General features: G+C 42.7%; 1 protein-coding gene across 1 annotated transcript; it reads left to right on the plus strand.

Moving 5' to 3' along the window:
* Window positions 1–17,504: 17,504 nt before the first annotated feature.
* On the plus strand, window positions 17,505–57,040 carry kita (KIT proto-oncogene, receptor tyrosine kinase a). Its single transcript, XM_038999578.1, has 21 exons — window positions 17,505–17,559; window positions 30,202–30,456; window positions 32,080–32,379; window positions 32,464–32,603; window positions 33,115–33,283; window positions 33,494–33,680; window positions 34,467–34,582; window positions 36,060–36,174; window positions 40,727–40,911; window positions 44,672–44,778; window positions 44,980–45,106; window positions 45,677–45,781; window positions 47,436–47,546; window positions 47,904–48,051; window positions 48,382–48,479; window positions 48,990–49,120; window positions 49,882–50,004; window positions 52,412–52,523; window positions 52,624–52,723; window positions 53,153–53,258; window positions 54,004–57,040. Exons 1-21 carry the CDS (start codon window positions 17,505–17,507, stop codon window positions 54,205–54,207), a joined length of 2,994 nt encoding a protein of 997 aa, XP_038855506.1. The 3' UTR covers window positions 54,208–57,040.
* The last annotated feature ends 15,049 nt before the right edge of the window (window positions 57,041–72,089 follow it).

A 72,089-nucleotide genomic window follows, 5' to 3' on the forward strand; every position in this document is an offset into this window, starting at 1 on the left:
TGCGGGGGCTGTACTTTGGCAAAGTGGGTGGGGTTATATCCTTCCTGTTTGGCCCTGTCCGGGGGTATCATCGGATGGGGCCACAGTGTCTCCTGACCCCTCCTGTCTCAGCCTCTAGTATTTATGCTGCAGTAGTTTATGTGTCGGGGGGCTAGGGTCAGTTGGTTATATCTGGAGTACTTCTCCTGTCTTATCCAGTGTCCTGTGTGAATTTAAGTATGCTCTCTCTAATTCTCTCCTTCTCTCTTTCTTTCTCTCTCTCGGAGGACCTGAGCCCTAGGGCCATGCGTCAGGACGACCGGGCATGATGACTCCTTGCTGTCCCCAGTCCACCTGGCCTTGCTGCTGTTCCAGTTTCAACTGTTCTGCCTGCGGTTATGGAACCCTGACCTGTCCACCGGACGTGCTACCTGTCCCAGACCTGCTGTTTTCAACTCTTAATGATCGGCTATGAAAAGCCAACTGACATTTATTCCTGATTATTATTTGACCATGCTGGTCATTTATGAACATTTTGAACATCTTGGCCATGTTCTGTTATAATCTCCACCCGGCACAGCCAGAAGAGGACTGGCCACCCCTCATAGCCTGGTTCCTCTCTAGGTTTCTTCCTAGGTTTTGGCCTTTCTAGGGAGTTTTTCCCAGCCACCGTGCTTCTACACCTGCATTGCTTGCTGTTTGGGGTTTTAGGCTGGGTTTCTGTACAGCACTTCGAGATATTAGCTGATGTACGAAGGGCTATATAAAATAAACTTGATTGATTGATTGATCAGGATTCAAGGTTGCTGTGAGATTAGGATATCAGGATTCAAGGTTGCTGTGAGATTAGGATATCAGGATTCAAGGTTGCTGTGAGATTAGGATATCAGGACCTGCTTAGACAAAGCAATTGTAACAGTAGAGCAAAGGATCACAATATATGGGGAAATTATTTGCTGCAGCATTGCCGTTATAATGAGCACATGATGCATGGAATGCCAAGGCATAAATGTATGAAAGCGTGTATTCTTTTTAAAAAATGTATGTAGTTCTGTCCTTGTGCTGTACTTGTCTATTAATGTTATTTATTATGTCATGTTTTATGTTTTGTGTGGACCCCAGGAAGAGTAGCTGCTGCTTTAGCAGTAGCTAATGGGGATCCTAATAAAATACTAAAATACTAGAAGCAGCAACGCATTTTAGCACTTTGCTCTTTCACCTTTTGTATTCTTTCGAGCATGGATTAAATTAAGTATATTTTTGCATCTCTGCCTCTTTGGTTTTTCCTTTAAATGGCTTGATGGTGAGTACCTTTTGAACACTTCATTCTAGCCTCAGCGCAAACCCTCATACTTGCTTTCAACTTGCCCGGCTGCCATGGATTCCGTAACTCCATCCATCTTTCACTTAACAATGGGGCCTACTGGAATTCTTTGCAGCTTTGCTGTTTTCAACTGTTAAGATCCCTTGCCCTAGGCAATAGCGCAACCCTTAAGGTCAATCCCTGATTACTACTGCCGTCACTACTACTACCTCCTCTACAACTATTTCACAACTATAAATACTTCAAGACTAGCAGGCACACATATTTTCTTTAGGAAATGTTATTTTCTAGTTATAATTATTTTCATGAATTACTTGTTTAAAACATTTATGAAAAAGCAATAAATGTATGTCATATCTTAAAACTGTTCAAAACTGGTCCTATTCTGTAATATCTGATAGGCCTACATTTTGTATACTTCTGGCCCTTCTTTGGACACTGTATTAACTAACCTCCAGACGAGCTTCAATGCCATACAACTCTCCTTCCGTGGCCTCCAACTGCTCTTAAATGCAAGTAAAACTAAATGCATGCTCTTCAACCGATCCCTGCCCACAACTGCCCGCCTGTCCAGTATCACTACTCTGGACGGTTCTGACTTAGAATATGTGGACAACTACAAATACCTAGGTGTCTGGTTAGACTGTAAACTCTCCTTCCAGACTCACATTAAGCATCTCCAATCCAAAATTAAATCTAGAATCGGCTTCCTATTTCGCAACAAAGCATCCTTCACTCATGCTGCCAAACACACCCTCGTAAAACTGACTATCCTACCGATCCTTGACTTCGGCGATGTCATTTACAAAATAGCCTCCAACACTCTACTCAGCAAATTCAATGCAGTCTATCACAGTGCCATACGTTTTGTCACCAAAGCCCCATATACTACCCACCACTGCGACCTGTATGCTCTCGTTGGCTGGAACTCGCTTCATATTCGTCGCAAAACTCACTGGCTCCAGGTCATCTATAAGTCTTTGCTAGGTAAAGCCCTGCCTTTTCTCAGCTCACTGGTCACCATAGCAGCACCCACCCGTAGCACGCGCTCCAGCAGGTATATCTCACTGGTCACCCCCAAAGCCAATTCATACTTTGGCCCCCTTTCCTTCCAGTTCTCTGCTGCCAATGACTGGAACGAACTGCAAAAATCACTGAAGCTGGAGACTCATATCTCCCTCACTAATTTTAAGCGCTGTCAGAGCAGCTCACAGATCACTGCACCTGTACATAGCCCATCTGTAAATAGCCCATCCAATTACCTCATCCCCCATACTGTTATTTATGTTATTTATTTTGCTCCTCTGCACCCCAGTATCTCTACTTGCACACTCATCTTCTGCACATCTATCACTCCAGTGTTTAACTGCTAAATTGTAATTATACTCTGGCCTATTTATTGCCTTACCTCCCTTATCGTACCTCATTTGCGCACACTGTATATAGACCTTTTCTATTGTATTATTGACTGCATGCTTATTTATTCCATGTGTAACTCTGTGTTGTTGTTTGTGTCGCACTGCTTTGCTTTATCTTGGCCAGGTCGCAGTTGTAAATGAGAACTTGTTCTCAACTGGCCTACCTGGTTAAATAAAGGTGAAATAAAAATAATAATAAAACATCCAACTGATACACCAACAGATAGGCCTAATGGATTCTATTGTTTGTATATAAGCTGTCTTTTTCAATGGGGATGGTGCATATTTGATTGATATGTATCACATCTGTTGAAATCCATTAGGAGAAAGATCTGTTTGAATAGTTACAGCAAATCGATGGTTGGTGACATGAGCGTTCATCTGAGGGGATCTAAAGGGGGGTTAATTGTATGAGATGGTCAGACTGAGTTGTAACAGGGGTCAGGTTTCACAGTATGTTAGCCACCTGACCCAGCAACAGGGGTCTGTGCTCAAGTCATCTAAACTGAGCTGAAGTGTTAGGTCCATAGGGGGAGTAGCAGCGAAGAGGAGGGAGCAGATAGCTGACCAGTGGTGGGTATTCAGCAGTCTGATGGTCTGGGGGTAGAAACTATTGGCCAGTTTTCCAGTTTTTGCCATGATACTCCTGTACTGCCCAGATCTGAGTGATGGAAGCGGGGAGAACATGGCTTGGCTCAGGTGGCTGGGGTCCCTGATGATCTTCTTGGCCTTCCTGCGGCACCTGGTTACTGTATCTAGGTGTCCTGGAGGGCAGGCTGTGTGCACCCAGTGGTGTAAAGTAATTAAGAAAAAATACTTGAAAGTACTACTTAAGTAGTTTTTTTTGAGTATCTGTACTTTACTATTTATCTTTTTGACAACTTTTACTTCTACATTCCTAAAGAAAATTATGTACTTTCTACTCCATACATTTTCCCTGACACCCAAAAGTATTCGTTACATTTTGAATGCTTAGCAGGACAGGAAAATTGTCTAATTCACAGACTGGTCATCCCTACTGCCAATGATCTGCGGACTCACTCACATGCTTAGTTTATAAATTATGTCTGAGTGTTGGAGCGTGCCCCTGGCTATCCGTAAATTTAAAAAATCAAGAAAATGGTGCGGTCTGGTTTGTTTAATATAAGGAATTTGAAATTATTTATACTTTTACTTTTAGTTTTGATACTGAAGTATATTTAAAACCAAATACTTTTAGACTTTAGGATTTTACTAGGTGACTTTCACTTTTACTTGAGTGATTTTCTAATAAGTTAGATTTATTTATACTCAAGTATGACAATTGGATACTTTTTCAACCACTGTGTGCACACAAGGGGGCGTTCGGCTGCTCGTATAACCCTCCGAAGCGCCATGTGGTCCGCGGCGGTGGAGTTGCCATACCAGGCTTTGATGAAGCCCAACAGTATGCTCTCGGAGGTGCTCCTGTAAAACACTGTGAGGGCCAGGACAAATTTCTTCAGCCCCATGAGGTTGAAGAGTCTCTGCCATGTTGTCTTCCCCATGGTGTCCATGTGGTTTGACCATTTCAGCTTCTCTGAGATGTGTACACTGAGGAATTTGAAGTTATTGACCGTCTCCACAACGGCCCCGTTGATGAGGACGGGGGCGTGTCCAGCCTGGTTCCTCCTGAATTCCACAATCAGATCCTTTGTTTTGCTGGCGTTGAGGGAGAGGTTTTTTCCTGGCACCATGCCATCAGAGTGCCTACCTCCTCCCTGTAGGCCGTCTTGCCATTGTCGGTAATCGGGCCTACTACTTGTGTCGTCAGTGAACTTGATGATGGAGTTGAAATTGTATGAGGTGTGGGTATACAGGGAATACAGGAGGGGACTGAGGACGCAACCTTGTGGGCCACAGTGTTGAGAGTCAGTGTCAAGGAGGTAATTTTGCCTTCCTTCACCACCTGGGGGTGGCCCGTCCCCAAAGTCCAGGACCAAGTTGCATGAGGAGGAGTTCAGACCCAAGGCCGTGAGCTGTGTAATGAGCTGATAGGCCACTATGGTATAGAAGGCCGAGCTGTCGTCGATGATCAGCATCCTCACATTTGCATTCCTTTTGTCCATGTGGGTAAAGGCAGTGTGCAGTGCAATGGTGATTGCGTCGTCCGTGGATCTGTCAGGGAGGTAGGAGAATTGGAGAGGGTTGAGTGTGTTGGGGAGGGAGGAGGTGATATGGTCTTTGACTAGCCTCTCGAACCACTTCATGATGACGGAAGTAGGTGCTACTGGTCGGTAGTCATTCAGTTCAGTTACTTTCCCTTTCTTGGGCGTGGGGATGATAGTGGACATCTTGAAGCAGGTGGGTATAGCGACCTAAGCTTGAGAGATTTAAAATATCAGAGAACAGCCAGTTGGTCTGCACATGCTCTGAGGGCACAACTAGGGATGCTGTCTGGGCTGTCAGCCTTGAAAGGGTTAACATGTTTGAATGACTTACATATGTCCTGATTTACAAGACTGTGAGTATGTAGCCCACATTGTCATCAGGGGCTCTCCTCAGCAGCTCTGGGTCATTGTGCTCCAATCGTGAGAAAAAGGTGTTTAACTCGTCCGGTAGGGTGGCGTTGGTAACTGCGATGTGGCTGGCTTTCTTTTTGTAATCTGTGATTGTTAGGAGCCCCTGCCACTGTAACCGATGTGAAATGGCTAGCTAGGTAGCGGTGGTGCGTGCTAGCAGCCTTTCAGTCGGTGACGTCACTTGCTCTGAAACCTTGAAGTAGTGGTTCCCCTCGCTTTGTGGAGCGATGGGTAACGATGCTTCGTGGGTGGCAGTTGTTGATGTGTGCAGAGGGTCCCCGGGTCGCGGCGAGGGGACGGACGTAAAGTTATACTGTTACACCACATACGCCTTGTGTCCGACCCGCTGAATTGCTCCCTATACTTGTGTTTCGCGATCTTGTGTTTCGCCACATACGTCGTATTTGTACTATTTAACCAAAGTGATGTTCCTGGTAAACTTGCCTTGTTTATGAGCAGCATCTCTATGTTTCAGTTTCCCTACAAGGCTGCCATCAATCCACATGTTTTGATTTGGGTAAGTTTTGAAAGACACTATAGGTATCACCTCATCTATGGATTTTTTGATGAATCCAGTACTTATTGATGTTATCTCCAGAGGCGACCTGGAACATATTCCAGTCCACGTGATCAGAACAGTCTTGGAGTAGGAATTCTGATTGGTTGGCCCGACACTGTACCGATCTGACCAACGGAACTTCCCTCTTGAATCTTTGTTTGTAGGCGGGGTGCACTTGTAGTCGATAACAAAACTTTTCTGTGGAAAAGCCAACGATAAAGTCCTGCGCCTTCATTTTATTTGTGTTGAGCTGTTGGCAGTAGGTGCACTTGATTCAGAAGCCCTGCACACCAGGATGGCAAAGTGTTCCCATTTTGAACGATTTCATTTGTCTGAAAAGACAAACTCAGCTCATCCTGTAGACGGAATATCTGTGGTTAAATTCAGTGTGCCTACTGTGCTGTAACTAGGAATCTGGTGCTGGTGTGCGGGTGGTGGAGGGGAGGAGGGGGAATAGTGTGTGCTGACCAATTCGCTAGCTCAAAAGCCTACAGCTTCCACTATCCCGGTCACAGCAAAGTTTGATACTAGCCTATGTGAGATTTCAGAACTTTTAAAACTATGACCAGAGACTGTCAAAGAATACAGCAAAGAGCTGCTGTTTTATGAGTGAGTTCATGTCAATTTTTTTATTTAGCACCGTCAACCCTGTTTTTATTTAACACTATTACAAACATAAAACGCGCTTCTCCCTACTTCCACTTGCATTGCAGCTGCAATGAATGAGTAGCCAAGTGTAAAGATAGCCCTGTGTTTGTATTATTATTAGCAACTTGTCATGTCTATTTTAATATCAAGGAATATTTCACTTTCTCTGGTCATAGGAACAACATGAAATTGTGCATAAGCCAGAGGCGGTGTGACTCGAATTTTGCCATCAGGTGGAAAACAGTGTCCCCTCTCTCTGGTCAGTCTCACCAGAGGAAAGGAAGGAGAGCGCAGGGACCGTGAGAGGACCCTCTGTTGATCTCTACCTACCTCTGCTGAGAGTAAGGGAGTGTACATTATTTAAATAAGGGTTACCTGGAGAAAATCAGACCTCTCGGAAATAAAAATGGATGGCCCTCCCTTCAGCAAAATATATTTCAACTAAACCCTCCCTGAACGCTTGAAAAAAAAAAAAATTACCCTCCTTTGTAACCAAAATAACTCAAATTTAAAGTGGATAGCAGAGAACATGCTTACTGTTTGACCCTCACTTCTAAGACAGACCAGAGACTTGTTATTTGTCCTGTAAGCATTACATGGCAATGCAGGAATGTTGATAGCGCACAGGGCTGCGGGCCAGAAGGTTGTGGGTTCGCAGACCACCTTGGACAAGACCAAGGCTGGAAAGATCTTCTTTATGAAAAAAGCATTGCATGAATATTTCATTCAATTCCACATCACTGGAGACCTTACATCGTACCCAAACCGGACGCGCGCCTGCGCCATCGTGCGCAAATTGATTTTGTCCCCCCACACGAAACACGATCACGACTCGCAGGTTGAAATTTCAAAACAAACTCTGAACCATTTATATTATTTGGGGACAGGTCGAAAAGCATTAAACATTTATGGCAATTTAGCTACCTAGCTTGCAGTTGCTAGCTAATTTGTCCTGGGATAGAAACGTTGAGTTGTTATTTTACCTAAAATGCACAAATGCACAACTCCGACAATTAATCCACACATAAAACAGTCAACCAAATCGTTTCTAGTCATCTCTCCTCCTTCCAGGCTTTTTCTTCTGTGGACTTTATATGACGATTGGCATCTAAACTTTTATAGTATTACCATGACGACCGACGAACTCAGTTCATCTTTAAATCACCCACGTGGGTATCTGCTTCTATAAACCAATGAGGAGATGGGAGAGGCAGGACTTGCACCGCGTTCAGCGTCACAAATAACAGACTTCTATTTTAGCTCTTGGCAACACAGACGCTCGTTGGCTAGCGCGAGCAGTGTGTGTGCAATAATTGAATACTATGTATGTGTACATTTATTTTGCAACGCTTGCGCACATGACGCGAGCGGTGTGGTCAGCATGTTAGCAGAATCTTTTTTTAAATTACAGGCTAAGAATGGACAGAGATAGGGCTATGCGTTCATCTTATCATATTTCTCCAATGCCAAATCAGTGTGTATTGTTTGCAATGAAATTCAATCTGAGACATCACCATGAATCTAAGCATGGTAGGCTACTTTCAAAAGTTAGGCCTACCTTTCCACTCCAGACAGAGTAAGACTACTGACATAATTATTATTATTTTTTAAATGTAAGCTTTAGCTGCTGGCTACTCTTCTTCTGTGGCTTATCCCAACAAGCGAAGCTCACAAGTGCTTCCCTAAAAGCTGTCTGGGTTTAAACATATTTGATTTTATAGAAAGTGAATAGCTCAATCAATTGATAGCGACATAATTCGATTACCTCCAAAGCAAAGTACATTTTATGTCTCGCTATAGAAGGTTGTAGCTCAGCTAATGAATGTCATAGAAACTAAACAAAGATATCCCCATATGCATTCGGAATCTTTCCTGGGTATTTTACAGCTGTTATATATCACTTTATAGAATCGGATCCGTTTTATATTCTTCAAAATCTTAAGCTAATAAAGTGTAGGCCTATGCTTTTTGCCATTTTCTTTAACAAAGAGTAGGCCTATGGCATACCCTCTCATACACCCACCATTAGAGTCCTGGTTTTTACTTCACTGACACGGAGGAAGGCATATACATTCCAAGATGGTGTAGCAGTCGGACGTGTGTTTTGTCTTGTCCCGTCTTGTCCCGTGTAAATAATCGTTTTCCTCGTTTTTTTTCGTTTATATTTTAATCTCACTTTCCATCTACGGACTGAATATACTCTCCTGCAACCCCCAACACCCAATGTGGTACGGATCTGCTATTTTTATACTTTAGAACCGGAACGCCCATCAGAAGCTAGCCAGCTAACTAACTACTAGCTAGTTATCAGTTAGTCACTGCTAGCGGTCTTCACCGTTAACTCGGACACCAGCCAGCCTCAGCTTGGTCAATACATGCCAGTCTGCACAGCGCGATATCAACCCAGAGAATATCGGACTGCTTTTTCTCTACCAAATCTCCAGATTACTACCGCAAGCTCTGGACCTTTACACCGTATCACTGCAGCTAGCTAGCTGTAATCTGAGTGGCTACTCCAGGCTAACGTCGCTGTCCCGAAGCAAGCAAAAGTTAACCTTGAGCTAGCCTCGAGCTAGGCCAATCTCCCGGCTAGCCGAAGAGGTCCACCAGCTAAATCTTGTGCTACAATACATATTTTGCCAGTTGGCCTGGACCTTTTTTTGCCGACAGAGAGCCCTGCCAATCCATCACAACTGGTCTGCCGACATAATCGTCCGAGGTGTTTTCAACAGGCTTTTCCGTTGCGACGTCGCCAAAGATCCATCTGCTGGCCACAGCCCGCTAGCTTTCTGAACGCCGTGTCTCCAGCTCGCCAAGCATAGTAGCGACTACCGAACAGCTCCCTGACTCACCTATTGCTGCTCATTGGACCCTATGATCACTCGGCTACTCATGCCTCTCCCTAATGTCAATATGCCTTGTCTACTGCTGTTTAAGTTAGTTATTATTATTATTATTATTATTGTTTTATTTCACTATAGAGCCCCCAGCCCCGCCCTAAATGCCTTAGATAGCTCTTTTGTCGCACCCTCCACACATGTGGAGACCTCACCTGGCTTAACTGGTGCCTCCAGAGACGCAAATGCTCTCATCATCACTCAATGCCTAGGTTTACCTCCACTGTACTCACATCCTACCATACCCTTGTCTGTACATTATGCCCTGAATCTATTCTACCACACCCAGAAATCTTCTCCTTTTATTCTCTGTCCCCAACGCACTAGACGACCAGTTCTTATAGACTTTAGCCGTACCCTTATCCTACGCCTCCTTTGTTCCTCTGGTGATGTAGAGGTTAACCCAGGCCCTGTTGCCCCAGCACCACACCTATTCCCAAGGTGCTCTCATGTGTTGACTTCTGAAACTGTAAAAGCCTTATTTCATGCATGTTAATATCAGAAGCCTCCTCCCTAAGTTTGTTTTATTCACTGCTTTAGCACACTCCGCCAACCCTGATGTCCTAGCCGTGTCTGAATCCTGGTTTAGGAAGGCCACCAAGAATTCAGAAATTTCCATCCCCAACTACAACATTTTCCGACAAGATAAAACTGCCAAAGGGGGCGGAGTTGCAGTCTACTGCAGAGATAGCCTGCAGAGTTCTGTCATACTATCCAGGTCTGTGCCCAAACAATTCGAGCTTCTACTTTTAAAAATCCACCTTTCCAGAAATAAGTCTCTCACTGTTGCCGCTTGTTATAGACCCCCCTCAACCCCCAACTGTGCCCTAGACACCATATGTGAATTGATTGCTCCCCATTTATCTTCAGAGTTCATACTGTTAGGTGATCTAAACTGGGATATGCTTAACACCCCAGCTGTCCTACAATCTAAGCTAGATGCCCTCAATCTCACACAAATGATCAAGGAACCTACCAGGTACAACCCTAAATCCGTAACCATGGGCACCCTCATAGATATCATCCTGACCAACTTGCCCTCTAAATACACCTCTGTCGTCTTCAACCAGCATCTCAGCGATCACTGCCTCATTGCCTGCGTCCGTAATGGGTCCGCGGTCAAACGACAACCCCTCATCACTGTCAAATGCTCCCTTAAACACTTCAGCGAGCAGGCTTTTCTAATCGACCTGGCCCGGGTATCCTGGAAGGATATTGACCTCATCCCATCAGTAGAGGATGCCTGGTTGCTCTTTAAAAGTGCTTTCCTCACCATCTTAAATAAGCAAGCCCCGTTCAAAAAATGTAGAACTAAGAACAGATATAGCCCTTGGTTCCCTCCAGACTTGACTGCCCTTGACCAGCACAAAAACATTCTGTGGCGTACTGCATTAGTATCGAATAGCCCCTGCGATATGTAACTTTTCAGGGAAGTCAGGAACCAATATACAGAGGCAGTTAGGAAAGCTAAGGCTAGCTTTTTCAAACAGAAATTGAAGTCCATGGAGAATAAGAGCACCTCCTCCCAGTTGCCCACTGCACTGAGGATAGGAAACACTGTCACCACCGATAAATCTACGATAATTGATCATTTCAATAAGCATTTTTCTATGGCTGGCCATGCTTTTCACCTGGCTACCCCTACCCCGGCCAACAGCTCTGCACCCCGCGCAGAGACTTGCTCAAGCCCACCCCCGGTTCTCCTTCACCCAAATCCAGACAGCTGATGTTCTGAAAGAGCTGCAAAAACTGGATCCCTACAAATCAGCTGTGCTAGACAATTTGGACCCTCTCTTTCTAAAATCATCAGCCGAAATTGTTGCATCCCCTATTACTAGACTGTTCAACCTCTCTTTCGTATCTTCTGAGATCCCCAAAGATCCCCTCTTCAAAGGGGGAGACACTCTAGACCCAAACTGTTATAGACCTATATACATCCTGCCCTGCCTTTCTAAAATCTTCGAAAGCCAAGTTAACAACAGATCACCGACCATTTCGAATCCCACCATACCTTCTCCACTATGCAATCTGGTTTCCGAGCTGGTCATGGGTGCACCTCAGCCATGCTCATTGTCCTAAACAATATCATAACCGCCTTCGATAAAAGACAGTACTGTGCAGCAGTCTTCATCGACCTGGCCAAGGCTTTCAACTCTGTCAATCACCACATTCTTATTGGCAAACTCAACAGCCTTGGTTTCTCAAATGACTGCCTCGCCTGGTTCACCAACTACTTCTCAGATAGAGTTCAGTGTGTCAAATCGGAGGGCCTGTTTTCCGGACCTCTTGCAGTCTCTATGGGTGTGCCACAGGGTTCAATTCTCGGGCCGACTTTTCTCTGTATATATCAATGATGTCGCTCTTGCTGCTGGTGATTCTCTGATCCACCTCTATGCAGACGACACCATTCTGTATACATCTGGCCCTTCTTTGGACACTGTGTTAACAAATCTCCAAACGAGCTTCAATGCCATACAATACTCCTTCTGTGGCCTCCAACTGCTTTTAAATGCTAGTAAAACTAAATGCATGCTCTTCAACAGATTGCTGCCTGCACCTGTCCGTCCGACTAGCATCACCACTCTGGACGGTTCTGACTTAGATAATGTGGGCAACTACAAATACCTAGGTGTCTGGTTAGACTGTAAACTCTCCTTCCAGACTCACATTAAGCATCTCCAATCCAAAATTAAATCTAGAATCGGCTTCCTATTTCGCAACAAAGCCTCCTTCACTCATGCTGCCAAACATACCCTCGTAAACTGACTATCCTACCGATCCTTGACTTCGGTGATGTCATTTACAAAATAGCCTCCAACACTCTACTCAGCAAATTTGATGTAGTCTATCACAGTGCCATACGTTTTGTCTCCAATGCGCCATATACTACCCACCACTGCGATCTGTATGCTCTCAATGGCTGCCCCTCGCGACATATTCGTTGCCAAACCCACTGGCTCCAGGTCATCTATAAGTCTTTGCTAGGTATCTCAGCTCACTGGTCACCATAGCAGCACCAGCCCGTAGCACGCGCTCCAGCAGGTATATTTCGCTGGTGATCCCCAAAGCCAACACCAAATCGGGCCGCCTTTCCTTCGAGTTCTATGCTGCCAATGACTGGAACGAATTGCAAAAATCCCTGAAGCTGGAGACTTATAGCTCCCTCTCTAACTTTAAGCATCAGCTGTCAGAGCAGCTTACCAATCACTGTACCTGTACACAGCCCATCTGTAAATAGCACAACCAACTACCTCATCCCCATATTGTTATTACATTTTTTTTTTGCTCTTTTGCACCCCAGTATCTCTACTTGCACATCATCAACTGCACATCTATCACTCCAGTGTTAATGCTAAATTGTAATTACTTCGCCTCTATGGCCTATTTATTGCCTTACCTCCCTAATCTTACTACATTTGCACACAATGTACATAGACTTTTTCTATTGTGTTATTGACATACATTTTTTTATCCCATGTGTAACTCTGTGTTGTTGTTTTTGTCGCACTGCTTTGCTTTATCTTGGCCAGGTCTCAGTTAAAAATGAGAACTTTTTCTCAACTGGCATACCTGGTTAAATATAGGTGAAATAAAAAATAAAACATTTAAAGAGTGCATGGTGGGTGGAGGAGTTGGCCGACAAATCTGTGTATAACAGCCTAGCCTAATTTTGTCTGTCAAGCAGGTAAGCCTACCTCGTATTTCTTAAATAGGAATAAACAGGCTCCAACACAAAGCCCTCTTGTTGTTCGTAAAGTTGAATTCAAATGAGGACGGTTTAAATTAATTAGGCCTACTCGAACTTCGCTATTTTCCGCACCATGACCTGTTCATCTCCAATTGATTCTGCTGCGGCTGCCGCTTGAAGTTTCAACACCACAATGTAAATTACTCGATTCTGGCTTATTGTGAGCTCAATAACTCTGATAAATACCTTCATCATGGGCAAGAAAATTAGGCCTATTATTTTTATTCTAATCAATTATAGTAGTAACACGCTATCAAATTTGACCTCCGTCCTTCTCATCTTCGCACACTCCCCCTCAAACTGAACAGAATATAGGCTAGTCCACGCGCACGATATAGATATTTTTTCTTACTAATCCTAAATTATTTTCATAACAAGCCTTTGACCCTTCGCCTGTACTGCCACCGTAGGCCTACACAGCACAAGATTTTGTTCAGCAAGAGCAGAGTAGGCCGGTGCTCAGGGTTGGAATATCCATTGCAGAGTGTAATGCAGCCTAGTTTTATTTACACCATCCCAGCAGCGCAAAAGACTTGGAAAGAAAGTTAGTTTTCTTAGAAATATAACTTTGCTCTGTACTTCTTCGAGCATGCACTTCGTATTGCCTAGGCTATGGATTATTTGATTGAGACTACACTAAATAGCCTACAGGCGCACTTAATCTTGCGTGTCCAGCGGGGAATCAGAGATGAGGTGCGGCATCGGGTACACATCGATATATAGCCTAGCCTAATAAGCAACTTATTCTTAAACACTGAGAAGTATTGAAATTACATCAATTACAAATTATATGACCCTCCCCTGGATTAAATAACAAAAATCCTAAACCCTCCCCTTGACTGAAATTGAAAAAGCATGACCCACTACCATTTTCCTCCAGGTCCCCATTCTGTACATTTTGAACCATCCATAATGCAGTGTTGAAAACAACTGGAAACTCAGAATTCAGAAATCTCCGACTTCAGTGCGTTCAAGACATCCGGGAACTCGTAAAAAACGAGATCCGACTGTGTGTTACGTTCCTGACCTGTTTTCTGTTAATTTTGTATGTGTTTAGTTGGTCAGGGCGTGAGTTGGGGTGGGCATTCTATGTTTTGTGTTTCTATGTTTAGGTCAGGTGTAATTAGCCTTATATGGTTCTCAATCAGGGACAGGTGTTTGACGTTTCCTCTGATTGAGAACCATATAAAGGTAGGCTGTTCACACTGTTTGTTTGTGGGTGATTGTCTTCTGTGTCTGTGTATGTTGCACCACACGGGACTGTTTCGGTTTGTTCGTTCGTTTGTTGTAGTCTGTACCTGTTCGTGCGTTCTTCGTGTTATATGTAAGTTCACATAGTTCAGGTCTGTCTACGATTCGTTTGTTATTTTGTAGTTTGTTGAAGTGTTTTCGGTTTTCGTCTTTACTTTAATAAACTTAATTATGTCTACATTCCATGCTGCGCTTTGGTCCAATCCCTACTCCTCCTCTTCTTCCGAAGAGGAGGAGGACAGCCGTTACACTGTGAAATAATTTTGAATGGTCATCCAACTCGGAATTCGAAGTTGGAAACTCATTCCCGACCTAAAGATCGCTGATGTTTTTTTTTCAAAGTACCCAGTTGTCTTGAAAGCACCATGACCATCAGATGCAGGTACCATCAGTCAGCTGTGCCTCAAGTGCTACACCAACTGATCTATTTTCTTATCAAAGCTCAAGTTTTGGAAAATGATCTGGTCTCAGAAGAACAATATTGGCAGAACAGACATATAGCCAATGTGCTGTGATAATGTATTAGGCCTAATGCACAAACTTTATTCCTACAGAACTGTTTTTATTAGGTTAATGTTACATTTTTAAAGTCATGTTTTTTTTTTTAAATGCTGATCGGTAGATCTCGGCTTGCTTTTTAACTGCGAAAGTGATCTTGACTCAGAAAAGGTTGGTGACCACTGGTCTATACACACCACATATTTAAATTCTGGATTCTCACATATGCTCACTCTAATACACATGCTCACTCTAATAAACATGCTCACTCTAGTACACATGCTCACTCTAATACACATGCTCACTCTAGTACACACGCTCACTCTAGTACACATGCTCACTCTAATACACATGCTCACTCTAGTACACATGCTCACTCTAATACACATGCTCACTCTAGTACACATGCTCACTCTAATACACATGCTCACTCTAATACACATGCTCACTCTAGTACACATGCTCACTCTAATACACATGCTCTCTCTAATACACATGCTCACTCTAGTACACATGCTCACTCTAGTACACATGCTCACTCTAGTACACATGCTCACTCTAATACACATGCTCACTCTAATACACATGCCCACTCTAATACACATGCCAGCTCTAATACACATGCTCACTCTAATACACATGCTCACTTTAATACAAATGCTCTCTCTAATACACATGCTCACTCTAATACACATGGTCACTCTAATACACATGCTCACTTTAATACAAATGCTCTCTCTAATACACATGCCCACTCTAATACACATGCTCACTCTAATACACATGCTCACTTTAATACAAATGCTCTCTCTAATACACATGCTCACTCTAATACACATGGTCACTCTAATACACATGCTCACTTTAATACAAATGCTCTCTCTAATACACATGCTCACTCTAATACACATGCTCACTCTAATACACATGGTCACTCTAATACACATGCTCACTCTAGTACACATGGTCACTCTAATACACATGCTCACTCTAATACACATGGTCACTCTAATACACATGCTCACTCTAGTACACATGCTCACTCTAGTACACATGCTCACTCTAATACACATGCTCACTCTAGTACACATGCTCACTCTAGTACACATGCTCACTCTAATACACATGGTCACTCTAATACACATGCTCACTCTAATACACATGCTCACTCTAGTACACATGCTCACTCTAATACACATGCTCACTCTAGTACACATGCTCACTCTAGTACACATGCTCACTCTAATACAAATGCTCACTCTAATACACATGCTCACTTAAGCAGAGAAAACTGTGCAAAACACGTGACCTGGAACTAAAACTCTGCGGCAACAACGTCAAAGCCACAAAATTGGTCTACAGTCACTAATCTTTTCTAGATTAGCTTTGTTTTAGATGTTAAATCCCTTACTGAAAAAAACGGGATCTTAGGCACTTACAAATTCATAACATACAGTAAGATTTGGAATTAGTAACATACCATACGAATTGCAAAAAAAAAAATCTCTATATATTTTGTTTCTTTGCAAGACGTAACATACTGTATCAAACGAAATGGATGACGTGTAGTACAAAATTGTGCACTATGTTCGGGGACCCGTTTTGGCTCATGAGCACTACGTCAAAAATACTGGCTAAAATTATACAAAAGCTCTGGAGAATCACTTTAATATGACTGTCTCAAGAGTATACCATGACCTAAGATTAAACAGCATTTTGGACGTCCTCCAGGTTTGCATAAGGTGTTTCTAGATTTCAAAATTAGAACATGCCTAGTAAGCTATACCAAACCCTCATACTGTATGATTTTCGTTGTTTGCTCTATAACCTGTTAGTACATATGCCTTGCCATCATGTTATATCGGCCTAAGGCCAAGACAATAAGAAGACACAGTGTCAGAATAAATTCAACCACACCTTTGTTTCATCACAAAACCGCAGAGCAACTTTCAGGTGAAGTCCACAAGGCATATTGCATATAACAAACAGTTACATGACCTATAGCGTGGTCAAGCAAGTTAATGTTTCCAACATTTTTGGACTACTAAACAACTATGGATTTAGAACCACAGAGAGTAACAGCAAGTCGCAAAGAAAACAGGATCTGCCTCCACTATTCCAGCACCATTTCATCTTCAACATTTCAGCATCATCAAAACACCTATGCTTAGTCTAATACAGTGACAACTAAAAGATACCAAAAACAATTTAATCCAATCAGCTAAATATGATGTGGTTCTGATTTCTCTCTCTCTCTCTGTGTGTGTGTGTGTGTGTGTGTGTGTGTGTGTGTGTGTGTGTGTGTGTGTGTGTGTGTGTGTGTGTGTGTGTGTGTGTGTGTGTGTGTGTGTGTGTGTGTGTGTGTGTGTGTGTGTGTGTGTGTGTGTGTGTGTGTGCGTTCCTGCAAGTAGAAAAAACATGTTGTTATTGTTATAGCTGTCTGCTAACGACCTCCGGATTCAGTCCAACACAACGTCAACACCAGTTGATCCTAGTACTTCAACGCAATACCCCGCTGCTGCACTGTGTCTTTAAGACATTCAACTGCATGTGTAGCAAGCCTTCACTCAGCCATTTACAAGCGCGAGCACTTCAGAGAGTAGACACTGATAAAGCACCGCAATATAGATGGAATTGTAATAATGGAATACCACTGGGTACTGTTTTCTGTCTTGTTGCAGTTAACCTTCCAAACAGGTAAGGCATAATATTGGTCAACATTGTCTCTCTGCCAACTGTTGTGGGCTAGTTGTTGTTTTACAGAAGTTTATTGATCACACTTCACGAACATGATCACCTTGGTCACTACACTAAATTGCATTTTTGCCACTGTTTGGTTCATTGTAATTTTGTTAGTTTTTCATGTGGACTATAAATATGTAATTTCTATTCAGTTAAGGATTGTATTGTAGCCTAAACTACACACATTTTCAGCAGGTTATAACTTTGTATAGTCTATAAGTTTGTCAACACAGGTCGTTCGGGATGTAGAGATAGCCTGCCTACCTGTTGGTTACCCTGTAACGTTACCTTGACAATTTTCAGTTAGTCACTGAAACCTAATGAGGAAATTGGATATTTGTGCGCTGAGCATCAGTTTGTGTTCCTCTCAATTATTAATCTAGCAGGCCGTGCACAGTTCGGAGACATTGGCAAAAAGTAAATAAACAGCGATTTATTTATGGAGAGATTTATAATTGACCCCATTGTGGGGTAAAGTAAAGATTTAGACATTACAATTAGGAATCGTTCTTCTTAAAATAATGAAACTTGTTGTTTTGATAAACTATATGATTTGGGAATAGCTCAGGTATCCCAGTCATAATGCACAACATTAGTTCAACAGCCAAGTATTAGGCGTATATGTATATGCTCGCTAAATTGCTATTTTCCAAGAGCATCGGGTCATTGGCGTAGAAAGCGCTGCGCTGATCAGTTGCTGTTGTCAAGTCGTGTCATCTCAGGGATGACTGTAATTATGGAAATGTATACGAATTCCTTGGAAGTATGAAAATTAACACGGGCAGTGGAATTGTCGACAAATTGGTTTTGCATAGACCTACTGTCGGCCTGTGAATGTTTATAGATTTTTTGATAACCATTATACAGAGGCTTTTGTCATAATTTTTTATATCAACATTCCCACTAAAACTCAGTTTTGTACGCCTTGGAATGGTGTTTTGATGTTGGGACTTCAGGTGCCATGAAAAAAATGTTTGACATGATTTACAACATGCCTCACCTGTGAATGAGCAGTATTGAGCTGTGAGTGGTAGGCCTATCTCCTATGCTTGTAATTGTTTACATCGTTAAAGAATCAATCCAAACACCCACTTGAAAACACAACAGGCAAAGGCAGATACAAAATGTCAGTGATCCCGTGAAGGGATGGGGGAGTTTGTCTACAGGGTGGGTGGGGGTTGGTTTGTGGTCTGTTACAAAGAGTGGCGCGAAGTGCGTTGTCCCTGGTACGTCTTTGTCCTGGATGTACAGCCCGGGCAAGTTCTGCTTCTCGCCTGTGCAGGGGTTATTTTCACCAGTTGTATTCTGCAGGTGGAGTTTATTTTGTTCTCACTGCAGGTGATTTTCCTTTTCCACATACATTCTGCTAAATTCAATTTAGGCTGTATTCCAGTGGTGGTCAGGAAGGATTTATTTTAATTTTTATGAGTGTGCCCTTATTTCCATTACAGCATATTGGATGACCGTCATTCATATTCCACTCACCCAGCTCAATGTAACATCAATAGGTTTAGACTACTACATGATACTATAATTAAATTAGCCCTATACCCATCATGAAGTTGCTACAACCTATCCTACAAATTAAAGTTTATAATGGTTGAGTGACAAATTGGAGTAATCAAGGTAACAGATAGAGACACATTCAATACCACCTTGCACAATCTTGCCTGCATCTATCTAGCCCAGGGATGGGCAACTCCAGTCCTCGGGGGTCTGATTGGTGTCACACTTTTGCCCCAGTTCCAGCTAACACACATGAGTCCAATAATCAACTAATCATGATCTTCAGTTTAGAATACAATTAGTTTAATCATGTGTGTTTGCTAGGGATGGGGAAAATCTGTGACACCACGCCGGCCCCGGAGAACTGGAGTTTCCCATCTAGCTGATCTAGGGTGTAATCATTAGTCCAAACAATGTGCCAAATTCAGTTAGGTCCCTCCCCATTTCGTTCCGTTTAAGAATTTGTTTTTGCAACAGAATCGGGGGAATGAATACACCCCTGATCACCCGCACATAGCAGTCACATACAGCATCATCACTTTGCTCGATGTCTAATTCCTTCTCAAATCTACGTGCTCTCTTCCTCTCACCTTTTCCCTTCGTTTGTGGACTTCAGTGCACAACACAACAGCTGCCTGTGACCAGGCGCAAAAGCCTATCCAAGACAAACCTTCAAACTCTAACTGCTAACCGCTACACAGTTTACACTGTTGTCACCATATTAACGTTATAGTCAACAAACTAGCGCTAACGCGTCAGTAAACCCACAATCCAATCCATGTGTAAAATCACGCAGTACAGTGTACGGTAAGGAGTTTAGCAGTTACACCAGCTGGTCGCGGTGGCAATAAATTAATAAAATCGAAAGCTTATCTTGACTTGGAAGAGTTGCAGTGTTGGATAGCCTTGGCCAGCTAGCTTTCATAAATAACATTCATCTCTGTTTGAGTCAGGTTGAGTAAATCAAATCAAATGTTATTACTTACAAGCCCTTAACCAACAATGCAGTTTTAAGAAAAATAAGAGTTAAGAAAATATTTACTAAATAACCTAAAGTAAAAAAATTCATGAGTAACAATAAAATAGCAATAACGAAGCTATATACAGGTACTGGTACCGAGTCATTGTACAGATTGGTCGAAGTAATTGAGGTTATATGTACATGTAGGTAGGGGAAAAGTGACTATGCATAGATAATAAACAACGAGTAGCAGCAGCATAAAAAAAAGGTGTGATGGGTCAATGCAAATAGTCCGGGTAGCCATTTGATTGGCTGTTCAGCAGTTTTATGGCTTGGGGGTAGAAGCTGTTAAGAAGCCTTTCGGGACCTAGTCTTGGCGCTCTGCTAAATTAGCGCCATTATCTAAGTAAGTGAAAGGTAAACTAAGAAGAAAATAAATCCAACTAAATCTCTCTCTCTCTGCTGCTTCTCCTTCATTTTTGAAGAAATGAATTTGTTCAAAACTGTTCAACTATTGTCTTTCCCTCCCTTTGAGTCAACTACTCACCACACTTGATGCACCACAGTGCTAGCTAGCTGTAGCTCAGTGAAGTCGTCATAATCGCTGTGTAAATCTATGGAAGGGGGTGAGAACTACAGATTAACATGGTTAACCGGGATCCCAGGACTGTCCCAGGAAAACTCTACACATTTCCCCAAAATTAAATGACACGACCTGGGAACTTAAAACACTTTTTCCCAATGTCACACTAATGCCATTCCACAAAATACACAACCTGCGCAGCAGCAGATGAGCAAAAAAATAAAATAGCACATTATCCAAACAGGTTGTCACATGGAAGCCTTTAGCCTAGTGTATCTACTTCACACAGTCACAATCAATTCAAAGAGCACGCATCATTGACACTGCAGGACTGCACATGCAACCCGCATGCAGATAGTAAACCCTACAGGAAACTTATACAGTATAGCCTATAAAATAGTGTGTGCCTCTTTGAGCTGTCATTGTGACTCTTCAGACAGTCACAAATTTGATAAGCCTATGTTAGGGCTGGGCTATATGGCCTAAAAATAATATCTCTATTTTTACTAACTTGTACAGTTGAAGTCGGAAGTTTACATACACCTTAACCAAATACATTTAAATTCAGTTTTTCACAATTCCTGACATTTAATCCTAGTAAAAATTCCCTGTCTTAGGTCAGTTAGGATCACCACTTTATTTTAAGAATGTGAAATGTCATAATAATAGTGGAGAGAATGATTTATTTCAGTTTTTATTTCTATCATCACATTTCCACTGGGTCAGAAGTTTACATACACTCAATTAGTATTTGGTAGCATTGCCTTTAAATTGTTTAACTTGGGTCAAACGTTTCGGGTAGCCTTCCACAAGCTTCCCACAATAAGTTGGGGGGAATTTTGGCCCATTCCTCCTGACAGAGCGGGTGTAACTGAGTCAGGTTTGTAGGCCTCCTTGCTCGCACATGCTTTTTCAGTTCTGCCCACAAATTTTCTATAGGATTGAGGTCAGGGCTTTGTGATGGCCACTCCAATACTTTGACTTTGTTGTCCTTAAGCCATTTTGCCGCAACTTTGGAATTATGCTTGGGGTCATTGTCCATTTGGAAGACCCATTTGCGACCAAGCTTTAACTTCCTGAATGATGTCTTGAGATGTTGCTTCAATATATCCACATAATTTTCCTTTCTCATGAAGCCATATATTTTGTGAAGTGCACCAGTCCCTCCTGCAGCAAAGCACACCCACAACATGATGCTGCCACCCCCGTGCTTCATGGTTGGGATGGTGTTCTTCAGCTTGCCAGCCTCCCCCCTTTACCTCCAAACATAACGATGGTCATTATGCCCAAACAGTTCTATTTTTGTTTCATCAGACCAGAGGACATTTCTCCAAAAAGTACGATCTTTGTCCACACGTGCAGTTGCAAACCGTAGTCTGTCTTTTTTATGGCGGTTTTGGAGCAGTGGCTTCTTCCTTGCTGAGCGGCCTTTCAGGTTATGTCAATATAGGACTCGTTTTACTGTGAATACCTTTACCTGTTTCCTACAGCATCGTCAATAGGTACTTTGCTGTTGTTCTGGGATTGATTTGCCCTTTTCGCACCAAAGTACATTCATCTCTAGGAGACAGAACGCGTCTCCTTACTGAGCGGTGTGATGGCTGCGTGGTCCCATAGTGTTTATACTTGCATACTATTGTTTGTACAGAGGAACGTGGTACCTTCAGGTCTTTGGAAATTGCTCCCAAGGATTAACCAGACTTGTGGAGGTCTACCATTTTTTTCTGAGGTCTTGGTTGGCTGATTTCTTTTGATTTTCCCATGATGTCAAGCAAAGAGGCACTGACTTTGAAGGTAGGCCTTGAAATACATCCACAGGTACACCTCCAATTGACTCACATGATTTCAATTAGCCTATCAGAATCTTCTAAAGCCATGACATCATTTTCTGGAATTTTCCAAGCTGTTTAAAGGCACAGTCAACTTAGAGTATGTAAACGTCTGACCCACTGGAATTGTGATGCAGTGAATTATAAGTGAAATAATCTGTCTGTAAACAATTGTTGGGAAAATTACTTGTGTCATGCACACAGTAGATGTCCTAACCGACTTGCCAAAACTATAGTTTGTAACAAGAAATGTGTGGAGTGGTTGAAAAACGAGTTTTAATGACTCCAACCTAAATGTATGTAAACTTCTGACTTCAACTGAATACAGTATATTTAAAAAAAAATGTTTTCCCTACACAAGCTTTGTTGTACAGTTAAAGGTCAAATACACTGCATTCCAAACAGTGAGCAATAATCTAATGAATTCAGGGCATGTGAAATTATACCTACACTAAGTATGAGCCTTCCACAACCTTAAGACCCACAATTTTTTTTATTTAACTAGGCAAGTCAGTTAGGAACAAATTCTTATTTACAATGATGGCCTAGGAACAGTGGGTTAACTGTCTTGTTCAGGAGCAGAACAACAGATTTTCACCTTGTCAGCTCGGGGATTCAATCTAGCAACCTTTCGGTTAATTGCCCAACGCTCTAACCACGAGGCTACCTGCTGCCCTAATAACTAAATGATTTTATCAAAATAGTTTAACCTGATTTTTTGCAATAATCACTGATATGGCTTTCAAGTCTGTCTACTAAAATGCCTTTTTTGTTAAAAATGTAACCAGAACCATGCATAATGCACATTCACTAATAATGACTAACTTCTTGTAGCAGTCATTATAGAAAATTAACACCGGTCTCATAAACAATCTCTTAAGCACAAGCCCACGAGCTAGTGAGGAAGTAGCCAGGTAATCTTTATTTTTCAAGTTTAGCCCCCTTGGATCTACTTGCTAGCTAACAAGGTAGAACAGTTGAATTGTTATGAACACACCCTTCTGTCCATCTCCAACTGTTTGAACAGCATGCTAAACTGTCCACTTTGTTCAGATGTTGAAATCAAGTGGCCTACATAATTTCTCAGAATAAGAACGAGTTGCCAATTCTTTGTATAACTATGCTTTATGCTTATTGCACATTTATAAAACACAGACTAGACAGCTAGCATAACGGTCTTTGTCTGAAATGCTGCTGTGTTACATGGTACCACAATGCCACGCGCGACAAACTGAGCAATAATTATCCAGAATCTATGTGAATTGATACTCCTGTTTTAGTAGTGTCTGCTCTCTATGCAGTTTGAGATGTTGCGACATAAAAAGGGTATTGTTAGAAAGGTTAACCTGTCTGTGAACGTTCCGCTAGCGGAGCCCCTCGCCAACAGCCAATGAAATTGCAGGGCGCCAAATTCAATCAACAGAAATCTCATCATTCAAATTTCTCAAACATACAAGTATTAGACACCATTTTAAAGATAAACTTCTCGGTAATCCAATCACAGTGTCTGATTTCAAAAGGCTTTTCGCCGAAAGCACCACATATCATTATGTTAGGTCAGCAACTAGTCACAGAAAGCATACAGCCATTTCCAACCAAAGAGAGGACTCACCAAAACGCAGAAATAGAGATAAAATTAATCACTAACCTTTGATATTCTTCATCAGATGACACTCCCGGGACAACATGTTACACAATACATGTATGTTTTGTTCGATCAAGTTCATATTTATATCCAAAAACCTCAGTTTACATTTGGCTTTGCCTCCAAAACATCCCGTGAATTTGCACAGAGCCACATCAATTTACAGAAATACTCATAATAAACTTTGATAAAAGATACAAGTATTATGCACAGAATTATAGATATACTTCTCCTTAATGCAATCGCTTTGTCAGATTTCAAAAAAGCTTTACGGAAAAAGCAAATCATGCAATAATCTGAGTACGGCGCTCAGAGACCAAAACAAGCCAAACATATAGCCGCCATGTTGCGGAGTCAACAGAAGTCAGAAATAGTATTATAAATATTCACTTATCTTTGATGACCTTCATCAGAATGCACTCCCAGGAATCCCAGTTCCACAATACATTTTTGATTTGTTCGATAACATCCATAATTTATGTCCAAATACCTCCTTTTTGTTTGCGCGTTTAGCCCAGTAATCCAAATGCTCAATGCGCGATCGCTTAGTTCAGACGCAAAGTCAAAAAAGTAATATTACAGTTCGTAGAAACATGTCAAACGAAGTATAGAATCAATCTTTAGGATGTTTTTATCATAAATCTTCAATAATGTTCCAACCGGAGAATTCCTTTGTCTTCAGAAATGCAATGGAACTCAAGCTAACTATCATGTGAACGCGCATGGTCAGCTCATGGCACTCTGCCAGACCACTGACTCAATCCCCTCTCATTCCCCCTCCTTTACAGTAGAAGCATCAAACAAGGTTCTACAGACTGTTGACATCTAGTGGAAGCCTTAGGAAGTGCAATTTGACCCCATAGACACTGTATATTTGATAGGCAAAGAGTTGAAAAACTACAAACCTCAGATTTCCCACTTCCTGGTTGGATTTTTCTCAGGTTTTCACCTGCCATATGAGTTCTGTTGTACTCACAGACATCATTCAAACAGTTTTAGAAACTTCAGAGTGTTTCCCATCCAAATCTACTAATAATATGCATATATTAGCAACTGGGACTGAGTAGCAGGCAGTTTACTCTGGGCACGCTTTTCATCCAAACGTGAAAATGCTGCCCCCTATCCCAAACAGGTTAACTTCTCAATGTGTTTGTGTCCATATGACCGATTCTGTTGGACCAAAACTCAAATGCAAATAGTGAGTTGAAACCTCTTGTCAGAGAGGAAGAGGTGACCTCTCATCTTTGTTATTGTGAGTGGCAGGGGGAGGATCTTGGTGTGTGTGTGTGTGTGTGTGTGTGTGTGTGTGTGTGTGTGTGTGTGTGTGTGTGTGTGTGTGTGTGTGTGTGTGTGTGTGTGTGTGTGTGTGTAATCAGAAAGGAAGATGCAAAGCGAGAGGTTTCACTCTCACCAAAACTATCCAAAATAAGCCCACTGTTGCCTGCCTTCCCGCCTTTGGGACAATGACTCCCATTGTTGGGGCGGAGACATGAACATCTCAACATTATACACAGATCTCTGGTGTAGGGAAGGCACAGAAAGGAGCAAAGGAGACGAGACCAAAAATACATGAGAAGAAACGGGCATAAACGCTCATAAAACATTTTACTCCCCAAAAAACTTGATTCTTGCGATACAGGCATTTGGAATTTAATGTGCAAAAACATACATTTGAATTAATCAAATGTATTTTATATATCGCCCTAGCCCATGCACAATTCACTACATAGGATCTCTGTCACAGACATGAAGCCTGTTAACAATTCAGAGAGGCATGAGGGAAAATTCTGTCTCCTGTCCTAAAGCCTATTTCCCTATCCAATCCCAATCCCACTGAAACCCAAAATCCTGACTCCTGTATTGCATGAACATTCCTAACTTATTTCTGTAATCCATAGGTTATATTATCAAAGCATGTCTCTCACCTATGCATGTTAAAATACCGCTATAAGATGTCTCGTACTTGCTGCCCATATGAGAGCTTCGGTAGCGAATGTGTGATCAACAAACAGTATAATAGTAGATATGGATATTTTTTTTAACACCGTTGGTCCCCGTTAAGATACTTTTGGCCATGTTGTGTATCAAGGTATGTGGACATCTACTCGTCGAACATCTCATTCCAAAATCATGGGCATTAATATAGAGTTGGCCTCCCCTTTGCTGCTGTAACAGCCTCCACTCTTCTGGGAAGGCTTTCCACTAGATGTTGGAACATTGCTGCGGGGTCTTGGGCTCTGTGCAGGCCAGTCAAGTTCTTCCACACCAATCTCGACAAATCATTTCTGTATGGACCTCGCTTTATGCACGGGGACATTGTCATGCTGAAACAGGAAAGAGCCTTCCCCAAACTGTTACCACAGAATCGTCTAGAATGTCATTGTAGGCTGTAGCATTAACATTTCCCTTCACTGGAACTAAGGGGTCTAGCCCGAACCATGAAAAACAGCCCCAGACCATTATTCCTCCTCCACCAAACTTTACAGTTGGCACTATGCATTCGGGCAGGTAGTGCTCTCCTGGCATCCGCCAAACCCAGATTATTCCCTCGGACTGCCAGATGGTGAAGTGTGATTCATTACTCCTGAGAACGCGTGAGAATCCAATGGCGGCGAGCTTTACACCACTCCAGCCGACACTTGGCATTGCGCATGGTGATCTTAGGCTTGTGTGCGGCTGCTCGGCCATGAAAACCCATTTCATGAAGCTCCAGACAAACAGTTATTGTGCTGACGTTGCTTCCAGAGGCAGTTTGGAACTTGGCAGTGAGTGTTGCAACTGAGGCACTCTGCGGCCCTGTTCTGTGAGCTTGTGTGGCCTTATACTTCGCAGCTGGGCCGTTGTTGCTCCTAGACGTTTCCACTTCATAATAACAGCACTTACAGTTGACCAGGGCAGCTCCAGCAGGGCAGAAATTTGACGAACTGACTTGTTGGAAATGTGGCATCCTATGACTCTTCAGTACTCTATCATTAGTAAATATCAGTTTCATTTGCTCTGTAATCTTTACATAGTGGTGCAGCCAAGCCGACACAAAGGCACAAGCGCTGGCATAGTAACCATATCTTGGTTTAAACGGTATAAATGGGCACTTATGTTTTTTGCTGTATTTCTCTGGATAAATATGAATTATTCCCGGTATTGAAACTTGGTAGATTTTCGGGGAAATATGAATCCCGAGTGAGAACAATGAGGAGGAGGATGAAAAATAGCTGTCCTCCGGCTACTCCGGGGTGCTACCCTAGAGGGTGTTGTTTAGCTACTGCAGACCATTGCAAAACTGTGTTTTAAATTAATCAGTTATTTTGTGACGTGAATATATTTAGTATAGTTTTATCTAAAAAGTATAACTTTTTGAATGTTTCACTATTTTTATGAAATTCATTGAGTAATATGGTCCTCATCCTTGCTCGTCTGAGTAGCCTCCATTGCTATATTAAGTGATCTGGTTTTTACTATTTTATACAAAAAATAAAAACATTTCAGTCGGTTTGAGAGCCAAAGGGTGCCTAGGGAATGGAACGGGAGAGAACTTGGTTGGCCTTCAAAGCAAAATCAATATGACTCTCTGCCAGTGCTGATATTGCTGCAGGTAGATTTCAAGTTGTGCTAAGAATTGTACATGGTGCATAGTTTTACATCTTTGCCAAAGCAATAACTCACCTGACATTTTTCAGTCATGAAGTGGTGTCAATATATTGATGGGAGGGCTATGATAATGATTTGTATTACTATCAAAATGCATGCAAAACAAGCTGAGATGAGGCTCTCATCTACCCATCCTTTGTACTGACATACATTTCTAACCGACTATTACTGTTGAAGTACCTGCTGTGCACTCTTTGCTGTTAAAGATGCGGGTAACTGCTAAAATAAAGGAAATTCTTGAGAAAAAGGGATACAAAATATATTGAAAGCAGTTGCTTCCACACCGCTGTGGTTCCTGAGTTAATTAAGCAAATAACATTCCATCATGCTTAGGGTCATGTATAAAATGTTGGCTACAATGGCTAGAAGAAGAGGTCTCAAGTCTCAAAGGAGCATAGGGGGTTTAAAGGGTGTTTGTGTGTGCGTGCGTGTGTTAGAGTATGTGAGTGATTTTATCTATGTGTGTCTCAGTCACCAGATCTCAACCTAATTGAACACTTTTGGGAGATTCTGGAGCGGCCCCCCGAGACAGCGTTTTTCTACCACTATCAACAAAACACCAAATTATGGAATATCTCGTGGAAGAATGGTGTCACATCCCTCCAATAAAGTTCCAGGCCCTTGTAGAATCTATGCCAAGGTGCTTTAAAGCTGTGCTAGCGACTCGTGGTGGCCCAACACCCTATTAACACACTTTATGTTGGGGTTTCCTTTATTTTGGCAGTTACTTATTTACTCCGTTCTGTGAAACATACCTGTACTCTTAACGTTTTACCCATCTAAACACAAATGAGAGTGAAAGCCTCCCATGTACAGTAAAACTGAATTACCATTAGCCTATAGATACTGATCAAGGTCCATTGGAAACTGCTGTCAGTCGTGAGGACTGTGTGTGTTATAATAAAATGTTCAGCAGTGGTGTAGTGGTGCCTGGAGAAATGGGTATACTCTAATTTTGCCCAAAATTTTCCAGCGAAGGAAAGGCGCCCTGTGTGAAAAATTCCATGAGAAAGAGTGACACACTGAATGACCTAAAATTATAAATCCCATGTTGGTCTTTCACAGTCAGGCCAATTCAAGCTGTACTGTGCAAGTAGACTTATAGTAGGCCTACTATTGAAACAGATAAATGAGGCTGTCAACTGAGTCAGAAATTCACCGGTTTCAGATTTGACAGGTTTTAATGTTTTTGTTCTCAAAGTAACACTTTTTTGAACAGAAAAACAACCAAATGGAATGTTCTAAGTCCATAACAATGCTTAAACCACATCAGGAGACCACTTTTAAGGTCTGGGAAAACTCAGAGAATTTTAGATTTTTTAGTGTAGTTACCCTTTAATTCAAGTGTGCAGGCACCTAGAACTGTTGTTTGGTTTGCAGTGTTTTGGTAGCACATGAAAAGGTTTGAAAAATAAATACACACTGGATTGATGCAAATAATGATATCATTCTACTTTGTAGCTAGTTTAACTGAGAAGGTTTTTGGGAAAGCCTTTCCATCTACCAGAAGACTGTTAGGCCTATCATTAGCTATCACTATATTTTCCTGTTCCTTAATTGTTTGAAACCTGTACGTTTTACTTCATATTATGAGGCATGTCTTACCTTGCTTCAAAGTAACCTATAGCCAAAATCCCACCATAGAAATGTGGAGGCAATATATTTTTATAAAGACTTACTCATATGCATTCTCCTGCTCTAGGCTATTGGTTTTCATTAAACTTTCTTTCATTGTCTAGCAGCCCAAAGCATTATCCTAATCATATTAGCAACTCATGATAGTTGTTGCTTCTTTAAATCCCCCCCCCCCCTTTCCAATGGATACTTGCATCTCTGTCCATAAAACCGCTCACATGTGTTGGGTACATTTTAGAACGGTGTTTTCCTGCAAATTGCATTTTGGAACAATCACGCGTAGGCCTACTGTCCTGTGTACATTGCTGCGCCTAAAATGTGAAGAAATAATAGTTTATCAACATGTTAAGCTAAACATTCTGATCTGTTCCATCAGCCCTATTCATTGATAAGGTGTATACCTCCACTATCACTACTTTGATATGTATCAGTGGGGATTAAGAAGTGGGTATACGCAATGCCCACTGAAAAATAAGTGGGTATACGGTGTATACCGGGATATACCCTGCACTACACCACTGATTTTCAGTGATTCTGTATATGATATCCAGAGCACAGGAGGTTGGTGGCACCATAATTGGGGAGGACGGGCTCGTGAGAATGGCTGGAGCAGAATAAGTAGAATGGTATCAAATACATCAAACACATGGTTTTCATGAGTTTGATGCCATTCCATTTGCTCCGTTCCAGCCATTATTATGAGCCGTCCTCCCCTCAGCAGCCTCCACTGGTCCAGAGCCTGTTTTATCTATACTGTACTGTAATGAAGATCCCGACCATGTTACTACAGGCAGCTCCAGGCCCACCATCACCCCCAGCAACCCCTACCTGGTCATTCCACTCAATGCCCCCTTCAGTCTGCGTTGCCAGGGTGACCAGGTGATGCGGTGGCAGAGGGAGGACCGTCCAAAGCTGAGGGGCGAGGTGCGGAGTAATGGGGCGTCCGACCTGGAAATCCCCAAAGCTCAGCCTGTCCACATGGGCCGATACATCTGCCTGGAGGAGAGCAGCGGAGAGCAGAGCTCTGTCTACGTCTTTGTCAAAGGTGTGTGTTTCTGACTGAACATACATGCCCACACAGGCACACAGGGCCATGAATGTGAGATGTGTATGTGAGATGTGATATGTTTGGGTTTTTATGTGTATCTGGGTATGAGGGAGTGAGGGAGTGAGTGAGCGATCAAGCAAGCTAGAGAGAGAAAGAGAGGGGTGGGAGAAAGAATGCACATGAGAAAGGTACTTGTTTTTCTCTGATCTTGTAAAACATTTTTTGAGGCAGAACAAGTGATAAAACCTTTTCTTAGAGGGGCATTGTTTGTGGTTGAGTTTGTGCATGAAGGTTTTTACAAGTGTCTCCTGGATTGATAGGTATTTGGATCAGTTTTCAACACTACTTAGACAAGTGCCATGACTGTAGGGTAGTACATCTAGATAGAACTGCTTATTACTTGGAAAGTGCCTACTGTGTGTGTGTGTGTGTGTGTGTGTGTGTGTGTGTGTGTGTGTGTGTGTGTGTGTGTGTGTGTGTGTGTGTGTGTGTGTGTGTGTGTGTGTGTGTGTGTGTGTCAGTGATTGATTGATTATTGCCTAAAGAGCAAACTGGATCTTTATCAATGTTTGGCTAACACAATTAGCACTATCTCCTAATCTGTTCTCTCAGTATTATACACACTATCTCCTAATCTCTTCTCTCAGTATTATACACACTATCTCCTAATCTGTTCTCTCAGTATTATACATACTATCTCCTAATTTCTTCTCTCGGTATTATACATACTATCTCCTCTCCTAATCTCCTCTCTCAGTAGTATGCATATTATCTCCTAATCTCCTCACTCAGTATTATACATACAATACATACACTCTGTACATCTTTCCATATACACTGTAAAAAAAAGTGGAACAACGCTGATTGGAAGGATTGAAATCAAATAACAAATTTGACAGATCAATGTGATTTTTGGAATTTAATTGAATGAAAGCTTCTGAATTGCTTCCAACACTTGTGGTGGGGGCAATGTAGCGGCGGCAGCCTAGCAGAAGATTTGGAGGCGTGGTTTACTGGGGGCATGGCTTTCAGGTTGTTCTTTTTGGCTACCCATGAGAGTGAATGTCATTCCAGTTTATGTGCTCTATTGTAATCGACATTCAAACTTAAACTTCTACACTGCCAGGTTTTGTACTGATACTGGCATAACTGCATGTGATACTGAAGAGTGTTTGGTTACAATATTGTGGCAACTAAATATAAGAATATTTTGTAAAAAATATGTTTGTAAATATTATTGAACAAACATTCTAAATTTACAGGGAGTATAGTTAATTGCTTGTAACCCAATTGAAGAAATAGGTAATTCCAAATTAAAAAATGTAATGAGATTTTGGACAACATTTGATGTATTTACATGAAATATTAGTTTGTATGTGTTATTTTGTAGGTTGAACCAAAGGGGAAGTGTTGAAAGAAAGAAATAAGTTGCAACTTGAAATATAGGTTTGATAATAATAAAAACAGAACAGTTGCCATTAAATAATTTATTTGGTTTCAGAAAATGTAGTATTTATCAATTGAGAAAACCTAAGTGATTTAAAAACAAAAAGTTGATCCAAAGATAATTTTTGTACAGTCTACCTGTGGTTGTTTTCATATCACACTGTTGATTTTAAGTTGTTGTTTTGGCAGATCCTGATAATGCCTTTAGAAAGACTATGGTGTTCAGTATCCTAACTCGTGCGGGAGACAGCGCCTCCATCCCCTGCCTAGCAACTGACCCGGGCGTGGTCAACCTGAGCCTGGAGCCGTGTCATGGCGGTGCCCTCCCTACTGGCCTCCACTATGTTGCCAGCCTGGAGCGGGGCATGGTTATCTTCGACACTAAGAAGGCCTTCGAGGGCTGTTATATCTGCACTGGCAGACTTGGCGGCGCCCACGTTAAATCACATCACTATGATCTGACTGTGCGCCCAGGTAAAAAAACATGATATGTGTGTTATAGGATGTGAAGTACAGTATCCAGATCTTTTATTTGATATTCAACATTTTTTATCTCAGTCCCAGACGCCGCCCCTGTGATTGAGATGCGGGAACCCAAGAGGGTGATCCTGACACGGGGCCAGACTCTTACCTTGACCTGCAGCACCACCAACGTCAACGGAGACATCAAGCTGAAGTGGGCCGCACCGCCCGGCACGGTGAGAACCCTTTGCCCTCTCTCTGGGGGGTTGGCCAGGGAAGCTGGAGGGATACCATGGACAGATCTCCAACAAATTGACTGAAAGAGAGATTGAGATTGGAATTTTATTGGAAAAGCTTAAAAGATACATGTCAAATTCGGGGATATGAAGTTATAACAAAAGCTCTCAGAATAATGTTTATAAGATTTAGAAGGGACTATAAGAGTTATGAAGGGTTTACAAGAGTCCAAAACGCTCCAAGACTGAAACTTCAGTATCTTGAGAAACCAGATGTTGAAGGGAGGTTGCAGGACTAAGTTTGTGTGTATATTTACTGAGTCTCAGGCTCGTCACGGTGAGGTGTGTGTTTACACCTGTGTGTGTGTGCGTGTGTGTGTGAGAAGTTAGCCCTCCTGTCCCCCTGGCCGGAGAGGGAAGGAATGCAGCCCAGGCCAGGATTAACAGGGTTCATCTCTAGACATCTCTGGGTGTTGATTGACAGGATGCCGTGTGGGCTTCGTATCCACAGCAACCGGCGGTGGAGAACGCCTCACGCATCCTGACTGAGCCCATCAAACACGTCCGTAGCGCTAGGCTCTACATCAACTCTGTCAGGGCACGGGATTCTGGGAGATATCGATGTGAGGGTCAGAATGAGAAGGGGATCAACTCTGAGTCAATCTGGCTGGACGTCTATGGTGAGTAAGGCATTACAGTGTATGGTCAATTATGTAAAACTACTGCTGATCAATATTGAAATTCTCAATTTGAATGGGTTGCATTATGTATTTCCATGACGTGAAGCTATCGCGACACTAATTTGAAAACCTAAGTGGAAATGAAGTGGTTTTGTTTAGAATACATCAAGGACATTGTGATGTCTGACGGGTGGGTTGTTTGTCTTCCAGATAGAGGATTCATTAATCTGACTCCGTCAGACAACGGTACAGTGCGTGTTCGTGCTGGTGAGAGTCTGTCCCTGCATGTGGACATGGAAGCCTACCCCAAACCACACACCTTCACCTGGAGCTTCTCAGGCCAGCAGCTCAGGAACACCTCCGACCATGTCATCACCACACAGAACCACCAACACAGGTATACACACACACACACACACACACACACACACACACACACACACACACACACACACACACACACACACACACTCACACTCACACTCACACTCACACTCACACTCACACTCACACACACACACACAGTCACACACAAAGTCACACACACAGGTTTGTGCAGCTAACCTTGGGGGACATACAATTCAGTCCCATTCAAAATCCTATTTACCTTAACCCCTATCCCTTACCCTAACCTTAACACCAAGACGTAACCTTAACCCTAAACCTAACACTAGCTCCTAACCCTACCTCCTAACCCTAAACCTAATTCTAATCCCTAGAAATAGCATTTGACCAAAATGTCCCCAGTTGGTAAAATGTTTGTTTGTTTACTATTCTTGTAGGGACTTCTGTTCCCCACAAGTATAGTTAAACACATCCACACACACACACACACACACACACACACACACACACACACACACACACACACACACACACACACACACACACACACACACACACACACACACACACACACACACACACACACACACACACACACACACACACACACACACATACACACACACACACACACTAGAAATGAATTAGTGCCTCAGAGCTTTTAGTGAGTGGAAGTATTGTGCAGCTAAACTGTGGGAAAAGAACTGTCTTTCTGGTGGTAAATATCCATGGGGCAGTTTCTGACCTAGGCAGAGCACTGGTGGCTTATTTAAAAGAAATCAGCTTCTATAACGTGAGTTGTTTTTAAAAATGTTGTTGTTGTTGATTCAATCACCAGGTACAACATTGTGCTGAGGCTGGTGCGTTTGAAAATGTCAGAGAGTGGAGTCTACACCTTTTATGCCTCCAATGGTGACGCAACAGTCAATCAGTCGTTTTCGGTCTACGTAATCAGTAAGTCGTAACATTATATTCTCTAAATGTTTTCTGTGCCCTGGAGCCACACATACATTATGTAAGGAAATGGGCAGTTAGAGACTTCATTTCTACATGCTATCAATATGATGTAATTAATCATTAACATGATGTGACATTTATGACTAGATTTTCACAGATCATTCACCATGTTAAAGCCCAACCACTTATTCCCCTCCTCCCACCAACCATCAAAACAGTAAATCAGAGCATTACAGTTCATTAATGTACAGGCCCATAACTAGGGAAAATAGTTGAAGATATTAGTTTGCCAATTTACTTCTACCGTAATTTCCGGACTATAAGCCGCTACTTTTTTCCCACGCTATGAACCTCGCGGTTTATACAATGACGCGGCTAATTTATGTTTTTTTTTTTTTTTTCACAAGATTCATGCCGCCAAAAAACTGAGCACCGTCACATAATGTGACGTAAATCGAGCGCGTTCAAACTTGCCATCATTCTGATTACGGTAGTCATTTTGTCACCCTCATCATGGCAAAGACACGGAGAAATGCATATGATGCAGCTTTCAAGTTGAAGGCGATCGATATGGCTGTTGGAAAAGGAAATAGAGCTGCTGCACGGGAGCTTGGCCTTAATGAGTCGATGATAAGACGTTGGAACTGTGCAGATCCGACTGAAAGCCAAAACAATCGCCACCGCAATGAAGTTTGACTTTCTTGGTAGGCTACTGTTTACTGCTATTTATTTTTTATTTTTGTTACAAGCCGTGTTTCGTTAAAGCCTATTTATTTTTGTTACAAGCCGTGTTTCGTTTAAAAGCCTATTTATTTTTGTTACAAGCCGTGTTTCTTTTAAAGGCTGTGTAAAGTTCATTTGTTTCAATGTACCGGTAGGCACTTGCGGCTTATAGACATGGGCGGTTTATTTATGTACAAAATACATATTTGTAAAAAATTCAGTGGGTACGGCTTATATTCAGGTGCGCTTAATAGTCCAGCAATTACGGTAATCAATGTTATATTGTCACATGCTTTTTTTTATTGAAATGCTTACTTATGGACCATTCCCAACAATGCAGAATACAATAATTAAAAAAAATAATAATAATAATAGGAAGGAAAAAAAATTAACACAAGGAATAAATACACAATGAGCAATGATAGTTTGGTTATATACATGGGGTACTGGTATATAACCAAGCTATCATTGTTGATGTGCAGGGGTATGAGGAAATAGGTAGGGGTAAAGTGACTAGGCAACAGGATAGATCATAGACAGTAGCAGCAGCGTGTGTGATGAGTGTGTGTGTGTGTGTGTGTGTGTGTGTGTGTGTGTGTGTGTGTGTGTGTGTGTGTGTGTGTGTGTGTGTGTGTGTGTGTGTGTGTGTGTGTGTGTGTGTGTGTGTGTGTGTGTGTGTGTTGGGGTGTAAGTATGTGTGAATGTGAATCCCCACCTGGCATCGTCACTAACATCTCTGTGCTCCTGTCAGGTAAACCAGAGATTGTATCTCACGAGGGCCCGGTGGACGGACAGGTGCGATGTGTAGCTAAGGGATACCCCGCCCCACAGATCACCTGGTACTACTGTGAACAGCCCTATATGAGGTGACAACACACACATACTCACAATGGCATGCTATGATTGGACTTCGTTGATAGATCAAGGGAATTTTGAAATGTAACTGTAATTACTTAATGTTACTCTGAGAAGATATTTGTTTCAACCCTCAGTAAGATGGTTTCAACATGGTCTAATTATCTTGACCTTCCAACAGTAGAAGCAGATGTGGGATTGGACAAGCATGACTTGCTGGTGGACTGAAGGGAGATTACCCTTATGTGATTAAGGATTGGGCCGAGATGATTTGAGATTGGTTTGTTGGCTTTGCACGAGAGGACTGTGTTATGATTAGGGGATTGGACAGTATGTTCTAGGAAGTTCCCTTTCAGTCAGTCAGTCAGTCAGTCAGTCAGTCAGTCAGTCAGTCAGTCAGTCAGTCAGTCAGTCAGTCAGTCAGTCAGTCAGTCAGTCAGTCAGTCAGTCAGTCAGTCAAACATACTATGGGGAGTCAACGACCAATCCTATTCAGCTAAAGCAAACTGAAATCACGCCCAACGGGGTTTTCAGAGTATGAATTGGATGATCTCAGTCCTGGGCAGCCAGAAGCCCCGGCTTTGGATTCGGCGGGGAGAGTGAACCATTGGTGGTGAATGCACCTTTGGTGTTTTTCTCCCCCTCAGTGGAGTTCCTCCAGGTTTGGGGGAAGGTGTTTACCTCCTGTCCCTGCAGCAGTGACTCGTTGCTTACCCCTGTTTAAAGATTCTGCCGATGAGTGGCGAGTTACTTAGCTCCAGAGGCTAACAAGGGGTCTATTCCTAGCTCAGAGGTCCCTGAACCGGGTGTGGGCGGGGTATCAGAACACCTAGTTCCTTCCCCACATTCGGACACGCGGTTGTCAAGAGTGGTGGATATATTCTTTTTTTATTATCCCAGTCCTCAGGGTAGCATTCTGCCCCTTCAGGATATAATGTATGGGAGACTGGCAGCGTGTTCTATCAAGTGGCGGGCAGGCGCAGTTTCACCATGGTTGATGAGGACAGTGGTGAGGGGCTACGGTCTGCAGTTCGCTGTGCATCCTCCTCCTTTTCGTGGCGTCATTACGCCATTGGTCCTCAAGGTCCTAGCGCCTGTCTTGAGAGAGGCGATTTCCTCTCTCCTTCAAAAGCAGGCTATTCGGGTGGTTCCCATGTCAGAAGTACAGAGCGGTTAGTGCAGCCGGTACTTTTTAGTTCCCTAGAAAATTGGAATATTGCATCCTAATCCTGGACTTACATATTTTAAACAAGCACATCAAAGTTCAAAATGCTCACACTATGCTGGCTATTGCAGTCGGTACATCCCAGCGATTGATTCACATCCATAGATCTGAAGGATGCATATTTTCATGTGCTATACATCCTCCCCACCTATCACCCCACACCTTTTCTATGGCGGTGGAGGTGGCTTTGGCACCGCTTCGGTGCCAGGGGTTGGAGTATTATCTGGACGATTGGCTGGTCATATCCGAGTCAAGTGAACAGGTGGAGCTCCACACTGCCACGCTGGTTTTGCATATTCAGTCTTTGGGATTCATAGTGAATCCCCAGAAAAGTTGTTTGACTCCGGCTCGGCGGATTCAGTTTCTGGATCTCGTAATGGAATCAATTCTGAATTGTGTTTTTGTCCCAACAAAGAAGGGTCGCATTCAGGCTCTGTCTGGCACAGTTTCAGCTGGGGCACTTGGTGCTTTTCTTGCTTGTGCCTGTGGTTATTGGGTCTGATGGCCTCTATGATAGCTGTGTGGCCTCTGGGACTTCTGTTGATGCATCTGTTTCAGCACTGGGTGCATCTCGCCACTGCCATCGGTTGCTCAAGGTATTCTGTCATGCCTACGGGTGTTGACTCCTTGTAGTGGTCCGCAATTGCTGTTTCAGGGGATTCAAATGGGCCAGGTAGTGTCCCGCAGGGGTGATCACGACAGACGTATCCTTACTGGTATGGGGAGCGCTGTGTGTTGGCTACTCGGATTTGGTCAACAGTGCAAAGGCCGCTGCATATCAACTACCTAGAGCTACTGACTGTTTTGCTAGCGCTGAGGCATTTCCTTTTGATGTTGGAGGGCCAGCATGTGTTGGTAAGGTCCGACAACAGGACGGTGGTGGCGTACATCAACAGGCAGGGACGGACGCTGTCTCTCAATCTCCTAACCTGGCCCATTATCTGCTCGTATAGAGCCGTGTGCATGCCCTGTTGCACAGGGCAACATATATTCCAAGTTTTCTCAATTTGAGTGCAGATTTACTTTTAAGGGAAGGTCCGGAGTGGGGACTGCACTCCTTGGTGGTGGCACAGATTTGGGACCGGGTCTGCATGGCCGATGTAGATCTTACGCATCGCGAGGAAACACGCATTGTCGTCTGTTCTTCTCAATGAGGGATCTGGGCGCTCCTTTGGAAACGGATGCGTTGGCGTATCAGTGGCCTCGGCCTCTGCTCTATGCGTTCCTCTAGGGGACCTGATTCAGGCCACCGTGCAGAGGGTCCGTCAGGAGGGTCTGTTATTGATTCTGGTGGCTCCCCGTTGGCCCAGACAACCCTGGTTCCCGGAGATCATTCGCCTGCTGAGCGGGGACACGTGGGGGGTTCCATGTCGTTGGGATCTATTGTCCCAGGCGCAGGGGAGGATTTGGCACCCATGACTGAACGGTTGAATTTGATGGCTAGGGGCTTACCCGCAAACGTGATTACAGTCGGCCTGTGTGCCTCTACGAGAGAGTTATATCTATGTGACGTGCATTACAGGGTTGGTGTCAGAGGGAGTTTCTCCTTTTCAGAGCTCTTTGGTGGACATTTTGATGTTTTTGCAAGAACTTTTTGAGCAGGGCCCTTCTTTTTCCTCATTGAACATTTATATGCCAGCCATTTTGGCGTATCATGTAGGGATGAACGGCTCTGCCCCAGGGTCTCTTCCTCTGGTGGTGCGGTTCCTGGAAGGCGTGTGTGCGCTCGGAGCAGCGTCAAAGCCTATGGCACTGACCTGGTGTTGGTCCTGGATGCTCTGTGTGAGCCTTTGTTTGTACCATTAGAGTCTGTGGACCTGAAAGTCCTTTCCTACAAGACTGCTCTGCTATTTATGGCCTTGGTGTCAGCCAAGCTCGTTGGGGGATCTCCATACGCTATCAATACACCTTTCCTATTTGGAGTTTGCGCCTGTTGACTCCAAAGTGAGTTTACATCCTAATGCATTTGCTCCCTAGGTTATGCCTATGTTTTACACTTCTTCCCTTTCTCACCTTCTCTGTTTGCTTTGTAGCATGGCCTGTGTCCGGTGCACGCTTTACACACGTATATAGATTTGAACAAGGATGTCCGTGTTGTGAACAGCTTTTCACTAATCCAGCTCGGGGTAGGGCGTTTTCTAAGCAGCATCTTTCTCCCGGCACTGCGCAGATTGTGCATTTATCCGGGTTACCACAGTTTCCCTGTGGGGTTGAGCCTTGGGCTGCCGTGGTTCGCCGATGAGTCGGCCCACGAATGCGCATTATCAAGTTACTGCATTTTCCCTGTTGTTTTGGACAACGGTTCCTTGTACGAGTGTTGACCGTTCCTGTGTGTTTTCCTGTGGGCTGTCGTAGTTCATCAACTCTGGTCAATGTTATGCAGCTCGCGTGTGAGCGCTTTACCAAATCACCACAGGTGTTCTCGTTTTAGACTTGCGATTACAGGTACGAGTTCTGACATTTCAGGCTCGTAATGTAAGTATTGTTCTTGGAACCATGGGGTCTATGGATTTGGGTTGCAGTGACAGCGTGTCAGTGTACATAGCCATGTTGCACGAAGTTCTCATGTCCCCATAGTATGTTATACAGAGTGACCAACTGAAAGGGAACGAGCAGTTATGAATGTAACTACTGTTCCCTGAAGGCGGGAACGAGGTATAACATATTTTGGCCTGTGCCGTCAGGGGGTTTGGGTTCGCTGAAGAGCGGTATTGAATTGAGGAAATGGATGTGAGCGGTATTATAGCCAGGAAGGAGGAGCTTCCGAGCCTGGCTCTAGTCATTATCCTATCGCTTTCAATTATGATCAAATCGACTTAGAGAGCTGTCCAACTCAAACAAACATGCGTACAGTTACCTTTGAAATGTTTGTTTACATAAGGCACAAGGTGATGGTATGGAATGTACCCCCCATATATTTGTTTTATTGAGATTGTTTTCACTTCCTGTACCTCTAAGGTATTGTTGTTTTAGTAGATGCTGGAGGAACGTATCCTTTAGTTTGGTGTGGAAGACTGGCATTGTATGGGGATGGACTGATTTAGCCTGGCACAGTGAGCTTTTATTTAGACATTTAAGACTGTACGCGTCATGCCCCAGTTCTGTCCAACGACTCTCTGTACCTGGCTGTTGTTTTGAGGGCACACATGGTGAACACATGGTCAACAATTCCTTAGTCTCCTGTTTGTTTACTCATAACAGCACCATCATCCATTTTACATTCACAACTGCTGTGTTTATAGAGCCACATGAAACAAGCAACATTGCATTAAATCTACTAAGAATGACATCCAAATGCAGTCACATTAGTTTGGTTGACAGTTTGTCCCATCCCTCAGGTGCTCCCACCAGATGAACGCCACTCAGGAGGAGCAGGACATTGTCACAGTGACATTGTTGAGTCCCTCATTTGGGAAGACGGAGGTGGAGAGCAGGCTGAACATCACCACGGGAAGATTCCACACGTTGGAGTGTGTGGCCACCGTGGAGGGAGAGCAGGCCTACACACTGTTCTCTATCAGTGGTGAGTTGTGGTGACATGCACGCACACACACACATAGCAATATACAAATGAGTGGGGAGTTGTTGAGGGGGAGCTTGTAGAATTTTTTAATATTTTTTTATAGATAATACTCAATACGAAAAACCTGAATTAATGTCAGTAATGCAGTACTAACTAAAGTCTAGGCTGTGTTACATTCAGGTCAATGTCACGTGTGCCTCCTCCCCGACCTCTAGGTCACCAGGCTGCTCGTTATGGCGCTCACCTGTCACCAGCGTTACTCGCATAATGACACTCACCTGGACTCCATCACCTCCTTGATTACCTTCCCTTTATATGTCACTCCCTTTGGTTTCTTCCCCAGTCGTCATTGACTCTGTTTCGTGTCGCTGCGTGGTTTGTGTTTCGTGTTTATTGTTTTGTTTATTTATTAATACACTCACTCCCTGTACTTGCTTCGCGACTCTCAGCGCACTCACTACAGTCAAGTCCATTCAGGTCGGACTGCTCAGCTCAGTCTCAGTCCTCAGTCCTGCTCCCATTATGTCTGAGCTGAGGTGCAGCGTTACAGCTGGTTCTCTTTATGTGGCTCAAGGTCATGTAAGTGATCCGCACCATCAACACTCTTCAGTTCAACTCGAAGGATTTCGCAATTATAATCCGCTGAATGTTTACGAAAGACTTGGGTTTTTGACATAGATCTTTCCCATACACAGAGGTTCAATATTAAACATTGATTATAGGGCTGGAGTCTGTTATATAAACATAGGTGAGGAGAGATAACACAAACCTGTGTGATAATGTCTCATCACTTACTAGCAGAAATGATCATCAGTGGTAGGGGCATAGTGTAATTTTGGACCGCAAATTCAACTTTCTAGAACATCCTGTTTATATACTGTCTGATGCGCTAGTCTAGTATGACGGCAGTTGAAACCAGAGTGAGAAGAGAGTTGTCTTAGCGTGGGTATGGAGAATGAGATTGTGATGGTGTAGAGGAGGAGGGGACGCTGCCTGGACACATCGGGCATGTGGGTGGCATTATGGACGAGGAGTGTGTAGCCAGGCAGGACAGGCTTGTGGGAGCTTGTGCCCAGGCCTTAGTGCTCATTGGAGCAGGGAAGACACGCGGAGACTTGCAGGGAAGTCTGGACAACAGTTGGAGTCCTTGCCACCCTGAATGTTTAAACACTGTGGGAATTTTGGACGTGGCCAGCCAAGGAGGCAGGAAGCTGTAGGGAAAGAATAAAGGGATGGAGGGAGAGCTTTAAAAGCCACTGACAGGTTTACAGAAGATTAGTTCCTGCAGACTCTGCATTCTGAGATGATTTGAAATGGAGAGAAATCCTCTTATGGCTAAAGAGCTTATTACACCTAGTGTACAGAGCTAGGAAAACAATAACACCACAAACCGCTACAGTACACAAAGGAACAGACGACTTATTATACAGCAGTTTTACACAACAACAGCAGCAGTACTGCGTCATGCTGCACAACACCACAGCATGCTACATACTGTGCAGTGCCTTCGGAAAGTATTCAGACCCCTTGACTTTTTCCACATTTTGTTTGGTTACAGCCTTATTCTAAAATTGATTAAATAATTTTTTTCCATCCTCAATCTACACACAATACCCAATAATGACAAAGTAAAAACTTTTAATTTTTTTTGTGCTAATTTATTATAAATAAAAAACTGATATCACATTTAAATAAGTATTCAGACCCTTTACTCAGTACTTTGTTGAAGCACCTTTGGCAGCGATTACAGGCTCAAGTCTTCGCGCCCCGACCCGGGCACGAACCAGGGACCCTCTGCACACATCAACAACAGTCACCCACGAAGCATCGTTACCCATCGCTCCACAGAAGCCGCGGCCCTTGCAGAGCAAGGGGAACCACTACTTCTAGGTCTCAAAGCGAGTGACGTAACCGATTGAAACGCTATTAGCGCGCACCACCGCTAACTAGCTAGCCATTTCACATCCGTTACACTCACCCCCCTTTCGACCTCCTCTTTTTTACGCAGCAACCAGTGATCCGGGTCACGGCACCAATGTAACAGTATAACTTTACGTCCGTTCCCTCGCCCCGGGCGCAAACCAGGGACCCTCTGCACACATCAACAACAGTCACCCACGAAGCATCGTTACCCATCGCTCCACAAAAGCCGCGGCCCTTGCAGAGCAAGGGGAACCACTACTTCAAGGTCTCAAAGCGAGTGACGTAACCGATTGAAACGCTATTAGCGCGCCCCACCGCTAACTAGCTAGCCATTTCACATCCGTTACACTGGAACACCTGTATTTGGGGAGTTTCTCTCATTCTTCTCTGCAGATCCTCTCAAGCTCTGTCTGGTTGGATGGGGAGCATTGCTGCACAGCTATTTTCAGGTCTCTCCAGAGTTGTTCGATCGGGTTCAAGTCTGGGCTCTGGCTGGGACACTCAAGGACGTTCAGAGACTTGTCCCGAAGCCACTCCTGCGTTGTCTTGGCTATGTGCTTTGGGTCATTGTCCTGTTGGAAGGTGAACGTTCGCCCCAGTCTGAGGTCCTGAGCGCTCTGGATCAAGTTTTCACCAAGGATCTCTCTGTACTTTGCTCCATTCATATTTCCCTCGATCCTGACTAGTCTCCCAGTCCCTGCCGCTGAAAAACACCCCCACAACATGATGCTATCTCCACCATGCTTTACTGTAGGGATGATGTCAGGTTTCCTCCAGACGTGACACATGGCATTCAGGCCAAAAAGTTTAACCTTGGTTTCATCAGACCAGATAATATTGTTTCTCATGGTCTGAGACTCTTTTGGTGCCTTTTGGCAAACTCCAAGTGGGCTGTCATGTGCCTTCTACTGAGGAGTGGCTTCCGTCTGGCCACTCTACCATGAAGGCCTGATTGGTGGAGTGCTGCAGAGATGGTTGTCCTTCTGAAAGGTTCTTCCATCTCCACAGAGGAACTCTAGAGCTCTGTCAGAGTGACCATTGGGTTCTTGGTCACCTCCCTTCTCCCCCGATTGCTCTTCCTAGATACAAACATTAGCTCTAGGAAGAGTTTAGGTGGTTCCAGACTTCCTCCATTTAAGAATGACGGAGGCCATTGTGTTTTTGGTGACCTTCAATGCCGCAGACATTTTTTGGTACCCTTCCCCAGATCTGTGCCTCGACACAGTTCTGTCTCTGAGCTCTACAGATAATTCATTCGACCTCATGGCTTGGTTTTGCTGTGACATGCACTGTCAACTGTGGACCTTAAATAGACAGATGTGTCCAATCAATTTAATTTACCGCAGGTCGACTCCAATCAAGTTGTAGAAACAGAGCTCAATTTCAAGTTTCATAGCAAAGGGTCTGAATACTTATGTAAATAAGATATTTCTGTTTTTAATTTTTAATAAATGAGCTAACATTTCTAAAAACCTGTTTTCGCTTTGTCGTTATGAAGATTTGTATTTATTTGATCCATTTTAGAATAAGGCTGTAACATAACAAAATGTGGAAAAAGTCAATGGGTCTGAATACTTTCCAAAGGCACTGTAACTATAACAGGAATTATGTAGGTAATAATATACAAAGACATTAACAAAATACAGAAAATAAAGTTTGACTCAAATAATAGGATTACTTTAGAGTGATTACCACATAGCACTCTCCACATCAGAAGCCTAATATAAAGCCAAACATTAGATCTGATCTCTTTCTGTGTTTCTGTCATTCTCTCCTCTCTCCAACGTCCTTCACTGATATCTCTTTATCTCTCTGTGTTGTGTGTTTGTCCCTACAGAGAGAACAGTGCCCCATGAGCTCTTCACCCCTCTGCTGATTGGCTTTGTGTCAGCAGCGGTCCTCCTCTGTGTCATCCTCATAGTGCTCTTCTACAAGTACCTGCAGGTAACTCACCTCTTCTCATGCATGTCACACCCACTTCTACTGCTGGTTACACACCTGAGTATAAAAATGACACACAGTAACTCACAGCCAACGATAAGGTACAGTAGCTCACCATAAACTGTGCTGAAGTACCATGATTGATGTGAGTTTTGTGGCATCCTCTGTGCTTCTCCTAATATAAACTCCCTGCTTGCCTCACAGAAACCCAAATACCAGATCCAGTGGAAAGTCATTGAAGGTATCCACGGAAACAACTATGTGTATATTGACCCTACCCAGCTCCCATACGACCACCAGTGGGAGTTCCCCCGGGACAAACTGCGTTTCGGTGAGTTCCTTGGCTTTCATCACACTCAGGAATATCACATTTAATCATCACCAAGCAGGGAGGTTGCCCCAGACATTTTCTACAGTATATCCATCTCTAATACAGGACTGTATGATGTTTAGTTTGTTTTTAGTATTTCCCAGGTCTATTTAAGATGTGTAGTATCAAGCCATAGCAGCAGCTGTTGAAAGTCTGTTTTTGTTTTGGTATTTGGAGCCAGCCAATGTATCTTTGCGGTCTCATAATGATGGATGCACACCCTATTTGTAGACCAATTGGTTACAGTTTTACACTTTTACAATAGCTGTGAGCACACACTAACTGCACGATGTATTTAATGGAGCTGTTTTCTTTTATAAACAACCTCAACCCCTCCCTTTAAGCAAATGTTCTGTTGTTTTTTTAATTTTCAAACCACCCCAAACAGGATTCTGCGTGTCCTGGTGTCTGCTTGCCCCGCCCTTGCAGGGTAAACCTGGTGATCGTTGGTGCAGGAAGCAGGGGCTAGGATGTGGGAGGGGAACACGATGGAATAACATTAGTCTGTCTGTGTTCCATGTCTGTCTGCAGGGAAAACTCTGGGCTCCGGAGCCTTCGGGAAGGTGGTGGAGGCTACTGCTTATGGAATGTCCAAAGCTGATACAGTGATGACAGTGGCGGTCAAAATGCTCAAACGTAAGACCGAAGTGATGACACAAGTGATAATAAAACATTTCAGAGTAGCTGCTTTGACGAATTCTCTGGAGTCTTCTTCCGGATAGTTAAACAACCGAAGCTTCTGCGTATGAGCGGTATTCTCCCCCCCTTCCGCTGCAGCAACATATCAAAGACAGGCAGGACACAGACAGGCAGTCTAAATAGTGATTTAATGTTGTTTTTTCATCATCATTGCAAACATTGATTGATTAAACAGGAGGCAGAGGCAGTCAGTTTTTAACAGTTCTATGTTAGTTGTGGTTAAAACGCTGATTGTTTTTGCCCCAATGCAGTGTGTAGACTGTGTCCTGCTTGTGCTACTGAAATATCCGTAATAACAACACACAGAGAAAGTTGTAACCTACATCCTAAATTAGCCTACAAAATACACAGTGTACAAAACATTAAGGACACCTTCCTAATATTGAGTAGAGTTGTCTTAATGCTTAAAAATCCTTCTTTGGCCTCCTGAGTGGCACAGTGGTCTAAGGCACTGCATCGCAGTGCTAGCTGTGCCACTAGAGATTCTGGGTTCGAGTTCTGTCGCAGCCGTCCGTGACCGGGAGACCCATGTTAGGGGAGGGTTTGGCTGGCAGGGATGTCCTTGTCCCATCGCGCACTAGCGACTCCTGTGGCGGGCTGGACGCAATGCACACTGACATGGTCGCCAGGTGTACAGTGTTTCTTCCGACACATTGGTGCGGCTGGCTCCGGGTAAAGTGGGCATTGTGTCAAGAAGCAGTGTGGCTTGGTTGGGTTGTGTTTCGGAGGACGCATGGCTCTTGACCTTCGCCTCTCCCGAGTCCGTACGGGAGTTGCAGCGATGAGACAAGACTGTAACTACCAATTGGATACCATGAAAAATGGGGTAAAATACAATTTAAAAAAAATAATGAATCCTTCTTTAACCGGTCTCCTCCCCTTCATCTATGCTGATTGAAGTGGATTTAAGTGACATCAATAAGGGATCATAGCTTTCACCTGGATTTACCTGGTCAGTCTGTGTCATGGAAAGAGCAGGTGTCCTTATTGTTTTGTTCACTCAGTTTATATATATTTGTGGAACGTTCGTTCAAATCGCAGCTAGTTTTTATATCAGCTGTTCAGAAATAGAGACATAGGCTACATCATCATGTCGATCAGATGACCTGATGATAAGGGTTCAGAAGAGGGTGAGTGAAGTGAACACATGCGCACAACGTGATTTGGTTCTTTAGCTCTGGGGAAGAGGCTTCCAGGGTGGCGGTACGGGGTGGGTTACCTTCGGTCGCGCAGCCTCAGACAAGTTTAATAGCAATAAAAAGAGACACATTTTGGTGACAAATCTGTTTATTTTATGGTGTCTGACTAATCAGACCTGGTCAATTCACAGTCAGAGACAACCCCTGGCCCTAATTATGAGTGGTGAACACCCTCAACAGATATTTGACTAAATATATTTCAGTAGCTATTGAGTGTGTGTGTGTGCGTGCGTGTTTGCATTGATGCATGTACGCTTGTGACACCGACAGCGGCCAGAGGTGTTTGTGCTAGCACGAGGTGAAACTAGCACAAGCAGATTTCCTTTGATGTTTTCTTTGATGATGACTTTGAAGCACTTTAAAATGATCACGTTCTGATGGTTTTTCCACAGCCAGTGCCCATGCCACTGAGAAGGAAGCGCTGATGTCAGAGCTGAAAGTTCTCAGTTACCTTGGAAACCACATGAACATCGTCAACCTGCTTGGAGCCTGTACTGTTGGAGGTAAGGGGCAGAAGGTCCGGAGGAGAAGAAGAAGAAGAGTTTATTCAAGACTAGAATTAGGGTTAAGTCTATGGTATCATCAATCTGAATGGTGTGGGTAACTGGTTTGTCAGAGGTTTTTGAGAAACAGTAATAACCTGAACACTCCCCCCTTTTATCACCTATGAGTGTATGGCTTGTTGAGCATTGGATCATGCTTTATGATGTAGGAGTGGTGATCCTGAAACTTGCTGTGATTGTATTGGTGTGTCTATACATCAGAGTATTTTGTTTATCTATGTTTATCTTTTGTGTGTTGCTTCTTTGTGTTCTATTTCTACTCTCATGTGACATGGCAATTGTGCTCCTTGTCTTCAGGCCCAACCCTGGTGATCACAGAGTACTGCTGCTTTGGTGACCTCCTGAACTTTCTGAGAAGGAAGAGAGAGACGTTCTTTTGCTCCAAGCTAGGGGACGACTGCTACTACAGGAATGTCATGCTGCAGAGGGGAACAGCTACAGCTGGGTCAGTATGGACTTTTTACAATTACAAGGAGAGGGTGGTAGTTGAGTGGTGTATAATTATCACAGCACAGTATGTAAGGTATGTATGTACTGTTGCTTATGTCATCTCACCTGCTCACGGAAGTAAATACCACTGTCGTTTTTGAAAATTCCCCAATTGAACTTAGCATGAAGCACTCTTTGTTGTTATTGAGAAAACATACTTACAGTAAATGTATCTGGAGATTCATAATTTATGTAAGGGAGGATTTCCTACCCAGTGTGTAGGAGTAATATGTAGTATTGGCATGGCAGCTGAACTGAGATCAGACTGCTCCTTTCCTCCTCACAGAGACAGCAGGAATGGCTATGTGGATATGAGGCCTTCTGTCACTGGCGTCCTGCCAAATGGCTTCTCCTCAGAGAAGAGGCGCTCGATGCGCAAAGCAGGCAAGCCATCCACTCTGATATTCATTGATAATTGTCACATTTATCATTTCAGAGTGAATTTATACAACCTGCAATGTATCTCCCTCTATAAACAATGAAGCTACCTTTCTACACAATGTATCTCCCTCTATAAACAATGAAGCTACCTTTCTACACAATGTATCTCCCTCTATAAACAATGAAGCTACCTTTCTACACAATGTATCTCCCTCTATAAACAATGAAGCTACCTTTCTACACAATGTATCTCCCTCTATAAACAATGAAGCTACCTTTCTACACAATGTATCTCCCTCTATAAACAATGAAGCTACCTTTCTACACAATGTATCTCCCTCTATAAACAATGAAGCTACCTTTCTACACAATGTATCTCCCTCTATTAACAATGAAGCTACCTTTCTACACAATGTATCTCCCTCTATAAACAATGAAGCTACCTTTCTACACAATGCCGTTCACTCTATACATCTCTCTAATTATTTTGCTCCATCTCTCTCCTTCTCTCAGGTGGTTCCAGTAGTGAGCCAGATGTTGTGAATGAGATGCTCCATGAGGACGGTCTCTCTCTGGACACAGAGGATCTGCTCAGCTTCTCCTATCAAGTGGCCAAAGGCATGGACTTCCTGGCTTCCAAAAATGTAAGCCCTTCATGTCCTCACCGAAGATCTCCTGTCCTAATAAGCTCCTGAAACCCCTCACCACCAGCTTTCTAGAACAACAGGTCTATTTTGTACTCTGCAATTCAGTCCAGCTAGTTAAATCCATGATGGTAGATCATGTTAATGTCCAACCATTCTCTGGAAAGCACCCTTTCCACTGGTATTATTGGTTCATTGTATGAGATTGAATTTAGACACACACTAAGCTACACACACACACACACACACACACACACACACACACACACACACACACACACACACACACACACACACACACACACACACACACACACACACACACACACACACACACACACACACACACACACACACACACACACACACACACACACATTAGTTCCATCCTCTTTCTTTCCAAACAACACCAGGATCACATTTCCATGGCTGGTCAACAGGTCCAGGATGCATGTTTGAGCATGCTACTGAAAAATGTATAAGGCATTAAGGCAAGCAGACACCAGACTACAGCCAGGCCCTGTATTAGTAGCTGGGTGTGTATGGAACAACTTTTGGGAAAGGAAATTCTCTGTCACAATGTATTAGTAGTATTGAGTGTTCTACAGTATGCTATGCTTATACCTTATGCTGTCTTATTGCATTATGTGTGTGTGTGTGTGTGTGTGTGTGTGTGTGTGTGTGTGTGTGTGTGTGTGTGTGTGTGTGTGTGTGTGTGTGTGTGTGTGTGTGTGTGTGTGTGTGTGTGTGTGTGTGTTCAGTGCATCCACAGAGACCTGGCAGCCAGGAACATTCTCCTGACCCAGGGACGAGTGGCAAAGATCTGTGACTTCGGCCTTGCTCGTGACATCACCACTGACTCCAATTATGTAGTCAAAGGCAATGTAAGTATGCCCCATCACTCGCTGTAGATCTCAATATGAGTTATAGATACTCCTTTGGACATTTTGCAGTGAAAACCATCAAGCACAGGCACTGTATTGATATAAAGTGTGTTTGTCAGCTACAGTGCCTTCAGAAAATATTCCACATTTTGTTGTGTGACATAAAAATACAAATGTCACCCATCTTACACACAATACCCCATAATGACAAAGTAAAAACATGTTTTTAGAAATGTTAGCAAATGAAATACATAAATATCTAATTTACATAAGTATTCACACCCCTGTCATGGTTTCCCAAATCCAGTCCTGGGGCCCTGGGTGCATGTTTTGGTTTTTGCCCTAGCACTACGCAGCTGATTGAAATAATCAACATTTGATGATGATTGGTTATTTGAATCAGCTGTGTAGTGCTAGGGCAAAAAACTAAATGTGCACCCAGGGGGTGGGGGTCCCAGCACCGAGTTTGGAAAACCCTGCAATACATGTTAGAATCACCTTAGTCTTTCTGGGTATGTCTCTAAGAGCTTTGCGCACCTGGATTGTACAATATTTGCCAATTATTATCTTCTAAATTCTTCAAGTTCTGTCAAATTGGTGGTTAATCATTGCTAGACATCCATTTTCAAGTCTTGCCATTGATGTTCAAGCAAATTTAAGTCATAACTGTAAATCTGCCACTCAGGAACATTCACTGTCTTCTTGGTAAGCAACTACAGTGCAGATTTGGCCTTGTGTTTTAGGTTATGGTCCTGCTGAAAGGTGTATTCATCTGTTTCTGGTGGAAAGCAGATTGAACCAGGTTTTCCTTTAGAATTTTGCCTGAAAATAGCCTAATCTTCATGACTAATGTTCAAATTTAGACGTTCAACAGTATCAAGGTTCTGGTCTAATGCTTCTAAAAATGTTAGGCATAACCGTGTTCATGGAGCTCTCAACTAGCCATTCCGTTTCTTTTTTATCCTGAAGCACTCCCTTCCTCTCCGGCAACTGAGTTAGGAAGGATGCAGACACCTGTATCTTTATAGTGACTGGGTGTATTGATATACCATCCAAAGTGTAATAATATCCCATGCTCAAAGAGATATTAAATATCCGTTTGTTCTACCCATCTACCTCGCAACTTCTTTGCGAGGCATTGGAAAACCTCTCTGGTCTTTATGATTGAATCTGTGTTTCAAATTCACTGCTCGACTGAGGGACCTTACAGATAATTGTATGTTTGGGATACCGAGGTGAGGTAGTCATAAAGAAAATTGGGTAGAATACTTATTGACTCATTAGATTTCAGCTTTTTAGTTTTAATACATTTGTAAAAATATCGAAAAACGTAATTCCACTTTGACATATGGAAAATTGTGTGTAGGCCAGTGACACAAATTATTGACACCCTTGATAAAGATTAGGAAAAATTACTGTATAAAATAAATAATTCAAATACTGAACTATATTGTATGCCAAAAAAATTTGAAAATATATTATGGTATACTAATACATTTAACAAGTAATATTTGTATTTCTCAAAAGGTAAGGGTAAAAATGATTGACCCCCTTTCAATACCTCACCTTGCGAAGGTAACATCACTGAGCCTTTAAAGAAAGGCTTAACTTAAGGTCAATGGCATCATGAACATTTTAGCCAAAACCTCATTACCTCTGCCAGGAGGCTGAAACTTGGCTGCAAGTGGATCTTCCAGCAAGACAATAACCCCAAGCACACAGCAAAATCCACAAAGAAATGGTTAATTGGCCACAAAATCAATATTTTTCAATGGCCAGCTCAGACTCCGGACTTGAACCCCATTGAAAACCTGTGTTCTCTGAATTGAAGAGGACAGTTCATAAGAGCAGACGAAAGGATATCAACTATCTGTAAAGATTCTGTATGGAGGAATGGTCTTAAGATCCCTCCCAATGTGTCCTCCAATCTCATTAAACATTTTAGAAAAAGGCTCGGTGACGTTACCCTCGCAAGGTGAGGTATTGAAAAATTAAAATATGACTTGTTAATTGTATAACATAATATAATTTCCCCCAAAATGGTGCATACAATATAGCTCAGTATTTGAATGTATTTTATACAGTAATTCTTGCTCATCTTATCAAGGATGTCAATGTTGGTCCCCAGTGTATATTTGGTGAATGTTCAGCACCTTATGGGAGTTTTGACCTAGGAAACACATCTCCTCTCATACTAACACAAAAACAAGCAATGCTGAACATTGGTTTGAAATTCCAGATCAGCAGAATCTGCATGAACCATTTCCCCTCACCGGTCCTCAAGCCTCCACAGCTGAAGTGATGGAGATGATGGACTACTTCAATAGATTTGCTTTGATGAATTTTCTGAATACATGGAGTGCGTCTGACATATTTGACTGGCTGTGATGGTTTGTGTTCCACGCAGGCTCGTCTCCCAGTCAAGTGGATGTCTCCGGAGAGCATCTTTGAGTGTGTGTACACATTTGAGAGTGACGTGTGGTCCTATGGCATCTTGCTCTGGGAAATCTTCTCACTCGGTACTTACATACACATTATTCTCCGTGTGTGAGTGTGTGTGTGTGTGTGTGTGTTTCTTTTCATAGATTTTTATTACCTTATTTCCTTTTTGGCCTATAGGAAGCAGTCCATATCCTGGGATACCTGTGGACTCAAAGTTCTACAAAATGATTAAGGAAGGATACAGAATGGATGCACCAGAGTTTGCACCGAGTGAAATGTGAGTGTGTGTGTGTCGTGTGCGTGTCTAAGTATCTTGAGAAAGAATCAGGGAGTAGGAGCAGTGTATGTGTGGGTGTACTATGCATGGGTGTGAATATGTGGGATTTGAGCAGATGGCAGATTTTATGAATTTGTCTTCATCATAAAAGTTCATATTAAAACTAAAAAATGTTACACTTAGAGAAAGAACAGGTGTGTGCAAATATTTTTATTATTTTAGTTAACTAGGCAAGTCATTTAAGAACAAATTCTTATTTTCAATGACGGCCTAGGAACCGTGGATTAACTGCCTTGTTCAGGGGCAGAACGACAGGTTTTTACCTTGTCAGCTCGGGGATTCGATCTAGCAACCTTTCGGGTTCCCGGCCCAACGCTCTAACCACTAGGCTACCTGCCGCCCCTGAACATGTGCGTGCTGTGGTTTCAGGTATGAGATAATGAGGTCGTGCTGGGAAGCGGACCCCTTTAAGAGACCCTCCTTCAGCAAGGTGGTGGAGAGGATCGAACAACAGCTGTCAGACACCACCAAACACGTAGGTCACTCTCATCTAACCTGCTTGTGTACACATATTGACAGACTATGGATTTAAGCTATTCACCAGCAGTAAATTCCATTTCTATATTCTGAGATTTTTTTTTTAAGTGCCAAAAGGTCACCAGACTAGACGTAGAAGCACCTTGAGATTTTGCTGTATTAATAGTAGTGAACTACTATACAAATTCAATAAAATATTACCTGCCCTCTTGTTTTAGTAGCATACAGAACATGACTGTGTGCTCCTCCACCGCAACCACCAAGGGCCACATGTTAAGGATACCACCAGACTAGTCAGCCCTCCATCTGTATAGCAGTTGACACACAGAAATGTGTCAACCCTCCATTAATGCACTCACACTCACACTCAGTACCCATTGAACGTGACACGAAAGCTAGAGGAGGAGATTAATATGATTGATCGATCACTCGTGCCATAATCACCTCACCTGTGTCATGTCCTCTCTGGTGCGAGTGACAGGGGTGTGAGGTCAAACGAACAGTGACGCCCTCAGGCCTCTCCTCATGAACTCGGCTCATCTCTCACTTCTGAAATATGCCAGTGAGCTCTGAACACAGAGCAGGTCTTCTCTTTTCACGCCTTCCCCTTCACACCTTCAGACCAGAGGGCTACACTGTCATCTCCTTTCCTCACCATGCTGCATGTTGCTTACGCAGTACGTAGAACTGCAATGAAAACACCTCTCCAACACTCTTTCGCTCTGTTTCTCTTCTCTGTGTAGATCTATCTGAATTTCAGCTCCAAGTTTCCGGTTACAATGGGGCCCCAGGGTACCAATGTGGACCAGGGGACACAGAGCGCCAACGTCCTGCGTCTCAACTCGGTGGGCAGCAGCAATGCCTCCACTCAGCCCCTATTGGCCAGCGCCAGCGATGACGTCTTCCTGGAGGAAATGGGCACCAGGCTCAGGGTCCACCGGGTGTAAGGCCACACCCCCACGATGGCTGCCACATAAAGTGCCTGTTTAGTGCAGCCCAAACACCCCACCACACCTATCCCAACCATATACTGTGTCTAGGTATTAGCCACCCCCTTCCAACCGTATGTCTAGCTATTAGCTTCCCCCTTCAGACAGAGGCTTGAAGAAGGACTAGGTCCTCTCGAAACCTCTGCTCCTGGCGCCTTTAGTGCATGGACGAGACCTGTCACCTACTGTCTCCATAGTATCTGGCCCTGTCTCTCACAAGCTTGGATATAGTCACACTGTCTTTACTCTCCAGGCCATTGAGCTACTGTGTATCACGTTTGTGCTGTTAGAAATGGACACTGTTGTTTTATAGCTCCATAGTAGTGCTATTTTCTGTGGACTTTTCTCAATGTTGCTTTCACCGTTTCTAAATATGTTTCATACAGTGTTTATGTTTGCTACACATTTCTGTTGTCAATGTTAAACTGAATTACTTTGTTTTTTGTTGTTGTTTTGAATTACGTTTTATCTCAAACTAAATCATATAGCATTTTCAATGGTTGGAGTACAATTATTATTTGAGGTGAAGGCACTTAAATTTGAACATCATTCCAGATGTAGACATCATGTAATGACGCTTTCACCTTTTGTCTGTTCCACCTTCCACCTTTTAAGAATTAATGTCAGTATTATTCCACATGTTCAGTTTTGGTGACTATGTGATGGAGAGACATTTTGTCAGACATTTCTAGGGCCAATGGTTTAAATGATATTCAGTAGGCGAAGTCTTATCACTTGATTAGATTGAGATGTTTTAAGTATGGTACTATGACTTCAGCTTTTAGTTGATGTCCCTGTGTATATATGTACATATTGACCTTGGGTATGACTAGTAATAAGTGTATGATGTGAGAGGTAGCATTAGCTTAGATTCCGCCTGGGAGGCTGCCTGCTGGAGATTCCTTGTAAATATGTAAATATGTTTCTGGTGTCGGCACCTCTTCTGTCCTGTAGCGTATGTGTGACCCTTGTTTACATTTGTCATCAGACAGGTACTGCTGTATCACCGGGGTGTTTACTTAGTACAAAAACTGTCTCCAAAATGGGGAAGGCTGAAACAGTGCATGGCTATAATGAGCATACTGTACAAGGAAACAGGCGATCACTATTCAAGGTATTAGCCATTTGATCTTTTCTACTCATACAGATTGTCAAAGAAGGCTTTCTGTTTTGAGGTGAAGCCAATGATGCTTGTTTCAAATGCCAATGTGGAGCTTGCAGTACAGACCAACAACCATTAAGCTAACTGTTCTGAGAAAAAGCCAATTTGAAAGTTAGATGTTAGAGGTGTTTAGTCAGACCAGGTGGTGACATGTCTTATAGTTCCCAACAGTCCTGTGGATAGTAACGTCAGTGCTCCCGTCCCAGCAGTCAGTAGCTGATTTCTCAGCCATCCCTCTACTCTTTGTGTCCAGCTGCTTCCTCTGACGGAAGTGCTACTTCCACCATCTCTGAACCAGGGCTCTGTATCACTCCAGACTCCCATCACTAGGACTTCCCTCTTCCCACACTGAGATATTGTTGTGAAGAGCACCTGGAAAATGCTGTCTGAATGACTGAAAGGGTGTGTGTGTGTGTGTGTGTGTTTGTGTGTGTCTGCATGTGTGCATCTGTGTGTCTGCATGTGTGCTATTTGTAGGTGCCACTGAATTAAATGTATGAAATTTACCCAACAAACTGTTCAACCCTGTCCTTCCCAAAGCTGGATATTTGTAAATATGTGTGTGAATACAATGTAAGTAATGTGGATGCTGTCTTAATGTTTTATTTTATTTTCTATTGATATGGTACATTTAATGCACAACTCTGATATGCTGTAATATGAAAAATGTCTTACCAGAAATAGATACACAGATGCGTACACCCACATAATATTTACTGTACATCTTCTTCTTTGGAGATAAGCTGCTTGTTTTTCTGTAGATGTGGTAACTACTGTAAACGTACTGTACCTATACATAATCTTTCTTTGGGCTTTGCTGTAGAATGTATTATTCCTTGTGTAGTGTAATTTTCCCCTTGGCTTGGCACTAACCATTGCATTCTGTCTTCAACAAGCAAGCCAAAACATTTATTTCTTTTTAAACGCTTATGGACAGCTTTGCCTTACAAATCAAGTTGGTTTTCAACCCCAAAACAGGAATGCCTTGTACTTTCATGGAAATGGCAAATATTGTCTAATTTTGCTAATTACAAGAAAGGACAAGTAGAACTGGAGGGCAATAACTTACATCAATACTCTGCTCTTTCCCTTATGCCACATAGAATAGGAAACATAAAAATAGGTAATTACACAGTAATAACACTGTAGTTACATGGTTATATCTGTGCCATTCATCACGCTGTTAAAAAGCACAATCAAAATATTGTCTGATTATCCCTAACAATTTTACTCTATAACGGTTGATATAATATGACGGCTGATACAATATGACGGCTGATACAATATGACGGCTGATACAATATGACGGCTGATACAATATGACGGGTGATACAATATGGCGGCTGATACAATATGACGGCTGATACAATATGACGGCTGATACAATATGACGGCTGATACAATATGACGGGTGATACAATATGACGGCTGATATAATATGACGGCTGATACAATATGACGGCTGATACAATATGACGGCTGATACAATATGACGGCTGTTTTAGAAATCTTAGAACACTTGTATATTTCCCTATACAACGTTTATTTTGTGCATTTAGTTGTATATTTATTTTACAAGAGGCAATGTTTGTTGTGCACATTTGCAATGGGTTGCTGTCTCTTGTTACTGTAATATAAATAAAATAAACGCATACAATTGTTTTGTTAATCGTGATTTGTATTAGATTAGTATTTCTTTTTTCATGCCATTTATTTTATATGTGTGCAGGTTAGTTTTTTTGGGTGGCATCTTTCTTCTTTTTTGATCCAGTTTGATAATGTGGTGGAGTCATTTTATTTAGACTGACATGTCACATATTGAATTGTCCCTCATAGATCTGAGGGACATATTGTCAGCCATCTGTGTCGAGCCTATGAGCAGGTGATGCCTCGGGGCACTGCCACTGACGAGCTCCTTCCCATGCTAGTGTACCGCCATTCTAGTGTATAGCCATGGACTGTATCTGTTTTTAAAATCATGTTTCCTGCTCCAGAATGGTCAGGGTCTTTGGCTTGGGTCCAGCAGGGGACATCTGGCTTTAGGGGAACACCGCGAGGACAGTGGTTTGTCCAGCAGGCCAGGCCGGTGTACGGACAGACGGAGGGGCTTTGTGCGTGTCACTGCGTGGGCTGAGTCCATTGTTCTAGCATATATCTGATATGAGGGACAGGAAATCCCACCATTGAAACTGAGTGGTTGAATGAACACATTTGTGAGACTGAGTGGTCGCTTAAAGTAAAAAACAGCTGAGAGAGAGGGAAGAATCTTCTCTGTAATATTTCATCACATGTTTTGTAGATCATTGAGAGACTGAACTTTGACAGCAAATGCTGCTCACCCTTGAGCTACTGTACTGTGGGTCTGGTATGGATTTCTATATGGCCCAGTTGGGATTTTGATTGTATTGCTGTCACAATACAGTCCAATTAGGCTCAGTGTATTGCACCACTCTTTTTTTCTCTCTCCATCTTCTGTCCTTCTGTCTCTCAGTAAGGGTAGAATTCTGGTCAGGCCCTCATTCCAGCACAATAGTCTCATTTGTTTTCTAACAGCCTCTGGTAAATGATACTTCTGACCAAGATGGAAAAACAAACACCCAATTGTGTCATGGCAGTTCCATTGCTTTTTCTCTAGCATGATTGGGTTACAAGGGCACAGTGCCAATACGTGACACACTACACTGAGTATACCAAACATTAGGAACACCTTTCAAATATTGAGCTGCACCCCCCCCCCCCCCCCCCCCCTTTTGCCCTCAGAACATCCTCAATTCGTCGGGTCATGGACTCTATAAGGTGTTGAAAGCATTCCATTCCATTCCCATGTTGACTCCAATGTTTCTCACAGTTGTGTCAAGTTGGCTGGATGTCCTTTGGGTGGTGGACCATTATTGATACACACGGGAAATTGTTGAGTGTGAAAAACCCAGCAGCATTGCAGTTCTTGACACAAACCGACGCGCCTGGCACCTACTACCATACCCCGTTCAAAGGCACTTAAATCTGCACATATACACAATCCATTACTCAATTGTCTCAAGGCTTATTTAACCTGTCACCTCCCCTTCATCTACACTGATTAATGTGGATTTAACATAGTGACATCAATAAGGGATCATAGCTTTCACCTGTGAGTCTATGTCATGGAAAGAGCAGGTGTTTTTAATGTTTTGTATACTCAGTGTACAGTATGTCAATAATACACATAATGTGTGCGTGCGTGCGAGTGATTATTTATTTGACATTTTGCAGTATGAAATCTCTTGAGGTGCAGCATCTTAATTTCAAGAGTGCCCCACCCCCCCAAAAAATGTATACTTAGGCCTAGGTTCAATAAGATCAAGGCTTAACCGGCGATAGACGACACCGCATAGCTGATGTTTGGCAGTGTCAGAGGTGGAACTGCTCTTGTGATCAAGAACAGTTATGCAATCTCTACTGCATTCCACACTGCCCTTTCATACCTGGACAAAAGGAACACCTATGTGAGAATGCTATTCATTGACTACAGCTCAGCGTTCAACACCATAGTGCCCTCAAAGCTCATCACTAAGCTAAGGACCCTGGGACTAAACACCTCCCTCTGCCACTGGATCCTGGACTTCCCGACGGGCCGCCCCCAGGTGGCAAAAGGTAGGTAACAGCACATCCGCCACGCTGATCCTCAACACGGTTGCCCCTCAGGGCTGCATGCTGAATCCTCTCCTGTACTCCCTGTTCACTCATGACAGCACGGCCAGGCATGACTCCAACACAATCATTAAGTTTGCCGATGACACAAAATTGGTAGGCCTGATCACCAACAACGATGAGACAGCCTATAGGGAGGTCAGAGACCTGACCGTGTGGTGCCAGGACAACAACCTCCCTCAACGTGATCAAGACTAAGGAGATGATTGTGGACTACAGGAAAATGAGGACCAAACACTCCCCCATTCTCATCGATGGGGCTGTAGTGCTTCAAGTTCCCACATCACCAACAAACTAACATGGTCCAAGCACACCAAGACAGTCGTGAAGAGGGCACGAGGAGACTAAAGATTTGGCATGGGTCCTCAAAAGCTTCTACAGCTGCACCATCCTGACTGGTTGCACACTGCCTGGTACGGCAACTGCTCAGCCTTCGACCACAAGGCACTACAGAGGGTAGTGCGTACGGCCCAGTACATCACTAGGGCCAAGCTTCCTGCCATTCAGGACCTCTATTTTTTAGCCTTTATTTAACTCGACAAGTCAGTTAAGAACAAATCCTTATTTTCAATGACAGCCTAGGAACAGTGGGTTGACTGCCTTGTTCAGGGGCAGAATAACAGATTTGTACCTTGTCAGCTTGGGGATTTGATCTTGGAACCTTTCAGTTGCTAGTCCAACACTCTAACCACTAGGCTACTTGCCGCCCCTATACCAGGTGGTGTCAGAGGAAGGTCCTAAAAATTGTCGAAGACTCCAGCCACCCTTGTCATAAACTGTTCTCCCTGCTGCCGCACGGCAAGCGGTACCGGAGCTCCAAGTCTTGGTCCAAGAGGCTTCTAAACAGCTTCTACCCCCATGTCATAAGACTCCTGAACATCTAATCGTATGGCTACTACCCCCCCCCCCCCCCCCCCCCGATACTGCTACTCTCTGTTATTACCTATACGTAAGTCACTTTAATAACTCTACCTACATGTATATATTACCTCGACTAACTGGTGCCCCCTGTATATAGCCTCAATTGTGTTATTTTACTGCTGCTCTTCAATTATATGTTACTTTTATTTCTTATTTTTCTTTGGGTATTTTTCATTAAACTGCATTTTTGATTAAGGACTTGTAAGTAAGCATTTCACTGTAAGGTCTACACCTGTTGTATTCGGGCACATGTGACAAATATCATTTGATTTGATTTGACCCAACACACCTCCAGACTGTGTAAGGGCTATTTTACCAAGAAGAACAGTGCTGCATCAGATGACCTGGCCTCCACAATCCTCTGACCGCAATCAAATTGAGATGGTTTGTTATGAGTCGGACCGCAGAGTGAAGGAAAAGCAGCCAACAAGTGCTCAGCATATGTGGGAACTCCTTCAAGACTGTTGGAAAAGCATTCCAGGTGAAGCTGGTTGAGAGAATGCCATGAGTGTTCAAAGTTGTCATTAAGGCAAAGGTTGGCTATTTGAAGTATCTGAAATATAAAATATATTTTGATTTGTTTAACATTGTTTTGGTTACTACATGATTCCATATGTGTTACTTCATAGTTTTGATTTCTTCACTATTATTCTACAATGTCAAAAACAGTAAAAATTAAGAAAAACCCTTGAATGAGTAGGTGTTCTAAAACGTTTTGACCAGTAGTGTACATATTTACAGATATCTTCACATGGTGATGTTTCTGTTAGTTAAAAACACAAACAGTTTGTTCGTAACATTTGATAAACGTCTTTCTTAAATTCCCTGTGTGAATTAATGCCCTGATTTCTATAGGTAAATTGAGATACTTAGTCATTTACACAACTGAATGCATTCAACCAAAATGCATCTTCCACATTTAACCCAACCCTTTTGAATCAGAGAAGTGCGGTGGGCTGCCTTAATTGACATCCAGATCATTGGCGCCTGTGGAGCAATTGTTGGGGGTTAACTGCCTTATTTAAGGGTAGAATGGCAGATTTTTCCACCTTGCCGGCTCAGAGATTCAAACCAGCAACCTTGCGGTTATTGGCCCAACACTCTTAACCGCTAGGCTGTTATTCAGGTCAGTTGGGCCTTTGTATCTGAAAGATCTTACTCCAACCTCATGATGTACCCTTGGAATTGTGTAATTTCTGCTGCTATTGTCGAAAGGAGTAGTGTGAGTCTTGTAAAGTTAGGTGTTCCATAATATATAGGGAAATTTAAGTTCATACATTTGAAAATAAATTGGTACCAATGCAGTTGTCTTCTGTTGGGGAGTGACAACCAATTTAGTGATTCATACATTGTGCAATGATGTGTCTTTTAATGGCATCCAATAATTAATCTGCAAAGATTGATTTAAATGACATCTGATTCGCAAAGTAAGGTCTTACTTGTGTTTGGATAGATGACATCACCATAGTCTAGGATAGGAAGCAGCAGATGGGTTACTAAGGTCTTTCTAATGGACACAGTAAAACAATTCTTAGATCTGTATAGTAACCCAGGCTTAGAGTTCATTATTTTATAATATAATCAATATGCTTTCCAAAAGGTCATTCAGAATCTATCCTCAAACTCAGATTTTTCAAACAATCAACATCTTCAAGCAGGGCTCCTGAGTGGCGCAGCAGTCTAAGGCACTGCACCACAGTGCTAGAGGCATCACTACAGACCCTGGTTTGATCCCGGGCTGTATGACAACCGGCCGTGATCGGGAGTCCTAAAGGGCGGCGCACAATTGGCCCAGCATCTTTAGGGTTTGGCCAGTGTAGGCTGTCATTGTAAATAATCATTTGTTCTTAACTGACTTACCTAGTGACATAAAGGTTCAAATGAAAGCACTGTTCCATCACTTGCATGCATTTTGAAATTGCCAGCAGTGGAGTTTATTCTTTGCCGGGTGCCATGTGTTAATACTTGCATGTTTGTATTTGGGAGTGGGTGTTTGTACGTACTTTTCTAAAAACATATCTGCATATAGTGTCTGATGTGCAGATTTTAAGTTCTGATGTGAAACTGTGGGGCTTTATATTTATTTATATTGTCTATTTATATTGTTATTTATATTGTACAGTATATGTTTTTGTATTATGCTCCTTTAGTGAAAACTCCAGTGCTAGTCTGACAGAGTTTGATAGCTGCTATTGCTAAACCCCATTGTGTAACATATTGTGGTTATGTTTTAATGAGTGTTTCATTGTGGTGACTGTGGCAGTTTGGCCTGAAAAAACAGGGAGGATGGGGACGGGGAGATGTTGTTGAGCTGAAGGATAGGTTACAGAGAAAGAAGAGAGAGAGAGAGAGAGAGAGAGAGAGAGAGAGAGAGAGAGAGAGAGAGAGAGAGAGAGAGAAAGAGAGAGAAAGAGAGAGAGAGAAAGAGAGAAAGAGAGCGAGAGAGAGAGAGAGAGAGAGAGAGAGAGAGAGAGAGAGAGAGAGAGAGAGAGAGAGAGAGAGAGAGAGAGAGAGAGGTGAGGTAAAAACAGCCCAGGAGAAAGATAGATACATGTAGGGAAGAGTTGGTTCTAATGGATGAGGAACCATCAAATAATTCAGCTGGGCTTCCCTGGAAGCAAGAGAAGGCTGAGGCTCTTGGTAAACACCAGATTCTCCCAGACAGCTGGGCAAATGACACGTCAGAACTAAAATAACTTGAGATAAATCAGTGAGTGATTTTTCATGCTCCCTTCAAAGGGGTTGAATCTCACCCCTTCCCATGGGAATGACAGGTGGAGTGTGTTCGCTCTGCATCCTGTGTTGTTTGGGTGCCTCCTTGTCTTTTCAGAGTCTACATTTCAGCCATTTAGCAGACACTCTTATCTACAACAACTAGGGTTAAGTGCCTAGCTCAAGGGCACATCAACAGATATTTCACCTAGTCAGCTCTGGAATTCAAACCAGCAACCTTTTGGTTTCTTGTCCAATGCTCTTAACCACTAGGCTAACTGCCACCTATGTCTATCATTAACCAGTCCCTCCAGGATTTCGCTTTTTTTTAACGTGATTTTCTCCAAAAATGCTTGATTTTGCGGCAGCTGTTCTGAAATTCTGCGATACATTTTGCAGTGTTTTTTTTCACGTTAATTTCATATAAAGCAATAAAAAGTCATATGTGCTCAGTTTTAGGACGATTTTAAGCAGAATACATTATACAAATACAATTAGAAACATCTAAAGTGCTCAATTTTGTTTATTTTTCTGAACAAACAGCTCTGTCATAATCCACTCACACATTCACTCACACACACCTCTCCTCTCCATCAGGCTTGGGGCTTGCTATCAACACAAGATGCACCTCACACTCTCTCTCAAAAAAAACCCAAATAGATTCAAAGCTGATCAATCGCTTTCCATTTGAGGATCGATATTTATTGTCTTCAAAATAGTTGAGATTGTGATTCTTTCTGAAAGGGTCGAAAGGGAGATAAAGAACAGAAAACGTAAAAAAAATAGTGTATTGTGGTTGATATGTACTTTTAAAACAGTATTACCTTTTTTTAAATCCAGAAATATTGTGCTTTCGTGATCCGTATGAAGTTTTACAGAGAGTTTAAAATGGCAAAGCTGACAAATTGCACTCAGTGCTTTGAGCAGAGCTCTCCAAAGACAGACTGGGGAGAGCAGAGAGCTGACCACCCCACTAAAGCCAAGGTTAGCGGAGTAAAAGTTTTAGTAAAACATCACTCACCATGATTCTTTCAGCGCTTGCCCCAGTCTTCCCTGCTACCACTTCAGTCATGGTGATCTGCCACTGCTGTGGGAACTGTTCTGACATTCTCATATGCTTTGCTGATTCGAAGTTACTGTTTATTGTCGACTTTCTCTTGTTTCTAAAAACATTTGGAAATTGTTTCACATGGTCTTTAGCTGTTATTTTTGTTGGCAAATGAGATTGACTTCTATTCATTTTACTGCCTGTCAGCCATCAATAATCACCCATCATCTTCGCATGTGAATACGCTGACAGGCCAGGGGGAAAAAACGTTGTTGACGTGTGGTTGGATTGGGCCATTTTCCACAGTAACAGTGCAGTAATTGGTCAAAATTACAAACTCGCTTTTCGATTGGACCCTTTTATGTGCTAAAAGTGAGGGGATTGGTCAACATTGCGAGCTCTCACATAATATGCGCTGATTGGTTTATTTTGCATTGAATTATGTGATCGCAGAATCGCGGAATCCTGGAGGGACTGATTAACTGTTTCTGTTTGGTTGTATGACAGCACAACAGTCTATAGTTAGACTCCCAGGGTTCTGCGCTCGTGTCCAGGAATGTGCTAGGAGAGCACAATCAAATTTCAATCAAACAATCACATTTATTTTATAAAGCCCTTTCTACATCAGCAGTTTGCAGCCTATTATCAGCATGAAAAGTTATCCTGTGATGATTTTGCAAAAAGTTATGCTTTACAACATATGAAGCTTATGTCAATACATTGCACTCGATGGGAAAAGATGAGCGTCACAGAATCGATGCTTATGTCAATACATTGCATTCAATGAGAAAAGATTTGCATCACATTGGTTGATGCTTATGTCAGTACACTGCATTCAATGTGAAAAAATGAGCATCACAGGGTTGGCGCTTATGTCAATGCATTGCAGTCAATGGGAAAAGATGACAGTCACCAAATGTATGCTTATGTCAATACATTGCATTCAATGGGAAAAGATGAGCGTCATAATGGTTGACGTTTTTGTCAATACATTGCATTCAATTGGAAAAGATTAGCTTTACAGTGGTTGATGCTTATGTCAATACATTGCATTCAAATGTGAAAAAATGTGCATCACAGGGTTGGCGCTTATGTCACACAATGGAAGCCTAGAGAAGGCATCACGGACATGATATCTCTCTCTCTCTCTCTCTCTCTCTCTCTCTCTCTCTCTCTCTCTCTCTCTCTCTCTCTCTCTCTCTCTCTCTCTCTCTCTCTCTCTCTCTCTCTCTCTCTCTCTCTCCCTCCTCTCTCTCTCTTTCTCCCTCCTCTCTCTCTCTCTCTCTCCCGCAGATATGGGATCATTCAACAGACAATCCCGATGAACGCAAGCCTACACCTGACCATGTGAAATTAGCTCTTCACAGTGAAAACTTGGTCCCACAGAGAACAAGGCATTTCTTCTTTAGAAAAGCATTACCTACAGCCCTCACATAACGATGACGCCCCCGTAGGCTGCGATTTAGCTAGCTAACTGCCCTTCCACACAACCCATCATGACCTAATAGGGAAGCCCTGTATTGAGGTTCAGCTTCCTGTGACAATTCATCCTCAACCTGGTCCTTCATTCTCTCCCTGCAGTTATACAAAATTACTGTCTTCCATCCTCTGTAGAATGGTAATTTCTTAACAAAAAAACTAGAAACAGGGCAACTGTTAAAGACTGTCCCCGGGAGGCCGTACATTGAATTTCAGCATCCTTCCATTGCAGGAAGTGACTTACTTCGGTTTCAAAGGGTTAAAAAGGTTGAATCTTCCCAAATTTGACATACATGCATTGTAACCAGGGACCATCATGACCCAACATATTACATTTGAAGTGAATCGACCCAAAAGCATTTATGACCTCCCTTGGACACAATGGTCTCTCTTAAGCGCCAACCGCTGTGACGCTCATCTTAGGTTTCCTCCTGGGTTCCGGCCTTTCTAGGGAGTTTTCCTAGACACTGTGCTTCTACCGCTGCAGGAAAACATTATCCTGTGCAAAAAGTGAGGCTTCACAACACATGATGTCAATACATTGCAGTAAATGGGAAAAGATGAGCAATAACAAATTGACACTTACGTCAATACAAAGATGCTCATCACAGCATTGAAGCTTATGACAATATATTGCATTCAATGGGAAAAGATGACCGTCACCAAATTGATGCTTATGTCAATACATTGTATTCAATAGGAAAATATTACCATCACAGCAGTTGACATGTATGTCAATAAATTGCTGTCAATGGGAAAAGATGGTGATAAAGCTGGAATGAGTAAATTGGTGAAAGACTTAGACTAACAGACAGATGGATAAACGCACAGACATATAAACTCAAAGACATAAACTCACAGACAGACAGACATGTCTCTCTCTCTCTCTAATCCCTCGTCTCCCTCTCTCTCTTCTCTCTCTCTCTCTCTCTCACTCTCTCTCTCTCCTCTCTCCTATCTCGTGTTATTCTCCTGTCTTATCTGCTGTCCTGTGTGATCCAGTTTCTGCTGCTCTGCCTGTAGCTATGGAACCCTGTCCCCAGTCCACCCGGTCGTGCTGCTGATCCAGTTTCTGCTATTCTGCCTGGGGCTATGGAACCTAGACCTGTTCACCAGACGTGCTACCATGTCCCGGACCTGCTGTTTTCTCTAGGTTTCTTCATAGGTTCTTGCCTTTCTAGGGTGTTTTTCCAAGCCAAGTTTTTCCTAGCCACTATGCTTCTACATCTGCTTTGCTTGCTCTTTGGAGTTTTAGGCTGGTATCTGTCAGTGTTGCGTTTGAGACCACCTAAAGCGAGACCGATTCAAAACCAAGACCGGAGCAAATCAAGTCAGAGTCAAAACCAAGCACGGAGGGGGGAAAGCAAGGGGTCCAAGACCGAGTAAAGACCGAGACCAGAATAATGTGAGTCCAATTCAAGGCCATGGTTGTAATTTTGTCAAATCACCACCATAATAAGAATTCAAAATATCCAGCATATCTGTGTACATATTTCAGAACAACATATGGATTCTTTAGGCATTCAGAATGGTGAGAAAATACATGCTGATGGAAAATAGAGCCACTCTACAAATGATTACTAACCCAAATACAGTGCTGAACACTGGGCCTTCTACGCCTTCAGAGAATTTCATTATTATTTTCAATTATGTTCTGATTTAATCTCTTCAGTTTTTATTGGAAAGGGAGGGTTAACACTGAAGAGAAAAAAAGATCCAATCAAGATTCTTCTTTGCTGGTCTCTGTGGAGATAAATCTGGCTAGCTAAGTCAGTCATTGCCTAGGCCATCAGACACTAAAGGCATCTGCCATTCAACTGTATTAGGGCAACATTTTGGAGTGACAGTGGAATCAACCAATCACATTTTGACTTAATGAGTGGGACCGTTTTTACAAATACGTATGGAAACTTCTGCCTTCTTGAAGACCAACAGGTCACTGTGCAATAGCGAGCAGTAGTTCTTGTTGACAGCTAGTTTGCAGCGGCTGCAGCAGGTGTTATCAAAGAGAATGTTGTTGCTAATTTGTTAGCTTCTCCCTTTTCAAGAATAACTTCCAACAAGAAGCGAAGTTTATTTGAAAATACATTCTCTTGCATTTCAAGAGGAACTGACAGCATTTTAGCAACATGAAATATTATTAAAATCTGTTCATATATATTATACCCCAGGAAGAATGTTTTTTATTTAACCTTTATTTAACGAGGCAAGTCAGTTAAGAACAAATTCTTATTTACAATGACGGCCTACCAAAAGGCAAAAGGCCTCCTGCGGGGACGGGGGATTAAAAATAACATAAGACCTAAGACAACAACATAGCAAGCCAGCAACACATGACAACACAGCATGGTAGCAACACAACATGGTAGCAGCACAAAACATGGTACAAACGTTATTGGGCACAGACAACAGCACAAAGGGCAAGAAGGTAGAGCCAACAATACATCACGCAAATCAGCCACAACTGTCAGTAAGAGTGTCCATGATTGAGTCTATGAATGAAGATATTGAGATAAAGCTGTCCAGTTTGAGTGTTTGTTTGCGGCTCGTTCCAGTCGCTAGCTGCAGCAAACTGAAAAGAGGAGCGACCCAGGGACCTTTAACAGAATGTGACTGGCAGAACGGGTGTTGTATGTGGAGGATGAGGGCTGCAGTAGATATCTCAGATAGGGGGGAGTGAGGCCTAAGAGGGTTTTATGAATAAGCATCAACCAGTGGGTCTTGCGACAGGTATACAGAGATGACCCGTTTACAGAGGAGTATAGAGTGCAGTGATGTGTCCTATAAGGAGCATTGGTGGCAAATCTGATGGCCGAATGATAAAGAGCATCTAGCCGCTAGAGAGCACCCTTATCTGCCGATCTATAAATTATGTCTCCTTCATCTAGCATGGGTAGGATGATCATCTGAATCAGGGTTAGTTTGGCAGCTGGGGTGAAAGAGGAGTGATTACAATAGAGGAAACCAAGTCTAGATTTAACTTTAGCCTGCAGCTTTGATATGTGCTGAGAGAAGGACAGTGTACCGTCTAGCCATACTCCCAAGTACTTGTATGAGGTGACTACCTCAAGCTCTAAACCCTCCTTGTGGGGAGAGGGGCATTCTTCTACCAAACCACATGACCTTTGTTTTGGAGGTGTTCAGAACAAGGTTAACGGTAGAGACAGCTTGTTGGACACTAAGAAAGCTTTGCTTTGATACTTTGATACTTTGATATGATACTTACAACAACAACAACAATCTGACAAGCAACAGAATTTAGATATGGTAATTTTCATGTTTTCATAAATTCTTAGAATGTTTGGGAATTACGTATACTAAGGCATATGTGAAAATTCTATAGCAACATAGAGTGGGAATGAGGCTGTGCGTTTGGACAATTAATAGACACCGCAGTAAATAAAACTGGCAAAAAACATCTGTCTTGTTCAGACCGGCAGTGGTGGAAAAGGTACCCAATTGTCATACTTGAGTAAAAGTAAAGATACCTAATAGAAAATTACTCAAGTAAAAGTGAAAGTCACCCAGTAAAATGCAACTTGAGTAAAACTCTAAAAGTATTTGGTTTTAAATATGCAAAAGTAAATGTAATTGCTAAAATATACTTAAGTATCAAAAGTAAAAGTAAAAGAATAAATCATTTCACGGTACAATTTTCATGTTTTTTTAATTTACAGATAGCCAGGGGCAAACTCCAACACTCAGACATAATTTACAAAGGAAGCATTTTGTGTTTAGTGACAGATATGAGGCAGTAGGGATGACCAGGGATGTTCTCTTGATGTGGGTGAATTGGACTAGGGAAATGTATGGGAGTAAAAAGTACATTATTTTCTTTAGGAATGTAGTGGAGTAAAAGTTGTCGAAAATATGAATAGTAAAGTAAAGTACAGATACCCCCAAAAATGACTTAAGTATTTTTACTTAAGTACTTTACACCACTGCAGACCGGTGTGCTATAGCCAATCAGAGCTACAGTAAACCGTTAGACAAACAAGCCATTTGCCACACGGGCCTGCCATCATTCACTATGAACTGGACTGTGTGTTTACAGGCAGTTGCAACAGCGCGACTTTAGATCATTAGAACGCATTTGCCATATGCCACAAAATACACCTGAATGGATTTCTACAAATAAGTAAACACCACGGGAGTCCTCTTACATTTGGGAACCTTACAGTCCTATTGATCAAGCAACCATGAAAAGGTAGGCTCTCTCTCCCTCACTTATGCACATCAACAACAACAAGATCAACAACTAATGCTAGCCAGAACAAAATGAGCTAAAGTCAAACCTTTTCAGCTAGTTGGCCGTCCAAATTGCACTGATAAAGATGGGGAATTGTTGCCTCCTCATCCTTCTGCAGCTTGCTTGCCAATGCATTCTTGTCCCAACCAAGCACCCAAGCTAACTGGCTAAAGTTGGCTAGCTTGCTAGCTAGCTACTTCCAGACACAAATGAGAGAACACCTCATTCTGACCATTTTACTTGCCGAAGCAGAACTGGTTAAGCTGTTTACATGTCATTTAGAGCGTTCTTGATTAACAACGACTTTTTTGCCTACGTTTACTGAAACCAGTCATATTCAGCAGGTGTTGCGCGTTCGTAAATCCATCAGCTGTTCTGCGCACTGGCATACTCAGACGAGAGTGCTCTGATATCAGAGTAGATGGCCAGAGTGAATTTGCGAATGCAAGAGATATGCTAACTGTATAACAGTCGTTCAAGTTCATGCTAGCTAAAAAAATGACACCTGAATCTCTAGCTGTGTATAGCCACTGAAAAACGATATGATGGGAAAGAGTCAGTCAGTCACTCACTCCTCCAATGGCATGACATGACATCCTCCTAGCAGCTAGCTATCTAGCTAAAGTTAGGCTCTGTGTTTTTAGATGTCTACATAAATAGATACGCTAGCCTATTAGCCACATGACTGACTTGTGGTCATTGCCCTTGCTAGTTTGATTGTATTGACATTCCCAGCCTTAGTTACATTCGTCCATTTTTGTCCAGAATATTGAATTATTGAAACTGAAACAGTGCATCCCGAATGGAGGCAGCAAACAATGTACCAGTCCAGAGGTGATTTACAACCTTATACAGTAGCAATATTTTTGGGACTACCAATAAATGTATTTGGTGAATTATATTAATCATGCATTGAACTGCATCCATCTATTCTGCCAACAATGTACGTCTGTGTACATCATGAAACGTTGAATCAAATCAAACCTATTTTTTATAACCAAATAAAGTTGGTTATGTAGCATAAACTAGGAATTTGATATTTTTTGTTTGTTTCATATATGCAAATTAGTTCAAACACTGTCAATTCCACTTTGGACTTTAGGTCACCGGTTACTTTGTGTGCTAAAGGTGAAATGTTTTTTTGCAATGGGAAGTAATAGTTGTACATTTCGATTGGGAAATGCTTGATGGTTGTGTTTTTGTATTGTTATGATTTGGACCTAGTTTATTGACTGCTTATCCTTCAACATCGTGCTTTGTGTGACTCGTGTCTTTCCATCGGCCCTGTGTAGTGGTGCCTGGAAAAGTGTGAATACTCAAATTTTGCACAAAAGTTCCCAAACGGCCCACCTAGCGAAGGAAAGCCACCCTGTGTGAAAAAAAATCTGTTTTTTATTAGTTTTCCTACAGATTTTTCAGATGTTCACTCTCAAATTCACACCTTTTAAAAATTATTTGTTATAATTTTTTTTAAAGATTTTGATGGTCTGAGTCCACAACAATGTTTAAACCACATCAATCTGATTGGGTGGGCCTGTCAGGGCCTGGCTCCTCAGTGGGTGGGCCTCTGTCCACCCAGGCCCATCCATGTCTACGCCACTGATGCAAACAGCGTATGATGACAATTGCACATCACAAATAGCCTACTAACCAACACTTCGGGCTAAACTTTATCATTACCTGGTTTGCATACCCATTGTTTCCTTAGTTAGCATTTAATGGTAGATATCATAAGTTGAAACGTCTTTCCTACCCTAACGGCTACCGATGTATTTCTTCTGTGAGCTGCTTCGTGCCAAAACCAGTTGAGAGCTGCACACTCTTGCTGCCTGCCTGCAGATGATATTCAGCTGAAACTACGCTATGTATACAATACGCATGAGAATATATTACACGTGCGTTGCGATTTTCTAGGCTACTTTGAGCATGATTTCTCTATTGTACTACATAATTGATAAGTCCTATACCTCAACTACACTACTTTGATACGCATTAGTAGGGATTAAGAAGTGAGCATAAGTAATGCCCACTGGGCAAAAAATCAGTATACGGTTTATGACTGGTATACCCTCCAATACACCACTGGCCCTTAGTGTTTTACAAAAAGTGCATTCCTACATTAGTGAGCTGGTATTACGTTTGATGTCCTTTCAGAATCATGAACCTGTCACACATTGAAGGCCTATAGGTTCGCCACTGCACAAATGTCTAGGAAGAAATTGAATCCTCGCTGTCCGATGCGCTGACTGAATGGAAGCTGATAACTATGAAGGTTTTACACCGTTGGTCTCAGGAAGAAATTGAATCCTCGCTGTCCGATTCAAGACCGAGTACAAATGAATCAGACACCGAGACAAGACCGAGACACTCAATATGTCGTCTCAAAAGCCGACTATAGACCGAGTATTACAACACTGGTATCTGTATAAGCACTTTGTGGCAACTGCTAACATGATATCGGGAAACATCCTATGACAATTTTGCAAAAAGTTAGGCATCACAACACATTATGCTTATGTCAATACACTGCAGTCAATGGGAAAAGATGAGCGTCACCATGCTGATGCTTATCTGAGTAC

This window comes from Salvelinus namaycush, chromosome 8 (genome assembly GCF_016432855.1).
Source record: "Salvelinus namaycush isolate Seneca chromosome 8, SaNama_1.0, whole genome shotgun sequence".
In the NCBI taxonomy this organism is placed as follows: domain Eukaryota; kingdom Metazoa; phylum Chordata; class Actinopteri; order Salmoniformes; family Salmonidae; genus Salvelinus; species Salvelinus namaycush.

Excerpts from the sequence above, each read along its gene's own strand:
- kita (XM_038999578.1), top strand. The coding sequence starts at position 17,505 with ATGGAATACCACTGGGTACTGTTTTCTGTCTTGTTGCAGTTAACCTTC. Across the intron at positions 40,912-44,671 it reads CACACTGTTCTCTATCAGTG|AGAGAACAGTGCCCCATGAG; the intron begins GTGAGTTGTGGT and ends TTGTCCCTACAG. Across the intron at positions 49,121-49,881 it reads ACTTCCTGGCTTCCAAAAAT|TGCATCCACAGAGACCTGGC; the intron begins GTAAGCCCTTCA and ends GTGTGTGTTCAG.